Here is a 66,629-nt window from a genome sequence, read left to right as displayed (position 1 = left end):
CTACTTCTCCACATCGCTCAGCTAAACGCCCTCGGTACGAGGATGAAATTCTCCTGACTGAGCTAAATTCTAAAGGAAGCCTCCGAGGAAGCAGCAGAACGTATTCACTCATTTCTCAGCCTACTTGTTATCCGCTACGTGCCGGAACGCAAAACATATAAGCAGTAATGACATCTTCATACGGGAATGAATGGCGAGCAGCAGCCAATCCGAATACCAGTCCCTTACGAAAAATAAGACGTGGACCTTGTCACTTCGCCGAAAGGCTGGTGACTTCTTCAAAACCGCTGGGTCTTTGTTGCCAAGAATACTGGCACTGGCGAGATAGATAGATAGATAGATAGATAGATAGATAGATAGATAGATAGATAGATAGATAGATTAGGCCCGTCTTGTTATCAAAGGATTTTTTACAACAGAATATTATTGACTACGACGACGTATTGTCTCCTGCCATACGGATGGAAGTGCTTCGCCTTCTGCTTAACATAGCTACGTTTCTTGATTATGAGATTCACCAGATGGATGTTAAACCTGCCTTTCGCATTGGCTTCCTATCTTAGGAAATTTACATGGATCAGCCGGAGGGATTCGCTGCCCCCGGTCAAGAACACTTGGTGTGCGGACTATTAAACGCCTCTATGGTCTTCAACAAGCATCTCGTATTTGGTATCAGACATTGTCTACTTTCCTAGAGAGTCTCGGATTTCGAAAGTTGATGAAGGATCGCTGTCTTTTTTCGATATTTGATGGACAGGTCTGCTACATTGCAGTCGACGCGGATGACTTGCTTATCATCGTTCCCACGGTTAACCTCGTATGTCGTATTAAATCGGCCCTGAAACAGAGATTTCCAGGGGCACATTTAGGGGAGGTGAAATACATCCTCGGCTGGTCAATCGAACGAAACCGCAAAGACAAAACCATTCTCATTCATAAACGCAAGTATGCAACAAATGTCCTCGACAGGTTCAAACACCTCGCCACATACCCAACTACGATGCCATCAGACCGTAGCATTAAACTCCCAAAAGCCATCTAGCTCACCACTCAAGAAGAGAGATAGGCAAGGAAAGATATTCCATACCGAGAAGTTGTTGGAAGTATCGTGTATCTCATGGCTGGAACTCGCCTAGATCTAATATTCTATATGCGCGAAGTCAGCCAATTCTTATCAAATCCTGGAATGGAACACTGGAACGCAGCGATAAGAGGTCTAAAATACCTGTCAGGCACACCAGACCAAGGTGTACTGCTAGGTGGATCAACATCTATTGACGCCATCAATCTAGCTGAGTATCTGACAGCTTACACAGACTCGGTCTATGCCAACTGCCCTGACACTAAACGATTCGTTGGGGATATGTTACGATGATCGGAGCAAGTCCGATATCACGGCTATTGAGAAAGCACCACACGGAAGCGCTCTCGACTACGGAAGCTGAGTATATTGCATTATGTCATTGCATGCAAGAAGTCATCGTTCTTAAACTGCTACTCAAAAGAGCTTGGGTTTTCTACTACTAAAGCGACAGTTATTATGGAGGACAATCAACGCTGCATTAAGGTCGCTACCAACCCGGAACTACACGGACGATCAAAGCACATTTACATCCGTTATCATTTTGTTCAAAAACAAAAAGGTAGAACGACACGAATTCAACGTTGTTTATTGCAATATCAAGTCGATGGTAGCAGCTATCTTTACGAAAGCTCTAGACAAGCATCAGTTTAAAAATAAATTTTGCGTCGTAATTTAGGTGTGCATTCACTTAAGACAGCGCCATTTAGCAACGCTTAAGACAACACGAGACACTAACTCAGTTAATCGTAGCACTTCAATGCATATTGAGTCTCGGGTTATACGTGAGCTTTCTCCTTATACTAGGTTTACTCACGATGCCGTCTAGATTTTACCCTCTCACGAGGTTTTCCTGGTACACAGTCGCCAAATACATACATGGATACATACATGAAGCAACAATAAAACTACTACTGATAATTATGGAATATAACGGCTTGATACCAGTGCACGCTATTATACCGGTCACAGCGTCGCAACAACACAAGTGTACTCACCAAACAGCGCAAGCAGCAGTCGCAGGATCTACCGAAGCCCTCAGTCAACCACAATTGCACTACTCAGTGAAAACAGTGTTAGTTGCAGAAATCGAATCCGCGATGGCTGGACTGCGATCCAGACACGCAAACCATTAAGCTACGATTTGCCAAGCATAAAAGTGCTGGCTCAAATCGTCCGGATAGTACCCTGATAATGAGCCAGGAAGGCTATTCAGGTTTGGACTCGTCACACAGCCCTGGCCGAAGTACCATGGGGACCCTTTATTCTTATACTGAAAAGACACGCGCAGTACAGTGACTCTAAGCTTTGATGTTCTACGTCAAATGGTTGGTAGGCACGATATTTATCTGTGTTTTAGGCAACCGCATACTTTTCTCGAGTGAGCATCAAGACTAGCTCCCTGCTCCATAACCTACTTAATCTCACTCCTCTTTCCACCATCTCTTCTACAAGTCCTTCTCTCAAGTGCTAAAGCCTGCTACTTTAACATGTACTGCGCTTTCTTGTAGTTGGCTCAGGAGTTCTTGGAATAGTTCACTTTTTGGCTGACAAGGATCTTGTCCGACTTTGTTAAACATGTTCTTGATCTTTCTGTCATAGCTCGGAATCTCGTTCACGGCGGAAACGGCTTCTTCAACACAGTGAATCACCTGCACGCGATAAATCTGATACTTTCCACCAGGTGAAATTCTCTGAGAGATCTTCCATTGCGGGAATTTCTTCTTGATTGTGGCTTTCAGTGGGGATCACCGGCAAAACAAGCCCGCTATTTAAAAAGTTCTAAATGGCAATCGGTACTATGACCCCACAGTTGTGTTCATGTTATATAGTCCATTAACGATTTTTATTGCTTATGTTTTGTATACTTTTGAAAAACAAGTCCACCACTCACCGCCAGTTAAAGCATGCATTATAGCCAGTTGCTTCGCACTTAAGCCCACACAACCGAAGTTGCTTCATCGCGTTCACAAGGCCGTCACCCGTCGCCCCGCCGCCCGTAAAAGATGAACACCCCGTTCCAGTACCATATCGAGGACTCTCTCTTCGTACTCTCCCACGTCATGGAAGTGACATGGGACGAAGAGACCTGCACCCTCTGGTGCATGGAGATGAGTCTTATCGACAGGTTGGAACTCTGCTCGCTATGCGGAGCCTACATGAAGTCATTGTTTACGCGCAAGCGCTGGCGGTACTCTCGCCGCGCAGAGCACCCAGAGGGTTGAGAGGTGTCTCGTGAAATGCTTACTACATCGTTTTTAAACTAGCATTGGTAGTCGAAGTCGAAGGTGCATCGTCCGGTGCGGCTTCTGCACGCGGCTATCTCAAGGTCAAGTATCCGATCTAACGGACGTATGCGACGGAAACGCGTCCTACTTGGACGAGTACCAGTCTCGCACAGTACCTCTTAAGGCCACCTTAACCTAGGCAGTAGCTATAATTAGAAAGGAAGTTTTAGGTTGCCACAACATGTATATAACTGTGGATGTCATAGTACAGATTGCCATTTCTAATTTGGAACGTTCTAACTAGTGGGCTTGTTTTGCAGGCTGCTATCACCTGCCAAAACGTTGGTGTGAGCTATCCACGGAACACAGGCAACGAGCGAAGGAAAGCCTCCTTGGAAAGTAAAAAAAGTCCTAACGTTACAACGTTCACAAGCGTGTCTTAGTATACATGTACGCCTACGAAAATTTGTCGCTCTAAGAAAACCATGCGTGTTTTTTTAACGTTGGTCCGTGTCTATGGTGTGTACACCTTGGAATTGATTGATGCATTTTATCAGTGTCCACAATGAATCAATAAATTGTCGGCTGATGCAGTTATTTTCGTCGCGACATACAAATGCACGCATTTATCGACGGTAAAAGAAACTTCTAGCCTTCAAATCGCTCTTCTGCTGGTCCATTTTTTTAAGCATCCTATTTTTTAAATCCGAGAACGAGATCATCACTCTTAGTCATTTTTCAGATTTTTTAAATGATTAAAGAAGGACAGTCAATAGCAGCGCATTTCCCGTCGAACACAACAACCCGCGGCATTCGGCGCATCCATGATCTTGGTACAATGCCCAAATCGCTTGTTCAGAAGAATCGATATTGTCTCACATACTTTTTTCGTTGTGGAGGAAGTAGAATTTACTATAAAAAATGAGCTTCGAAAATTAAGAAACATATGCCCTTGCAATATGGCAAGCATAGGGCAAAATACCGCGTCGCGCAGGCCATGGTAATCGAAGGTGCAACTGCAGATAGTATTCTAAGGCGAAATAGGCTACCCAGAACACTTGCTCCGAGAGAGTACACAGGTCGTCGACAGCAGTGAAAATAGCGGATGTGGACTAAAGAATCGAGGCAAGATTGGAAGTAGGTGTTGGAAATACATGCACTATCAAGTGCGTCGGTGCGGAAAGAGCTTGCAGGTGTGATTCCAAGTCTTGGACGCAGGTGGGAATTTGGACGCAGGACTCTTGGTACATCGGCGGGCAGATGAAACGCTCGAATTTTACGATCTCACCGGCTGGGGGCGGTTGGTCTAGCCATCCCAATCGTGCAGAATGTGGACAACTGGATGTAAATGATGAAGACATCCGTCATACGCTGGATGAGCTCCATGTCGAGACCGAATTCCCGACGGTAGCTGATGTCACCACCAATAACGCTGCACCTGAACCTTCGAGTGCATCTTCAAGCGCAAATAAGCTGCGCGGTGGTGATGCACTGATAAATCCTAACAGTGAAGGTGATGATTGCAAGGCGGGTTTACGCGCAGAGCAAAAGCGCGTCTTGGCGGAAGTCAGAAGCGGTGACTCAAGTGACGTTGGTGAGGATGAATATACTGGACACCCAATCAGCGCTGGTGCAATTTGGTGAGTGTTCGGTTCGCGCACGAAACAGAAAACGGGGGGGGGGGGGCGCTCGGTGCCACAGGAGCTAATGACAGCGTTTGCAGGATCAGCAACACTTATATTGGTAACGGCAGCAGCAAAAATGGTTATGCCAAGGAAGCAAAACAGCCTCCAGAGTGGTCGCACTGGAAGGTAGCCATCGAGAAAGAACTTGCTGATCTTCAGGCACACGGCACCTGGGAAGTAGTAAAAAAAAACCAGTTGGAGCAACGATGGTGTCCTCAAAATGGGTATTTCGTATCAAGTTTAACAGCAGAGGTGAACTTGAGCGTTTTAAGCGCGGCCCAGAGCGCGTGGATTTACTCAGCGCGTTATTGGTATCGATTTGTATGATACCTACTCACTGGTTCTCAAGATCACGAGCCTGCGTCTCCTAGCGGCTTCAGTAGCCGTCTGGCAACGCAAACTGCGTCAAAGAGATGTAACAAACGCGTATGCCCACGCTGATCTCTACCGATCAGTACTGGTGAAGCCTCTAGAAGGGACAGTAAACGACGACGCGGTGACCACTTCTCAAGTCTCTCTATGCGCTCAATCAAAGTGGACTATTGCGAAATAAGCAGGTGCTGTCGCTGGGCTACACGAGGAACAAGTTGAATCCGTGCCTCTTCTCCCGTCGCCAAAATGGAAGTCTATCATTGCTGGTGCTTTACGTCGAGGACGTTGCCATTGTAAGTGAAGGTGAAGCCGAAAGTGATTGGGCTGTGGCCCAATTTGCCCGCAAGTTCGACGTTAAGGACACGAATATCGCAGACTAGTGCCTGAGGATCACGATCAATCGCACTGGAGATGGTATCCTGGTGCACCAGCGTGACAATGTGGAAATGTTGCTGCGCGACATGGGAATGGCTGAGAGTAGATCCGTCCACATACCCATGGACATCTCGAAGGTCTTTGATGACGACTTGATGGTAGACCACACGGCCATCACGATAAAGACAATTGGGTCGCTCTTGTGGATCTCGAATTGCACCTGACCTGACATCACTACAGCCGTCAACTACTTGATACGGTTCGTTGCTCTCCCACAGCAAGCTCATTGACAAGCTATGAACGCGTACTTCGATGCCTTCGTGGTACGACTTCGTTTGGTCTGAAATTCAAGCATGGACAAGGTGTCAGCACCAAGCTTCTTGCGACTATCGACAGTGATGCAGACTGGGCCGACGAAACGTCTGATGCCAGGTCTATCTCTGGTGCAGTGCTGATGACCAACGGCATAACAATTTCCTGGGTGCAAAGAAACAGTCTTCTGTTGCTGTGCCTACCATTGAGTCGGAATATGTCGCAGAAGTCATGGCGCCTAAGGATACTGTCTGTTTGAAACAAGTGCTGGTGGGGCTGCAACTGTGGATGGCCAAGGATGCCGTCGAGCTGCAAGAGGACAATCAGTCCGCTATCAAGGCGACGGAAAATGAAGTGGCGAGTGCAGCAGCAAGCACATCAACATCCGTTTTCATTTCATCAGGGATGTGATTAGGCGTGGCGATTTGACGGTCAAGTACTGCTCCACAGAGCGGCAACTCACCGACATCCTGACCAAGCCACTCCAGCGCGTGTCGTTTGAACGCTTGAGAACTCAGCTACGCGTAGTTGAGCTGGTGTAGCCTTTGAGGGAGGCTATTGCATTTTGCAAAACCAAGTCTGCTCTTGGCGGAGTTCTGGGTGGTAATTGTGTGGTCGCGGACTTGACGATGGAATCAAGTATCGAGACGGAGTGCTTTCGTGGCAGTCACCGTGATGTTTCTGAAGATGACGCTAGCACATATCAAGTGGCGAGGACTGGTACATCCGAACTAGCACAGTCGTTCAGGCTGGAAGAAGACCTGGCTGGTGATCGCGCCAGCAGCGAGAGTGTGAAGCGTCGTGCTTACATGTAAGCTAAGCTGAGTAGTGAGGAGGACTTCCGATTCTGTTACTTATGTGTGACACTTCAACCCAACTTTTAACCAATCAAATAATGTCATCATATAGTCGCAGAATTCATCTTACGTTTTTGCAAGCGATAATGCAGTATGAGGAGATATTATTACCACAAACACCACACATCCATGGCAGCAATAATAGTGGAATGGACAAGTCCTGTGGTGTACCTGTATGACCTGTCCTACGGGTAAGGTAGGAATCACTCAAGCACATCCAAAACTTGTTCATGCCCGCTTAGAGGCCCCAGACTGTCTCTCAGCACCTGCAAAACTGTGTTTGCTTGATAATAATACCAGTGCCATTCATTATCAAGACGTTAGAGGTGAGTCGCAGCTTAATGATAGCAGCTTTTCCTTATCGCTAGCTAGGATAATGTATTGCCGCGTTCACTAATTTTGCCACCCTATCAGGGCTTCTTAATCGGACACTGAGCATAATCACCATGGTGCTAAAATTAGATTATGAAACTGCAAAACGGACGTCGGTCGGAATAACTGTAGCAATCAGAACTACTTTAGATAGCAACATGCAACAGCTCCTCGCTGGTACATGTGGATACGGGCATTGTCCAACATCAGAATTGAGCGGGGGAGTGGCCAAGGATTCATAAACGGCAAAATCTTCGAGCGTAATACTTCGTGAAATGCTGCTCGGGTAAATGTGCCTTCAACATGCCCCCAAGCAAAACCCCAGTGATATCAGTTGCTGTCAGTAACGAAACCCGTTTTCCACGTGAAAATGGAAGCGATACAATTGCAGGTTGGCCACGAGGTGACCAGGCGTGTTGGCGCAGCATAGATCGCCCGTCCGTCGTGGTTTCATCGTCGAAAACAAGTTGGCCAGGGCATGAGTAAAATGGAGCTAGTCGTACCAAGTATTGTTTTCGCTCTGCAAGAATACTTTCTCAAGCCCGCTTGGTTAATATCTTCGTCGCCAAGTCCAAATCAAAACGAAGCACTCGACATACAGTAGCATCCAAAACATTGTCAAGCTGGGGGAAACGTTCCGTGATGGACGCTTTTATTTTGAAGAAATAAAAGGAGGGGTGAGCTTTTACATAGTCGTCGACGAAGTCGAGTACTTCGAGAGGCCATCGAGATGTGCGATGCTTCTTTCTGATCTTCTTGTCAACATTACCAGTCGATTGAAAACGCAGTAGCCACCACCGAAGAGTACGCTCTGCAATGCCGAGCACGACAGATACCATATGTACCGGAATGTCGTACGCATAGAGCAAAATAACAGCCCTCCACCATAAGTCTTCGGAGTAAGTCATTTTAAGCAAGAAAACCCGAATGGCCGGGTGATTGGCGGCATTCGGACTTTCTCGTCCTCTAAGGACTGCTAACTTGCCTCTAATCTGAGTTTTAACTTTAGCACAGGTCATAGCAAATCCCACCCTACACCTAGTCTCGCCTATCTTATTTCCGGTTTAAGACCTCGACTTGGTCAAAATGTGTGAAAGGCACAATAGCACATGGCGTTATGTTCATTACTTTTTTCGAAATTTATTACGGAGCACGTAATTTATAATTACGCGGTAGTTTACGATACGTTGTATTGTGGTTTGCAGATATTTTGTGGCTCGGATTTAGGGCTTAGATCGATCTCTGAGATAAAATAATTCGAAGACATAAAAATGCGAGACGGTATCAACCTCCAGGCGTAGGTAAGCCGCACCACCTCTTCCTACTTAACATAATGGGCGCACCGTTGGTTCTCAGGACACCGAGGTAACGTCGCCGGCTACTGCTACTCCGGTACGGCTCTGTTGGACGTGTTTAACGGCTCGTTAGCTTCGTCAGTGAGTGCACGAGCGGCTCCTGCAACACTGCGCTTTCCGCTTCTCTGTGGCGCGAGCCAGAGGTCCGCCAATACAGTATGATATTGAATTGGATCCACCGGCTGACACTAATAAAAACTGCAATTTTAAGCTAAACAATAATAAAAATTGCCGCAATTTATATTGTATTGGTACAGAAATCGTACAACTTATATCACTTTACAGAGGGATATAGCAGTTGAGATCGCAATTTTCAAGAGAGTAGGCTCAATCTAATGGTGCTAGCTGGGAGTTGAACGGCGCCATCAACAGGTTCAGGGAACCCCAGGCGCAAAACTGTCCTGATCCCGTCACTATTAAGAATAAACTCGGTTGATCGGCGATAGAGGTGCTGGTAGTGGTGTCAAATGAGCAGCTCAAACGGGGAATGTATAGGCTGATCGCACGCACACGTGGAAATAAATATTGTTCCGGAGGCGCATGGCTGTGTAGATGCGCCATAGAAGGATCTCACCAAAATGGCGCCATTCGTCATGGACATCGCGGTCGTACGGGAAGATCAGCAGCTTCCACCCCAGGGAGCATCGAAAATCTGGAGCCCATGGTTCTTTCACAACACCTGGACGAGGTCACACTCGAAGAAGCAATACGTAGCAGCCTCTATAGCCCGGCAGCCGGGGCGCACACAGTGTTGCGCCAGCGGTGATACTGCACTCAAGTGACCCTGGCCTATAGACTGGAGGTTTATTGGCTAGACTTTCGGTATTTGCCAGTGGGGGCACTTTTTACAAATTTATTGCCAATAATTGGATCAATTTTATATTGTATTGAGGTCAGTGGAGGCCAGTAATAAAAAAATATATTGAAAAAACTGATTATTTATTGTGTTGCACTATTTTTTTCCGACCACTGGCGCGAGCAGCTCTCCGCTATGTAAGACCACATGTTGATATGTACTTCGCTACGATTTTACTTTAGGAAAAGCGTTTCGTATGAACTGCTGTAGCTCCTCTAAATAAAATGTAGGGTGGGCTTTCACGCACTTTCGAACACGGGCAACCACGGCACTCGTCCAACGCGACGAGCGGTTAGTTCGATCTCCTTCATCAACCATACCATCGGTCAAAAACAACTTGTACCAACGTTGCAGTGTGCGCACGTTAGGCCAACATATATCGCTAACATACTGCATACAGATTCCATACACACGCCTAAGAAAAACAGCTCGCCAACGGTAGTCGAGAGAGTGCATGCTGCACTTGTGCACGATGAAGGTTTTCGGAAACTGCGGTGCTTCGACAGATCGGCAGCGCGAGATGTGCCGACCACTCGTCAAGTGTCCAGATGGAAGTGTCCAATTGCATATGTTATATTTATAAAGCGCGGCATTATAATCCGTACACAGCCATCGCGATTTAAAATAAATCGGCCCGAATTGCGTTTTTGGATCGGCAATTCGATCACAGATAGCGTAAATCGAGATCGATATCGAGGCTGGTGAAAATAAATTGTCGAGTTAGTGGCCATCTGTTTTTATATCGGGCGCCTGATATTATAACTCGGGCAAAACACTAGGTGAAAACGACAAACGCATTGCAAAGCATAATATTACGGGACGACTTACGCAAGGTAAAGTTTACGGGACGACTTACGCAAGGTAAGTTTACGGGGCGACCCGTCAACTAACAATTGGATTCAACAACGAATGGCCATTAAGTGAGTAGGTGGTCTAGAGTCCAATAGAGTACGCACAAGAGAGTACGGACTTTAAGTTACAGTCACTTGTCATTCTCTTTACGAACTCAAGCTTCCACCACGTTACAGATAATTAAGCGAACGATTAATCAGTTATTCAATCATACAAGTTGCAGTAATGGACTCCAGGCACCTCTATCCTCCCAATATCTACGGTCTGAGTGACAACGTGATTGGCACTGTTCACACCATGTGGAATAATGGCTCCAGACCCCAGGAACGTAACATGCAAATGCAGCTGAGTGACAACGTGATTGGCACTGTTCACACCATGTGGAATAATGGCTCCAGACCCCAGGAACGTAACATGCAAATGCAGCTGAGCGGACACGACCCTGGAACCTCTCAGCACAGGCGACTGGGCTGTGAGAATAGTGCGAGCATACTTCCAGGTGTACCATCGTGCGAACACATAAACCAAATCACCACGGCGGCCCAAGTCTCGAAGTCGTCGCGTCAGCAGACTATGTCGACAAGCGTGACCAGGGCGCTCCAGTCAATCGCGATACTTCAAGCAAGTGGCATCTACCTCGATATGAACCAGCAGCGCGCCATTATGGAAGACGTCCTGCGCAAGAAGGACCGCCATCGATTCCTCCAGGCGTCGTACAAGAAGCAGAAGCAGAAATCCATGGAGGAGGACGAGCAGCATGTTCGACGACTAAGGCACGAGATCAAGGAACTTCAACTCCAGGCTGAAGCTATCTCGTCTGGTACCCAGATAAAACTCAATCATGGGGCGATTGCGAAGAGATACGAACATCACTTTCGTTGTTTCGTGTCCGACGTAGTTCGCCAAAAGACCGCGGCCTTGGGTTTCCTGCTATGCATCATGGCACCAGATGCAGCGAGTAACCCAAGGTACGGCGCCGAGGCAGTACTCGAGAACTGGAGACGACTGTCAGAGTACTTCGGCGACATCCAGCTTGAAATCAGCGACCTGAGCAAGCTCGCTGCTGCCGACGTTCTAGTTGCTACTACCACTATCTCTATCGTTCTTAGTGATAAAACACTGCGGCTCGCATTCCCACATCTCAACAGCGACAGAGTGGGTGGTCTCGAAGGCGGTGAATGGTCGCCAACAGCAATCCAATTGCTTGGCAAGAAATTCGTCCTTCATGGCTCAATACAATTCGACTTGGACTACGCAAGCAATCGAGTGACGCGGATTGAAACTCAAGCGGATATGCTATCCCCAATTCTTCACATATTGGGTAATTTGGATAGCGTAGATCAAGTGTTTGATGGAGCTGTAGTTACTCCCGATTTCGGTATGATAGGGAAGGATTGAGGAATCAGGCTTACCTAGCAATAGTCTACTGTGTGTTGGCGCAATTCACTGCTGCGAGTCTTAAAATGCCTTCTGTTGGACATTCCGCTCCATGGGGGATGCTTTATTCTCATATAGGTGCTATGAGGCTTGTGCAGTCAGCTACCAAATACCGAATTACCAATGTTATCACATACACTTCAGTGTCCCAACATAGACCAAATATTTGATATCCTACCTATCGAAACCGTACGATTGAACGCAGGGAGGAATCAAATGGAGTCTATTGAATGTTAAACGCTGCAACATCACGGAACATATCGTCAACATCTTCGTCCAGGTTGAAAGCACCTAAAGTCTTATCTAGACATCCTGCACTGACCACTTCGTCCCGAATTTTCATGGATCTCGGGTGTTCGCTGCACCAGAGTTTTCTTCTTCCTCACTCGCATCAGGCCCCTCAATAAAACCGCATTTTATAAACCCTGCTGTATGGCGTTGCCATAACACGTAATTCGGTAATGCCGTTCGTACTTAGTCGAACAAAAATCATTATCCTAAGCTTTCAAAAGTCCTTGCGGGACACGATGGTGACCGAGGAAGCGTCAAGGTGTCAAAGTTATAACTCGAGATCTGACCTTCCCAAAAGCCCTATAACGCTTATAAACGTCTCCGTTTGGCATAGTACGAGTGTGATGGCTCCTTTCGACACCTTACACCAGGCTGATTCCGTGTGTTGCTACCCTTTGCCAATTTCTCGGTCATTGTTTAATTTACCTACACACTTGGTCGTGCTAGACCGAAAGAGGTGTTAGCTTCCACGTGCGAATAGCTCACCCCAATCAAACATTTGCCAGCGCAAACGGTAGGATACATTCACCGTTTAACTCTTTCGTGAACAAAGGGTGCATTTTGCTCCCTTTGGTGGTTGTGTCAAAAGCTGCGAGAAAATCGGCCATCAAGTGGGGCATTTTGCCCCCCTGACAGAAGTTCAACTAGGATCTCACCCACTTTTATAACTGCCAATCAGAACTGGTATCCGTGCCCCAACCCTTCGATATATTACGATATGTGGCAAACACAACTCAAAATATGCACTTAAGTGCGAAATTTATCGAGATTACGTCAGCAAAACTCACTATAAGAACGATTTTTTAGTGGCGACACGTACGTGGTACTTGTGTTCCCTTGACACCATCCCAGATGTATCCACCATACCCGTTACTTACCCATCAATTTCTATAGTGAAACCGAGACATTTGGCAGGATTTGCATAACTTTCCTATATTGCGAGTCATGGGAACGTCGTTCACTTTCCAAGACGACCAAGAGCTCGTCCAACTTGCCCGTGCCTACATCGATGAAGGGTCAAGAATATCGTGGGCCACGTGGGCCACGAGATTCTAAGGGCGGCTGCAGTGTGGCTGGTGCGTCAAGAATCTCGTGGGCCACTATCGCCCACCGATGAGACGCACCGGCCACACTGCAGCCGCCCTTCAGTCTCGCCTTCGAGTCCTGATGCGAACTTGGGGCAACGACATCTCACGCTTTCCTCCAAGCTTCTTTGCTCAAGTTCAAAGACCACGCGGCCGACATCCCGCCGTAGCACGACAACTACGAGCGCATGCTGCACAACACTATCACGCCACGCTCTCTCAACACGTGTCAGGGGCAACACTACAATCCGGTAGAACTCCAGGCCCCCAAACTGAACAGTGAGATGCTATACCACGAACCCAGGTGACACCTGCTGCCGAAGCGTCTACGGAGTCTACAGTATCTGCTTCTGTCGCTGCCGCCGCTGTAGTGGCAACTGCGCCTATCATATCTCTTTAAGCGACCACCGTAGTGCCCACTGTGTCTACAAAATCTGCTGAGTCTACAATATCTACGGAAGTTCATGTTGGCGATGATTCGGTGCCCGATACACCAACTACAGCTTCGCACCAGGCTTCAAGCGATGTGCTGTCACCGAGTTTCGTGATGATACTGCTACACCTGACAACGAGAATGCTGCGGATGATTCGCTGATACTATCGCCGGTAAAGGCTTCACCACCTCTGTCTCCATCAACTGTTGAACAAGCTGTTGCAGCTATTTTCTCGGAGATTCCTCGGGATGTTATTTTGCGGGATCAAAAGAAGCCACCTCGCAATGCTGGTGAGGCCATGCCAGACGGAGTTAGTGCACTGCTGAATGAGCTGGGACCGATCGATGAAGGTGATACATTTGATCGAAACATGTACATTCTGACAGAGGCACACGTTGAGCAGCACACAGATGTCCGTCGCCTCCGTTGCATATCTCCCTTTCCATCTACATACGACGCACTTGCGTCGTTTGCGATTCATGTCGGAAAATAATTGCTTCGACGATACTGCCGAGCATCGCCGCTGTGAACTCCCAGTGAGATTCGATTCATCATTTCTGCGAGCGATCCACACCGTACTCGATGGCAATGTCTGTTCCGACACACCTTCTCCAGCTCCAGTATCTGAAAAGAACATTTGTAGTTCATTTGGTGCCTCCCGCTACTTCCGTGACAGAAGCTCTGAAATTAGTTCGATGATGAAGGAGCGGTGCGGGTCACGCTCTTTGCTCATATCCACAGCTAGTTTACGCGTAAGATATGCATTCACTCGGGCTAAATCGATTAGAGCGAGGGCCAATTTCTTATGCCACTTTTTGAATGAATGTCCGTCAGCCAAATAGAAGCGAGCACGGATTTGGTCTAGGCGATCTACTCCTTCCATGTTGGCGTTGTATTACTTCATGCATGTTGGTGCCGTGAATGTACGCTTTTCAGCACGTACTTGGCGAGTTACGATACTCTGTGTTGAGGCGTCAGCATTTGAAATCACAGCCACGATGGCACTATCAAACCATGATGCTGCTACCATTGAACGGTCAACCGAAATTGCCTGGCGAGACGTGCCGCGGGCACGTTCCTTTTTCTCCAGAAGTACATGTCTAGCAAAATGAGATCTAGTTCTTCGGACGGTTCCACGTGCATAGAGACCCTTGAACCGTAGTGCAATTAGTAGCTGCAGCGATGTGTAATAGTTGTCCGCGTTGATAATTCGGCGGGTGCGATACAAAGGCCGCACTACTTGTAGAATACACTTTCGAATTTAAGACGATTCTGCAATATCGGCACTCTAGGCTTGGAACTCGTGAGACGACGTGACACCACTCAAACGTTCCGTGATCTCGCTAGCACAATGCAGCCGAAAATTTAGGGAAATCCAGGACGTAGCTCAACACAGCATGTAAATCCGAAAATTGTACTTTCCTGTTGGCTTCATAGAGTTGTAGACAGTGAGAGGTTTGCCATACTTTGAGCGGCAGGCGGTACTTGCTTCGTCCAGCGCGACATCTCATCCGATTTCGACATATTTGGGTCCAGTCACTTTCAGAAGGTTCAACAGGGGGCGGATTCTAGCTACTTGGTCATTGTTAGGTTCATCGGCTTCAATCCACTGAAAGCAACAAGCCTTACGAAGTTCTTTGAAACACCTCAGTCCCATTACTTTGTCCAGCCCTACAGTGGTCCCTCTAAATATCGTGTCCTCCACTTGCTCGCTCCAGTAATTGGAATACTCGCCTTTGTCAATTACAGTCATGTAGAGTAAAATACCAATTAAAGTCATTAGTTCATCCAGCGAGAATGGTTCTGACAACTTGAGGCCGTTTAGACGTGCGTATGAATTGGTTTCACCAACAACTTGCTGCCAAAACGAAATCGGAATGTAGGCGAAAAACTGACGGAGGCAGAGTGTTCAAAACTGTGCTTGAATTCCGGCCGCAGCCGAGTCTTCGTAGTACCATCACCATGCTTGTATAGGTCGGATGGTTCAGCACATTCATTGCCTGGTTCAAAGCGCATGTTATTGATAGCCTCAACCTCCGCTAAAGTAGTCGGCGTCTCTGGTGGAGGGTCGAAAGGTTCCATATACTGTTCAAGCATCTCCATGTCTTCATCAATGCGAACGTTTTCACCTTCATCAACTGCACAAAGTCGTCCCCACCCTAGACCTGTCGCGTTACCATGTAGCGAGCGGTAGTGAGCATTTCCACGCTCTACAGCGCTGAGATTCAAAGTTTCTACACGATTCTGGAACTGAGAGCCCAGCCAATTTATCTGGAACAACGACTGCTTCACGATTGGGCAAACTCTGACCACCAAGTACGCGTTCCCAACACCGACGTACTTCTTCTTCTGGGTAACGAATCCCTCCTTCACCGGCGAAAACACGACCAAAGTGTCAACATACATCGAAAGGACTGATGGCAAGCGACGCTGCCTCGAAGTTTGAGAGGCTGCACGATTTAGCGACGTTGTGTCCGCCACTGCATCCGCACTAGATGGTGAACTGTCAGCTCTGTCGGAAGGTACAACGCTGGCCGTAGCTTCCACCGCTACAACCTGGGTCAAGTTATGGGCAGAGCCGGGTGTGCTCGGCAGCACAATGGAAGAGCTAGCGCTGTCCCCCGCGACGATTTGTGTATTTGCTGAAGCTACTTGCGTCATTGCAGTCTCAAGTCTGCGCCGTGGTGTGCCGAGTCGAGCGGGAGTGGTTACCGGTGTGGAATTTCGCATACATTTAGGCTGCTCAACCGCACTGACGTCCTTAGGCTTGCTCTTTGATCCCTCAGGTCGGCCTCGTTTTCTTTTGTTTGGTTCCGAGCCTCCGCATTAATACCCTACGATCTCGCACTTTACGACTATCGGTATGCTGCCTCGATCATGCTCCGCTGGTGTAACGGGGTTACACGCACAAGTGGCTTGCAGCCGAGACGCTACAAGAACTGTCTGCCGGGCAGCCAGAGGCGGTGACGCCGGGCGTCGAGACGCTAAGCGTCTTGACGCGCACCGACACTGGATTCAAGTATCGCGAAATGGAACTCGCTAATCCTCCGACGACGGCGTCGGAGTTGACTTCGCTTCCAGCTCATGGCTGGAAGCGCCTCACACGCGCCTTGCACGATGGACGCATCGAGCAGGTCTGCGTTCTTTCGAGTGTCTTCACTCTCAGTGCGAAGACGAAGCGAGAGCGCTTCGAGGAACAAGGTTGGGACTCGCTAAAGTCGAGTCCCTATTACGAATTATTGAGGGAGTACAAACACGTACTCCCGGAAGACATTCCTGCGGAGCTTCCGCAGGATAAGGGCATTCAGCACGAGATTGATCTCGTGCCGGGCACGAAGTACTGTGTCACGCGGCAGTGGCCACTGCCGCGAGAGCAAGTAAAAGCAATCGACGACTTTTTTTTTAAGTCGTCGCAAAGCAGGACAAGTGCGGGAATCAAAGTCCCCGCACAGTGCTCCGACGTTCTGTGTCAAAAAGCCACAGGGAGGATGGCGCATCGTTCATGCGTATAACAAGCTGAACGATGCGACGGTACCGGCGCAGACGCCGATACCGCGAAAAGATGTTATCATGGATTCGATGGCCGTGAGCACCGTTTACAGTGCTCTCGACTTGCGAGACGGATTCTATCAGATCCTAATGCGTGAGAGCGATATCCCTCTCACGGCAGTGAGCACGCCAAGCGGCATGCTCTGGGAATGGCTAGTGATGCCACAGCTGCTTAAGAACGCCCCTGCGACTTTCAACAGGGGCGTGACGCACTTGTTGCGCTAGGTGCGCGACTTCGTACCGAGCTACTTCGATGATGTATTCATCCACAGCCGGGCTGTGGACGGGAAGACCGATGTTGAGATGCATCGGGTGCATCTCCGGAAACTACTTGAGCTTATGCGAAAGTATAAGCTCTACGCGAACCTGAAGAAGTGTATCTTCGGGGCGAGCGAGATACCCGTCCTCGGGTGTCTCGTAGGGAAGAATGGTGTCCGCCCTGACCCGGAAAAAGGTCAGAGTGATAAATGAATGGCCAACGCCTTCAAGTGTCAAGGAACTGAGGCAGTTCCTTGGCTTGGCCACGTACTTGTGCAAGTACGTGGAGGATTATGCGGGCAAGATCCGCTCGCTGTCACAACTTCTTAAGAAAGAAGCTGTGTGGAAGTGGGCACCTGATTGCCAAAAGGCATTCGATGCAGTCAAGCGGGGCTTGACTGAGGCGCCGATCTTGGCAGTGGCCGACCAAGATCGTCCATTCCACGTCGTATGTGACGCATCCAACTTCGCGATCGGATGTGCGTTGATGCAGCACGATCACGAGGGCCGTGATCGTGTCGTCTACTACCAATCGCGTCAGCTGAAGCCAGCTGAGCGCAACTATCCGGTGCATGACAAGGAACTCCTTGCCATGAAGTATGCACTCGCAAAGTTCCGAGTGTATTGCTTGGAAGTTGACCATTTGTGGTCTACACCGACCTTGCTTCACTGCGCACCGCAGTGAAGTCGCCACACATATCACAAAGAAAGGCGAGATGGCTCTCATTCTATGCGGAGTATAACCTCCGGGTCGAATACAAACCCGGAAGATTGAATGTAGTGGCCGACGCGTTATCACGTCGGCCGGACTACGCGGAAGCTGCTGACGTCAATGCCATTGACGTCATGCGATCGAGCAAACCCACATCGTCCCTGTTGGATGATGTGAAGGCCGCGTACACGCACGATGCGGACGCGAAACGCTTGTTGGCCTATGGCACAGCGACAAGGCTCGTCAGAAGTTGCCAAACACCTTCGTGCGCGTGCACACCGCTTTCGAGTGCACGACGGATTACTGCTTTACAATACAGTCGACGACAACGCGGATCGCGTTGTCGTGCCGAACGATCATGACCTGCGACTCAGGATCATGTACGAATATCATGATGCCCCGACTGTGGGACATCTCGGACGTGAGAAGACATACGTCCTTCTCACGCGCGACTTCTACTGGCACCACCAGTACAAGTGGGTGCGCAAGTACATCCGTGCTTGCGAGGTATGCCAACGCGTAAAGCCTGCACCATTCGCGCAGGCTCCATTGCAATCACTACCGGCTCCGTCGGAGTGTTGGAAGTCCATGTCTTTGGACTTCATCTTTGGTCTTCCCCCGGACAGCGGAGGGAATACCGGTGTTGTGGTCTTCGTCGACCGCTTCAGCAAGACGGTACATCTTGCTGCGGTGCCGGCAGAGGTGACCGCGAAACAGACGGCCCGTCTGTTCGTCGACATGGTGTTCAAACACCATAGTATGCCGACCGACATCGTGTCGGACAGAGACCCGCGCCTCACAGCGCACCTGTGGCAAGAAGTGTTTACACTTCTTGGGAGCCAGCTGTCAATGTCGACTGCGGACCATCCGCAGGCGGACGGTCAAACCGAGCGCGTGAACCGCGTGCTCGTCGACATTCTGAAGAGCTACGCTCACTCGTTCCAATACAGGAGCGAGTTCTTATCGATGGCAGAGTTTGCCATCAACAGCTCAGTGCATGCCTCGACCGGGCATACAGCGTTTTACGTGAATACCATGCGGCATCCACATCTACTGAGTTTACTCGGAGTGATGGCTCCCACTTTAAGTGGGGAGGATCTACGACTGCAATACGGCAGCCGCAGAAAACCGCTGACACTTGCACAGTGTCAGCTGCAACAGTGAACAAACCACATGAGTCTGTGCAGGGAGCAGACTCCTCCAACAACAAGGACAAAGACCACGGGTCTGCGTAGGGCGCAGACACCGCGAAGAACCACGCAGAGGCCGGGCCTGTAGCGGAGAGCGAGCTGAATGACTTCAACTCGGATGCAATCAACTTCATCACCAAAAGACAAGCCGTAATTCGGTTTGTCCAAGATGCAATAGCAGCTTCTGTTGACCAACAGAAGCTGAACGCAGACAATGTGGGCAGAGGCAACACAAATGAATTCAAAGTTAGTTCATTGGTTTTGTTAGCTACGCAAAACCTGCCTAAGCATGCAGTTTCGGATTTCGGAGCAAGCAAGCTTGCTCCGCGCTTCATCGGGCCGTTCACTGTGTTGGCACGGCACGGCAACGCTTACACGCTAGACATACCGTCTAGCATGCGCCTCCATCCGACCTTTTACGTCGGACGGCTGAAGCCGTACCTGCAGCACGAGCCATCTAGCTCGGCTGACCCGAAGCCTCAGAAGGAGCCGAGGCAGAAGCGCATGCCTTGGCCTCAGCGACGAGCAACCCCTTCATCTGGGTCCCCAGCTCGACCTGGATATTCGAGGCGGTCTGCGAGACCGCCGCGACTTGGGCCTTCTGGTTCGTCAGCTCCTGTTTCAGGGCGGCGAACTCAGCGCCCTGCAGACGCTCCACGGTGGTCACCCGGTCGTGGAGAGGCGCATACTGATCAGCCCGGGCTGATCATACCCGGGGCGTGTTCCCACCCCCGCCACCGCCGATCCGTGACGCCCGCGGCTCAACCCGCTGGATTGTTGAGCGGATTGTTGGCCATAGTATCCCGAAAACGAACCCTCAAGGGGCTCGTTTTCGTATTCGTTGGAGAGGATTTCCTCCCCATCAAGATACATGGGGAGCCGCGGAACGTCTTGCTGGAGGACGTTCCGGAAATGGTGAGGGCGTACGAGGAGCAGTACGCGCTGGCGCAGCGGAAGTAGTACGAGCGCTGCGGTCATCGCTAGCGCCCGTACCCTCACGTGCTAAGAACTTAGCACGGAGCTCTTTGAGACCTTCGGGCACACGGAGTGACGTGCACCCGTTCAGGTCGCGGTCGCTCAAGCGGACCGCGCCTGGGAAGCACTTCGCGCACTGAAAGCCCTCGGGCACAGCGCACGGCACGTTAGCCTCCTCCGCAGCAACGTGGAGTTGCTCCAACTTTCCACGCTTCGAGTACGTCTCGAAGCGACCACACGCTTGCTTAATCCGATCACGGTAAGCATTCGGCTTCTTGTTGAAGTTCTCAACAACAGCGTTCCAATTTTGACAAAGTGCCTGCCACTCGGGCACTTTGCTGCGAGAAGATGTCTTCTTGCTTTGAAACCATCGGAGCTCATGGAAGAGTCCGATGTAATAATCGCGCCTTTGATGCGTTTCCGCATCAAAGTGCAGCTCGGCAACCACGGCGTCATCTTTGATGGCGCTGCACACGTACAGCGGCACCTCATTCGGAGGTACCGAATTCCCATACCGGTCCGTGATCTCGGACGCGGACGGCATCCACGGATCGCGCGCTGCAGGCGCAGCGCGGAGTACTGAGAGCCCCAGCGGAAGCGAGTGGGGTATCACTCTCAGTTCGCGAACGCTTCGAGCTCGAAGCGTCCGATTCGTCCCCTTCACGCGGACGAATGTTCTTAGCATGAGGGCCGAGCGATTCGCTCGACACTGAGTCCTTGCGCTTTGAGGACGAGTCCTCCTCGTCCTCCATGTCTTCATCGTCGTCGTCGAAGTCGACGACATCGCCATACTTAGTCTTCTGGCGCTCGAAGTAGTCATCGATGGAGAGATGACTGTCCACCGACTTCGGAGTCTTCTTCTCTTGATGCGCGCTCATCGTTGAATGAGCGCGGATTTCTATTCCAAACGCGGAGAATTGACGAATGGTCAATTCGGAAGATTGACGTGCGGAGACCCCGCGCGTCTAACCTTAAGGGGGGGATGGTGTAACGGGGTTACACGTACAAGTGGCTACAAGCCGCTTGTGATTTTAACAGATAGGATATCTGTTAAAAGTTTTAGATTCCTCCTCACATTGGTGTAAGTCACACCAATGGATACATTGAAGTGGTCCACCACTATGAGTGGTCCACACATACCCAAAGATCCTATTGGTAGAAAGCAGCATCTTTCTACCAATTAGAGACGTGCATATAGACGGGGCTCTGACAGCCAGCCGCTGTCAACCCCTTTCATAGATGATAAACAGTTTTAGCAGATTTAGGAGGAAGATCAATTTACAAACAAATGCAGTTCTCATTTTACCTATTCTAAGTCACTTGGAGTCTTATCTGATTTAAATTATATTTGTGTATTCAAATATAATTAACTCAAGTAATTACTAAGTACTTACGCTTCCTCATACACGTAGCGCAACGTGTAAGCAAAAGTAGTGAGTCAAGTTAGACCCACTACAGCTGGGGTCTCGTCTCGACCACCGGATTGTGGCGCGCTGCGCAAGGAAACCATAGCTGCTGGTTTCTTCTGTCGCTGAATATTGGATTCTGAGGAATACAGCCAAGTTGGTCGAAGCCATTGCGCCCGTCCATTCGACGCCATGTTCACAATTTCTAAAATAAATTCAAGTGAAACACACATGTCAATTTTAAGAATGAAACTAAGTGAAATGCACACGTCACTTTCAATAACGAAACCAAGTGAAATGACCTACCAAGTTCTATAGTAAAATTAAGATAAAAGACAACCCGCAGTTGAAAGGATTCGCGCTATGGTGCCAAAACGCCACCATCGCGTTGGCATGAACTCCAGGTCAATGCTCGTATCAGCAGCTATGCAAAGCCTATCAGTCCGAAGTCAGCACCTGTCCGCTCAACTAGGGTATCCCCTAAGGCCTCGCGGGCAGCGGTGATGCCTTCCAAAGGGCCTCAAGGGGAGTCGCCGGCACTGACGAATTCGCGCCATTATCTACTCTAATTGCATTAGATAATGGCGCGAAATCGTCAGCACCCATGCCCGGACAGCGTCGATGAGCGCCCGCGCTTGTGTTTGAGGTTGGTGGCAAGCGGCAAGCGGGGCTCGTAATTTACGCGATATCTTTCGAGGATCGGAAGGTATTACGCGATCGAAGCATTGTGACTCCAGCCAATCACTGTGGTTCGCTTTGAATTATGATCAAGTGTCTGCCAATATTAGCCAATGAAAATATTTAAGATTTTAATGCAAGAGAGAGAGTACCGTGGTTGAAGGGGGGCAATTCACCATCCCCGTACCACTGCGTAGAAGAGACACCATCGGGAGGGAGTACCGTAGTTTATGATGGGGGGCATTTTGCCCCCCTTGGGGGGGAAGTATGCTAGATTTGTATACCATAGAGCCTCAAGTCAATAAGCTCTGTTCACGAAAGGGTTAACTTGATTTCGTTATCGTGTACCACTTTTTCGTCGAATACACGAAATGCGGTATACATTTATAATGAAACCAAGCTTATTTAACGTTTTGGGGTCTGTGTTTGCCTCACATAAGGCCTAAGGACTAAAGCTGGCTGAATGACAACGGCCTTCGCTCCCAATTTGATAGTTGGTGAGTGCTTCCGGCGCAGGTAGAATTCTGCAAGCCTTGGACGAACATTGGAAGAACACTGTTCGTGGAACGAAGTGGGGAGGTAAAAAACCTCAAGAATATTGTTCTCGAGGTTTTAGAGCTTCGTCCGTAATATCGGTTTTTGCGGGGGAATATGCTGGCGTGTGCACTGCACAGTGCGCTGTGTTCGCTTCTCGCCGGTCTGATTGGCAGAAAGGATTTTTCCTGCGATTGGCTATTAGTCAAATCGTAATTTATCAAGATCTTGGAGAGGCGGGAGAATATTGCAATCTTCCCGACGATGGTGCTAACTCGCGCTCAAGCTCGCGCTCAAGCTGCTGCTGTTCAGGACGATGTGGAGAACGACGGCGACATGGAGATCGACGGCGACATGGAAATCGACGGCAATGACGACGGAGAGATCGACACCGCTGGTGCTGATCATAGCGCAGCGCTTGTCGTCGCTGACACCGCCGCAACTACATCTGTTCACGCACTCGGCCCCAGCGTCAAGGACCACGTCACTGCGCTCGCCCAGCAGTTTCTCCTCAAGACTCAGGTGCTGGCAAGAGAGCATGCTGCCTTGCAGTTCCAGCAGGAAGGGCAAAAGCACGCCCAAAACGCCGCGTTGATGGCTGTGAAGGCCTCAACAGAGACCAGCGTAAGGCAGCTCACGGACCAACAACGCGACATTGCTGTAAAGCTCGGAGAAGCGCTGACGGCTACGCAAGCCAGCCTCTGGGAGCAACTGCAACAACTGCAGAAGGTCCAAGATGAGCGAGGCGGGCAAATTGAGAGCTACGTTCGTGCCAGACTTACCCAGGCGATTCAAGACGTACAGAAGGAGACTCGCGACTCGCAGATGGTGATCGTGTCTCAGACGGACGAAATCCGCCAGAACTTGGCGCTGATGGAGCGTAACGTGGACGGCACGCTATCGCAGATGATTGAGCATGTTCAAAAGCTCATCGAAGACAAGCTCGTTGGACGCAATCTCGCCGAGGAGACATCACAGATTGTACAGCAGCAACTAGAAAAGTCTACCGATCATGTCGCGGCGACAGTAATGGAGCATGTGCTCAAACTCGTCGACGACAAGCTTGCGATGTCTCAAGGTCGGACCAGCCTCACACAAGAGGCAGCGCAGATCATCCAACAGCAAATGGAAAGGTCGACAGAGGGCATAGCGGCGGAAGTTATGGACCACGTACAGCAACTTGTCGAAGGCAAACTAGCTGTGGCTCTTCGCGGATCCAGTCGCAACCACGAGATGAGCGAGATGGTGAAGCATCAAGTGGAAATAGCGATGGAAGGCGTTTCATTTGCAATGAAGAGCTCAGTAGAGCTAGATCTCCTGAAGGCGTGCAACTCAATTCACGATGAATTGTTGCGGTGCGCTTGCGATGTAGATGGGCCTCTCTACGAATCCTTTCGCGGATTCATTACAGAAACAACAATGCACGCAAACCGTCACCTTGAAGCACGCATCCAGAAGCTGCTTATGAACACGCAGTCGGAGGTAAATCTACAAGTGCAGCGTCAAGCGGACGCGACAGTGGCTCTTCGTGAGCATGTCAACAAGAAGTGCGCGCGTATAGAGAAGCAAAGCCAGCAAAGTGAATGTGTCGGCCTTGAAAGTACTATTGCAAGTCTCGTGAAGAAGGAGGTGGATCTGTGTATCAACGCTCTGCAGGGCAAGGATCCCCGGTCTGGTGATGACTCGGTGCGACAAGAAGCTGCACTAGCTGGTCAGCCCAAACATTCCCAATACAGCATTGAACACAGCTTGCAGACGGCTGTTGAAGCCGTCAGCAAGACGATTAAGGAGAGCATCCGTGAGCTAACGTCAGTAGACGAACTCCAGAGAAGTCGAACGACACACTACGAACCCAACTGGAGCAGCGACGGCGAAGGTGTCAGCGACTCTGACAGAGATAGTGAATTCGAAAAGAATATGCTAGAGGCATGGGAGAAATCCTACCGACACGCACCACGACCCGCCTCTCCTGTTGAACTGCCTAATACAGAGAGCCGTCGGCCAAGCAACCTCGATGATGAGTCAAAAGTGCCTGTAGCGTCGGCGAGGGGTCAGCTTCACACGGCGGCGATGGTCCACACTACGTTGGCGTCAAGTGCTGAGACGCAGACAGAAAATCAAGCGCCCCAGACACTACAAACGACTAGTCCGCCACTCATGGCATCACCCGAGCGGTGCATATCGAACAGGATTGTGGTTGTGAGGCCAACCTCGGCTGTGGCAGCGGGGACTCGTGCTTCGTCACAAACCGAGGAATATCACGGATATTCCCCACCACTATGGCCGACATCCACCGGCCTTGAGCGATTTCAGCCACTTCGAGGGCGCGCTCGAGCCCCTGCACGACACACACATCATCGAGCGCGAGCACACAAACAGGTGGCACTAAGTGTACTCGTGTCAGATCTTCAGCTTCAAGTGCAAATGAGAGCGGAGCAGACAGCACAACGCTACTTGTCGAGCAGTGGAACGTGAATATTGCTACTGATCAAGCGTTGTCAAGTGCAGCTGGTCGGCAAGGTAAACAATGCTTAACGAAAAGCAAAACACAATGCGTGTATTAACTCACTCACTAGTCATCTTGTCGATTTCATAATACATTTACCATTCCGATTTCTCCTCGAAGTCGTTAGGTAGTGACATACTAGAAGCGAAGTCGGCCAGAAGGTCGCTTGTCATCTCGTCCAGGTCGTAGTCCATTTCTTCGGCGATGGGGAAGGTGAAGCTGGTAGGTGTGTGCAAGTGATGCTGTCCCTTTGGGATCTCCTCACACTGCAGCAAGTCAACGAAGTCGCTGTTCCTGTTCAGGAATGCGCACATATCGATGTTGTGCTCTGCTAACGTCGTGCGCTGTGTAGTTACCATCTGTCCGCTTACTCCAAAATCACGCTCAATCTGACACGAAGATACGGGTATTGAGAACAGCACTCTCACAGCTTTGGGTATGATACGGTAATCGCCTTGATGCTCTAGTCTTTGCCAAAACTCAAGTACTGATTCCTTTGGTGTGTAGTCCTCCTTTCGTGCAATGTCAACCGGATCCTCTAGCCATCGATCGAGTTCCTCTTCTGCACGTCGATCCTGCCTGCTAAAGGTTGATGGTCGGCTTGATCTGGGCGCAAATTCCGCTTCCAGTCGGCTGACTTGCACAACAGGTGGAGGTGGTTCAAATTCAGAGACGTCCGCGGATTCACTTACTGCCTTAAATAAGTCTAATAAGTTGCAGCGAATTTTGGCGTTCACATCGTTCTTCCTGGTCACAGCATCTCTTCCATCTTTGCCATGCTGACGGCACGACGAAATCACTGCACGATCGAGACTCCTCTCGGTTCGTTTGAAGATAGGGTGGAGTTTCAACTGCATTTCAAATACAAATTGACACTCTTGGAACTGCTTGTCGTTGTAATATCTGCTGAAGAAGCGTTCGTCCAATGCTTCGCGCAATAATCTTCGCACATCCGCAGCCAGTGGTGTAAGGTCACTCGCAGGAATCCAACGAGGATTTTTGTCGGTTGATAGGTAGTGTGGCAAAGGCTGTTTAGGGTCGAGGTCGTGAATACGCGCCATATACAGCTGTACGAGCACGTCAACTTGAATAGGATGCTCTGCTTGACATATTCGCTTGATCTCACCTATTTGCCTCAACACAGACAACACATGGACCAAGTCGTCATGGCGATTAGCCAACGGGAACTCTGGTGGCGGCTGGTTGGCACGAAGTGCTTTATGAGCTCGCTCTTCATACCACGCAGTTATTGCAGGCCACTTCTCAAGAACTCTCTCCAATGAGCGCGTCATGCTCAAGAAACGTGACGTAGAATATCCAACAAGCCGCGTGGAGGCACTCTTAGTCTTAGACTTACAGAGCTCTGCAAATAAGCTCCCAGTGACAGACACCGCCTTACCCTGAAAGATTGTTCTTACCAACCGTGAGATTAAGTCCGCCATCTCTGGGTTAGCCGCAGCACTAGCAGCTCCATTTACACCGCATGATGACTTTGTAGCTGCGTGGGCCATGTGTGCGAAGCACCACTCCCAGTGCAGATTGAGTTCTTTGCACAGCATCGATTTCACGTCACCTCCTGAGTCGCTCGTAGCCCCATAGAAATCGCTCGTCGCTAAGCTGAAGTCCTCGAGCATGTGCTTCAGCCACGCTTTGAAGGGCTTTAAGATGCCGCCATCACGATCTCCATACGCGGGGTTGAACTTTCTCGTACCCAAGAGAATGGACTTGTACTGCCAGGCCTTATCCACCAGGTAAACCCGCAACCCAAGAAACTTGTCTTGCGTTGTTTTGCAAGTCCAAAAATCTGCCACGAGCGTAAAGTTCGGGTAGCCCTCTCGGTTCTCTTGCAGATAGTTAGTGATTTCCTTACGTGTTGAAGAATACAGCTCCACTATGGCTTCCTTCACCTGCTTCGTAGTTATCTCGGTCTTCATCTCATCCTTATAGAGCAGCGCTTGAATGAGTCTTGCCTCTTCGTACTCAACCATACGAAACGCCAAGTTATGGTTGATGATCATGAGAGTGGTCATCAGCACGTTTAGCCGGATTGGATTGTTTGAGTACAGGACGGACGATGACAGGTGGCTGTAATCATTGTCGTGTTTGCGCTTCTTGGCGGTCGCTGCCTCCGTTTTCGGCGAACCAACGTTGTGAATCTTCTGGAGGTGCTTCACGGCCATGGTCGTTTTGCCAGCATAGAGCTTGAACAGGTTTTTTCCTGACGTCCGACACGCCTCGTCAGCCAAACAAGCCCACGCAAAGACCTCCTTCCCGTTCTCGACGTACTTGACACGAACCCCCACTTGAATATGTACGACGTTTCCTTTGGTCGTGGAGGTACCAACTCGAAGGGTCCAAGGGCCTGGAACTCTTCCACTGCTTGGCGGACCACAGAAGGTGGCTCTGCCATCGTCACGTCCTGGCTGGAGGTGTCGTGGGTCTCTGCAGATGTCACGAGTGTGGACTGGATGTGAAGTAAGTCCCTGTGGAGGTCTCTAGTCTTGTCGGCTGCGCTGTGATCTCGATGCTTGGTGGCAGGGCCACTGGCATGAAGTCATTAGACTGGCGGCACAGTGAGTTCCTGCGGTGGCCACGAGTCTGTCGGCTGTACTGCGAGCGCGTCGGAAGCTCAGCACACGCGAGCGCAGACCGCTTCTTGGGCAGAGAATATCTTCGCGAGAGAGCTCGGTAAATTTCAGTGCGGCTGTGGAAGATCGTGCGATTTTCAGCCAATCCAACGCGTAGGATACGAACACGCCAGATCCGCTTAAATACAAAATCCGCGAGAACGAATATCGGGAGGGAAGCTCGCAATAATGTTCGTTGTTCTCGCACTTTAGCGAGGAGAACACGAAAATCAGGTTTTTCATGTTCACTCATTTTCGTGGAAGCGTTTTCTCACCCACTTTTTGTTCCCCTACCCGCATGTTCGTCCAAGGCTTGGAATTCTGTAGGCTGGCAGGGAGGTGTCCTCTCGTTACGATGGTGGACATGTCGTTGACCGCGACGAAATCCTGCAAACGGTGAAGCACGGTACATTCGGGTACGATTGGGCCAACAAAGCATTGCGGTTAGTACTCGATCGTGAAAGTCGAGGTTGAAATCCAGGCCTAGTATCAAAACTTTACCAAACAGAACGACCGTCGGCCGAGGGGTGTTGCAAGTCGGGGACGATTCGTCGTTGTTTCCTGCGTCGTGCACTGCGCGTTGAAGTAACGCACACGGATGTGGGGTTTGGCTAATAGCGTCAGATGGAGACTGCTTAACAGAGTGGTTTTCAATCGACTCGCTGTGTTGAGTCCCACGATCTGCGCCTTCAACAGACAAGCTTCACAATACACATAATCTTTCGGCGCCGCCACAAAGTAAATAGGCACTTGCGCCTGGTCGATCTCGTACTGCGGTGCCAGTCGGATCAAGTCCATCACTGGCGGCTTCTTCGGCATCGTGGCCTTGCTGCTGAAGACTGAATATGTTAGACCAATGACGAGCGCGCAATGAACAAGGGGGTCAGCAAAGTGTGTCTGTCAAACCGCCAAGAGCTTAGTCTCCTCGCGTTGGTCGACTTGTTTCTTGTCCGCGCTCAACAGTCCGTTGCCGCTTCTTCGGACCGAGCACCAGCTCAGTAATCAATCAGGAACTACACAATGAAGCTTTCACAGAGGTAGTATTTGTCACGTGTAAGTTTACGAAAGCTCAAGACGCGCGGGTCGGCAGCGTCTTGATGCTGTCTGCGCTTAGTGGCGTCGCGATTTCTTTTTCTTGGACGAGCGGCGATAATCTTCATCGTCGTCGTCGTGTCCGCGCTTCTCATTGCGCATGCGGTCGGACGCCTGAGCCTCCTTCTCCAGCTCGTCCCAAGACGGAGCATCCTCCTCCTCCTCTGACGGTTCATCGGACGAGTCCTCGTCAACAATGGACTCCCAGTCAGAGCCGTCCGATTCGCTCGATTCGCTCTCATCATCATCATCGTCAGAACCGCCGGAGTAGTTGCTATCTCCAGCTTCCTCTTCATCCTCGTCTTCATCGTCCGATCCTTCCATCTACTCACAAAAAAATGATAAGTTGTATACTATTGCACTCAGTATCAACAAGCCGCAACGCACCTTCAGAAACTCCCAGCCAGCCGGCTTCGGCACACCGTCATCGTCTGTGTCCAGGTAGAAGCGGTGGTCGCTCTTGATCGTTGACATGATACTCTTCCAGTTCAGGTTTGCAGTACCCGTGGTGAAGCAAATGTCAATGTCGTCAAGCCATTCCTTGATCCGCTCAAGCTCGCCCATGGACACTGCACTGATACGCGTGGGCATAATATCAAAGTTTTTGAAGACGAACACGACGTCGAAGTTCTTTGACGAGAACATGACGCGCTCGAAGTGGACGTGCTCCACTTCGTCCAGCGAGATGATGAAGAACGGCATGTCCGTCAGGCTCACAAGGCAGTGCACAGACGGCTGCAGCAACACCATTTCCTTGAAGGGCGTACCCATAAAACCGAGCTCGCGGTAGGGAATGTCAAACACCACGGGCTTGCCATGCCTCTCTGACACGCTTTCCATTTTGTGACAAAATTCCTTGAACGTTGTGTTCAGCTTCTCACGCAGCGCGCGCTCACGGTTCTCCTCATCAAGCTCGTCGGGGTCGTACATCGATCGCCGCCGGTTGTCAAGTGTCTGGGAGCCCTCGATCACCTCCGTGTAGAATTGCACGTCCTTCTGCTTCTTCTTGCCGATCATAATGTGATTCTTCAGGTGGAAATGGATTAGCACGACGAGCTCCTTGTCGCAAGGCTGGAAGATAGCGTGCTTGATGTTAGCGTACAAGATGTCCAGCTTCTGATTCTTGTTCGTCGTGAAACGCACACCATTCGAATGTGCCTCCAACGTGCCGTGGGTCTTACGGCCCGTCAAGTGCGGCCGAGCAGACAGATCAATCAGACGCGGCACGCGGCGATCGCGCGTCAGCACCAGGTCTTCCTGCACAACCAGATCGGACTCCTCCTGTTCCCGCTGCTCCCGCTGCTTCACACGCTTCTGGAGCTCCTTGATCAGACGGAACTGGTTGTTCAGGTTGTGCGCGTCAGTGGAGCGGAAGCCAAGCTCCTTGATGAACATCTTGTTGGGGAACTTCGTGATCGCATTCGCCATCGCAGGGAGAACATCACGTCCCAAAGACGTGCCAGGCACGAAGAAGTTGATACGCAAGTACGTAGCCTTGTCTTCTTCGGACTTGCTCACATTCTTGATCGTCGAGATGTGGAACGGCACCGGCACACCATTGATGGGCAGAATGACCGCCTCCGCACGCATGTCCACCATCACCTGGCGCTCGCGCAGTTCCGACGGGTAGTCCTGAGGACCGCGGTAGGCCTTGATACTCTTCTCCTTCTTCGGATCGTCGGACTTGTCGTTGTTCTGTTCCTCCAGTCGCCGCATGGCCTCCTCTCTCTTCCTACGCATGAGCTCGGCCTGGTGACGATCACGACGCTCCTGGTCCGTCTCCTTGCCTTCGAGCTGACGCTGCTGGTCACGGAGGCGCGACTGCAGCACCTGGTTGCGGGTTCCAGACAGCGAGGTGTCCACAGAGCCATGGATGGAGCTGTCCTTGCTCTTGCTTGACTTCTTCTTGGACTTTTCCTCCGCCACGTCGTTGTCGTCTTCGATGTCGTACCGCACCTTGCCCCACGCCTTTGGCACCTTTGTGTAGTACTTGGTCTCGTTCTCCAAAACCACCACAGTGTCAGCAAGGAACACGGCATAGTTCTCCAGCTTTTTCTTCTTGCGCTGCGAGTCCGGAATCGGGATGTCATTAAAGCCAAAGGCGACGTTGAAGGCCATGCCCTCCTTAATCACCGTCTGGTTCTTGGTCGTGAGCAGGTTGCTCGACTCGCGGAACTCCAGTCCGATACCGAAGCCCAGGTTCTTCGTCAGCTTGCCGAACAGCGTCGCGTTCCTGGATTGGATAAACTTGCGCACCTTCTCCACCACTTTCCCCACCACTTTCCCAGGCTGCAGCTCCTTGACGCACAACTCATGCGCCTCTCGCAGCAGTTCATACGACTTCTCCATGGAGCTCGTCGGGTCGATAAAGAACGTGCGGCCCACATTGGAGCAGTAGCCCTTGTACCTCGCTCCAAGCGAACAAATAATCACGTCGTACTTCATGGCGTCCTTGCTGCTCTGCGCGCTGGGCTTGAGGTCGTACTTGCCGCCCGACTGGATGATGGGCGGGTAGCAGGGCTCGATGTCCACGGGGTCGATCGTCACCTTGATCTTGGACGGGTTGTCGAACACGTCCTCGATGGCCATGGAGATCTTCTCGTGGCTGATGCTCTTCTCGTCGTCGATGATCTGCTCCATATCCTCCATGAACTTGAGCTTGAACACCTTGCTGGACAGCGCGCCGGCCCAGCGGATGTTCTCCAGCTCCTCGGACTCCTTGACCGCCAGCACCGTCTCGAGGCCCTTGCTCACGTCCAGCTGCTCGAGGCCGTCCGCGGCCTGCAGCGCCTTCTTGAAGCTGGCCACGAGCTCCCCCAGAGGGTTCTCCTTGCTCAGCACGCCCGTCTTGGGGCCGGCGGCCCTGATGGCTTCAGTCAGCACCTGGAAGTTGGCCTGGTTGCCGTCCGCCTTGTTGCGCTTGAGCAGCTCCAGCTTGACGTCCGACGAGGCGTTCTGCTTGGCCACAGCCTCCAACATTGTATATTTCTTGCCACCCGTGAGCACATAAAGTTTCGCAGGTGTGAACACCATCAGCGTCTCCGGGAACTCCAGGAAGCCCAGCAGGTAGATCTGCAGCACCGCCGACTTGCGGTAGCCCGACTCCTCCTGCTGCGCGCGGCCCGCCAGCACGCAGAACGAGTCCACGCCGCCCCACGCGGCGTCGGCCTTGCGCTCCTGCGAGAATTTATACCCGTAACTGTTATACCCTATCACGTTAGGTTAGATAACGCAGAGAGTGGCTGGCGCCCACCCACCTTCCAGACGCTGTAGAGGCGGTTGAGCCGCCGGAAGAACATGGCCGCGTCCAGGCGCGGCGCGCCGCTGGGCGCCGAGGACGCGCCGGCCTCCGCCTTGACCTCCTGCTTGACCTCCTGCTTGACCGCCACCGTGTCGTCCGCCATGGCTGCGCTGCTGCGTAACACGAAGCGCGGCCACCCACTCGCTCGCTCTCCTTCGCGCCAAATGCGAGCGGGTTTTTTGGCGGCAGGCCCCTTTTAGAAACGATGCCCACTTTTTAAGGGACGAAACCTTGCCCAAATCGATGTTTCAGTCCCGAAAATACTTGTGTGGACCAATCAGTAACGCGTTTCTAAACGCGAGGAAGGCAGCGATTAGAAATGGATGTGCCGCGGATGGGGTACATGGATACAGAAGCTAGCAACATGGGTACATTCAATTTGCACCAGCTTACCAGGTAGAATGACGCACACTGAAATGCTTCCGACATTTTTTTCCTATCTAGAGCAGTAGCTGGGCGGGGGCCACGATCTGCTCCCACCAGTTGGCGTACTGCGCCCACTGCGCCGTCATGTCGGCGTACACCTTGTTGTGGCACGCGGCCCAGCGGTTCACCACCACATCAACCGAGGTGTCGTCTACGACACGTGCATTCCGCCCTCCGTGGCCCACTCGACGTCGCTCAGGAACGCGTCGATCTCGCGGCTGAGTTGGTTGGCCTCCGAGTCGACGATAGCCATTTTGAGGACCATCCGGCGACGTCCTCCCTGCAGCAGCCACTGCGAGCGCTGCACGAGGTACAAATACCGTAGGTTCTTGTCGGGCCCCGGGATGTTGTGCACGAACACGAAGCAGTCGTTGCCAAAGTCCTGCAACATTTGCGTGCCCACGTTGTGGCGGTGGTGGATGCTCCATCCGATCGGGGTCACGACAGTCCTTCTGCTTGATGTACGAAATGCCGAGAACCGCGTCCAGTAGGCAGTTAACACGTTTAGTGAGTTGAACGCGGGCCAAGACGGGCATTTCGCTCGACGTGGAGGCGGTTGTGGGGGCTCGATACACGTTCCACCCGAGGAAATTGCCGATCAAGGACACGGAGGACACGCTACGCTGCCTGCAAGCTCCGTGTCCAAGCAACCCATTCCGGTGTCAAACTCCGCGCGCGTAAACGGGTGAAAGTGGAACGATGGCGCGCCTGTGTCGAGGTTCACGCGCCAGCCAGACTGCGGCAGCAACGCCGGTGTTTCCATCTCCACCGACTTTTGTCTAGCCTCGACGACAATCTTCTGAAAGGTCTCGTGGCGCTCAATCTCCGCCCGGAGCGCCCTGTTCGCGTTCTGCAGCAGCTCGCACTGCACGACTAGCTCCCGAAGTGTTTCGTTCGTCGTCTTGTCGGGGCTTACTTTAGCATTGCTGCTGCTGCTGCAAGCGGCTGCGTCTCTTACAGCGTCAACCAAGAGCTTCATCTCTCGCTCCAGTCGGAGGAATTCACTTTGCTGGCGCATCTTCATTTGTTTCTTGTTGCGGCGGAAAGACACCATCGAGATGCGGTGCTGCTCCTTCCGCAGCTTCTCCGTATGCTCCAGTGCGAGGCTTAGCGACACCCCCAGCTCTGCGATGTCGGCGTCGTAGTCGTTCGCCAGTGGCAGAAAGTCATGACAGGCGCCAGAGCCGAACATCTTTAGCTTCTGAGCTGGTGGGGCTTGTGGGTCTGGCGTCGATTGGTGGAGTGACGCCTCATGACGTGAACCGCTAACGGTAAAGCAAACGCATGGTTCTGCAGATGCTGAGTAACGTTGATGCAGGAGCAATGTTTCTTGTCTGGATTACTGGAGGGTCTGGGGCCTCTCCGTGTGCGTGAACAAATGTTTCCTGTGCTTGCGTGATTCCTATCCGTACGACAGCTCATTCCGAAGTACTAGTATTTCGAACGTAGGGCCCGCTAACTTTTCGCCTGATCACTTTTGCTTTTCGGTGGAAATTTGTGTACCATAATCGATCGTACCGTAATCGATCGTACCATCATACGCCTTGAATTCGCCCGAGTGTCAATTGAGTCTATGCTGTACCGCATAACAGAACTCATAGTTCGCAGATAAGTATAAGGTAAAATGCCAAACCTGGCACGGTGCCAATTCCTGGCACGACTTATACTTTTTGCCAATGACATATCCCTATTTCGTCAATCTCGTTGCCTATTGGCTACCCTCTTTTTGGATCTGCTGCTGGCACGTTTTTGAGGGCTGTGATAATTTTTAAGAGGTCTAATTAAAACATAGAGGACATTTGGATTCAGTGCCCACACACCACGCACTTCACGAGCGCCAAGATGGGGGAGGAGAAGGAGAGCTACAACCAAGAAGACGTGGATCTGGCGCTGGCACGTGTCGCCGCCGGGGAGAAGAAGGCTGCGGTGGTGAGGACATCACCGGTGCCTTTGCGCACACTCTTCCGGCTCGTCAAGAGGGCTGCTGACGGTGACAGTACTGTACCATCGCGGCCAGGCCCAAAGCCCGTTATGGCGGCGGATCTGGAGCGCGATTTGGCTGAGTGGATGGCTGCCATGCAGCGGTGTGGCATGCCTGTCGGCCGGCGGAACATCATTGCAAAGGCGAGCGCTATGCTGGCTGTTGCCACTGGGCGGGTCATGCCCGCCCGCGCTACACCTACAAGGATACTGACTGGCGGTTGGTACCGCCGTTTTCTCCAGCAACACCCCTTATATATAGGGGGCGGCGATTACGGGGGCCCCAAAAGGCTTTAGTAACACGAAGATCTTTGTGCAATGGCTAGACTTTTTCGGAGACAGTATTGCTCACCTCCCGAAGCCAGTGGTGTTGATCGTGGACAACAGTGCGACGCATATTGCTCCAGGTAAGCGGCGGTGGCGTATACCTTTGTAATCACCGGCTTCTAAACATATCGGTTTTAACGGGATATTGTGGTACAGAGGTGGCTGAGATCTGTGTCGAGTACAGCATCATGTTCGTTGCGTTGCCAGCAAATGCGACGCATCTCTTCCAGCCCCTGGACGTCGCATTGTTCAAGCCATACAAGGACTGTGTCCATGACCTTATGCTAGAGCGGCTTTGCGCCATCAGCAATCCTGCGATCAGGAAGACGACAGCAATTGGGATGGCGTGCACCGCTTACCGGCGTGCCCTCATGGACAAGCCTTCAAGCGCCGTTAATGGCTTTAGAGAGTGCGGCATATGGCCGCTGTCTATGGTGCAGCTCAAGGCATGTTTGGCCTTATATAAGGGCGGCGGGGTCAAGGGCAAGATTGGCACCGCGGACTGGTTGAAGCACCGTGAGGCTGTCATCGATGAAGTCCGTACTGAGATTCTTTTGCTTCCACCTGTCCCTGTTACAGGAAAGAAGAGGAAGCGCTCGACTGTGGACGTTGCCGGGCGGTTTGTTACGAAAGAGCGGTTGCTAGCAGGTGCCTACGACTGAGTAGTCTAAATCGTGCCACTAATTGATCCGGCCAAAATTGGTAACAAATAGATGCTTGAGTTGAGTACGGCATAATTTCGTTGTCAGCAGTGATAATGAACAGCGAAAATACGCATCATAAAGCTTTTGCATTATAGTTCGCTGTAGTATGAAGCCGGGCGTTATCTTTTGCGGTCTACTGGACGTTTTCGAGTGATTTCTGAGGTGTATCGAAACCGTGCCACGATTGGCATTTTACCTTATCATAGTTCGCACCTCGCACTGACCAATCAGAAATCGGCAACGTTATAAATAATTCCTTAATTTTTACCTTTAACTGGAGGTTATAAATTTAATTGCTTCAAAACCAGTCAATTGTGGCTTCACAATTGGATTTCGCACCAATCCACCACCTCGTTTCACAGCCTCCAGTCACCAAACGTGTCCGCTACCATGCCTCGTACAGGAAGGAAGCGAACCACGGGCAATGGCTCAATACCTAAAGTGTACAAACGAGTGACCTAATTTTCGGGTGGTCTTTTTCTTGCAGGTGAGATCATACGATTTCGATGACCCTTGGGTGCGAATTATGAGTTCTGTTATGCGGTACTCACGTCACGTTGAGCCCCGTCTAAGGTGTCAGCTAAAAAATCCTATGTAATGATGGCATTTGATGGTGACAAGCTCTAACCCGGTCGACGGGTCTTACACGAACACGTTTGCAGGGACTAAATTCTTCGACTTGGCGAGTCCGAAGCAGGCTTTTGACGACATGAGTGAGCTCAGAAAGAAGCACCCCACCACCATGGTGGCGTTCCGTCTAACGAAGAAGAGCAAGCGCAATGAAATGATTGCGGAGCATCGTGGACTGGAGCGCGAGATAGAGAAGCTGGCGGAAAGTGTGAGAACAGCGGCGGCACGCTGCAGATGCGGCGGTGGGCCGAAAATCTGGCGCTTCGTGAAGCGATCGATCGAAATCAGAAGTTCGAGCATGTGGTGCGTAAAGAGAGCCAAACAACGCTTGAGAGTGAGACACTAGCAAACGCCAACAAGACTAACTGGTGCGTCCATTTTGAGCGTGGGGGGGGGGGCGTCATTCTTCTTTCACCCTTTCACCAAGGTGCTACGCTGATGCGTTTCGATACCAAGGAGATCGAGAATGCCGCATCTTGCGTCTCAATGATTGTTACGTGCCCTCTTTTTTTTTTACAGAAGAAGGCAACTGTCTAACGGTCGCACACGACGTCGAGGTCTCGTTGGCCGTCGTAAGTGAGACGCGCATGCCGCTCTCCGTGGACCTCTCGTGGGATGCCTCACCCTCCCGATTGGGTCGATTGGTCTCCGAATCAACGATTGTCAAAGTCACGACCATCTTGCGTCTTCCATCGGGCAGCTCATATTGACGGCGACGAACACATAACCGAGATGCTTTTCTGGTTCAGGAATGTTGTACATGAACACGAAGGACTCGGGGTCGACCTGCTGTAGCACTTGCGTACCGGCCTTGAGGTGCTCGTGAATATTCCACCTGACTGGCGTGAGGACAACGGGGCTCTTTGTCCCTTTGGTGGGAGATCATGATAAGAACGTCATGAGAACACTGTACGCGCTTCGTGAGCCGGATTCGTGCCACGATAGACTTGCCAGACGTAGTTAACGGTCCGCGGCTCATCTACCAACCCAGAAGAGTACCAACCGTCGAGGTGGAGAAAACGCACAAGTTCTTCGTCACAGGTCGGCTGTTGTTGGCCTCATTGTCTTGCTCTTAGTGGTTGCTTGACCTTGAGTCTTGTCTAGCTGCGTGCTGGGAGGCGAAATGAAGACGGAAATGAATGAAGTAGGCAAACTACGGCTTCCTACTCTGCTCTACCCTCTGCTGTCCAGCGCTCTAATGAAACTCACGCAGCAACAGACGCACCCATGCGATCGAGGACGGGAGCTCTTCGCTGGATCCTCCAGCAACGGACTGCGATCTCCGTTACACTTCTCCCGTAGAAGTGCCGTTGCTCGTGTAGCTGGAAGCGTATTGATGTATTGTCGAAGAAGCTCAGTGACTTGCGTCAAATAGCTTACCGATTCCCATGACGAACCGAATGAAGTATCGAGCCACTTCACTTAGAATTGAGGGACCCCTTTCCGTCGACGATGACCTACAATGGAGTGAACGAGGTGTCCCTCTGTACCGTCCGTTGTTATCACAAGTTGAAGCCGAGTGATCCGCGCAGGATGGTCGTGGTGGTGATATGGACGAAGCCGTGACACATGATACTCCGGATGGGGACGTAGCCCGGGCGGCAGCGCGAGCTTGTACGTGTCAGGTCCGGTTATGTCAGTGATCAGGTAGGGACCGATGAACCTTGGCGCGAACTTGTGCTTGCCATCCGTGTCGAGGTGTGCCAAGGCGAGGTTTTTGGTGTTCAACAGCACCTTGTCGCCGACTGCAAATACCAGATGCGAGCGATTACGATCATACGCTGCATGCCAACGCTCTTGAGCCGCAGCCATAGCGTCCTGTGCTTCTGCCAAAATCGCCTTCTGGTGTGTGATGAACTTAGAGGCGGAGGACTGGTGAGATGTTGCGACTACGCAATCCGACACTGAGCGCGGTTGGTAGCCTAGATCGGCCATGAAAGGGGACATGCCAGTCGTGCTGTGAACGCGCGAATTGTATGCAAACTCGCACAGCGGTAGGAGTGTATCCCAGTCATCATGATGTGGAGCGACAAAATGTCTAATATACTCGTTCACGAATTTAATCGTGACTTCCGACTGTCCATCTGTGGAAGGTCGGAACGCAGAGCTCAATTGCAATTGGGTCTCCTGTAATTTCATGATCTGCTGCCACAGTTTTGAAGTGAACTTTGCATCTCGGTCAGACACGATAGATTCAGGTAGACCGTGAAGTCTCTGGTAGAAATCACGAAACAGCCGAGCCGTAGCCTCTGCTGTTGCATCCGTTCGAGTAGCTATAAAATGACTGCGCTTGGTAAGGCGATCTACAATGATGAGCACTGCGTCGTGGCCAGAGACTGTCGGCGGAAGCTGGGTCATGAAGTCCATACTAATATCAATCCAGCGATTGGCAGGTATCTCTAGCGGATGAAGTAGACCAGCAGGCTTACCGCGGACATATTTGTGCCGCTGGCACAGCTCGCATGATGAGATATAACGTTGCACGGACTCAGCCATACCACGCCAGTAATATTTTTCCAATAGGAGCAGGAGTGTCTTAGCCTGGTCGGGGTGGCCTCGCGCAGGAGAATCATGCTCCTCGTAAAGAATTAAGTTCCGCAACTCTGCCACGTCCGGAATACACAATCGCTGAGGTGAATCAGGGCGCACTTGGAAATACAAAAGGCCATCGGCGATGGTAAAACGGCGAAGTCTCCGCGATCCAGTGTCAATATCGCCGACGAGGTCCTGCATAATTGGGCCGAAAATGGAATCTGTAGCATAGTGACGCCTGCACATGCTTAGTATGTTGACAGGGTGCGTGACCTGCTGTGCAAAAAGACTGGCCTCCTCCGAGTCAGCGTCGTGGGAGGTGAGCTGGCGTAGGAGCTCCGAGAGGCTGATAGCACGGCTCGTGTCGTCCGACCAATCGGGTCGCCTTGATACACTATCCGCGACGGTATTGGTGCTGCCCGCGATCCACCTAAAACGAGGCTGGAATAGCGCGAGCTCGTTTAGCCACCGTGCTAATCTTTGCGAACACGTTTGCTGCTGCAGTAAGGATTCGATCGTGCGGTGGTCGGTGTTGAGGAAGAAAGGCTTGTCTAGCAAATATACGCTCCAGGTGCGCATAGCGTGTAGCGCTGCTAGAAGTTCCTTTTCACGTGTAGGGTAAATTAGATCTGCTCGCGAGAGCTTCCTTCCGCCATACGCGATAATACGTTCCGCACCGCTATCATCATACTGGAACAAATACCCACCAACCGCAAAATCAGAGGCGTCCACGCTCACGTGAAACGGTTTCTCGAAATCGGCGTGGGCGAGAGTCGGGGTCAAAGACAGCTTCTGCTTAAGCGTCTAGAACGCCACTGTCTGCGCCGAGGAAAATGTAATCGGGTCCTTCGGACGTTTGTTTTTCACTAGTTCGGTCAGCACGGCGACGTTCTCTGCAAACCCGTCGCAAAATCGGCCAACATACACACAGGTCCCGATGAAAAATTGCAACTCGCGCTGAGTCGCGGGCAAAGGCCAGTCCCGGATGACTGCAGCTTTGGCGGGATCGATCCGCACGCCGTCGACGCCAACCACATCACCCAAACATGGGATTTCGCGCGCGCAAAAAACACATTTCTCGATCTTCACGTACAACTGCTGCTCGGCGCAGCGCGTGAGCACCCTCCTAAGCGCGGCTAAGTGCTCCTCCACTGAGTCGGACGGCGTGAAGACGAACAAATCGTCAAAATATGTCTGACAAAAAGAATCAAAGTCCTTGAAAATGGATTGCACCAGTCTGTTGAAGCATGACGGACTACTTGAAATTCCCATAGGCGTCATCAGGTACTCGAAAAGCCCATCGGGCGTGGAGAAAGCTGTGTAGGGAATAGAATCCTCTCGCAACTTGACCTGAAAGAAGCCCCATAACAAATCTAAAGCTGTGAACATGCGCCCGCGAGACATCGCGCGTAGAATTTCGTCCTTGCGCGGTATCGGGTTAGCTGGTACGCGCACCTTAGCGTTGAGTCCACAGTAATCGTGAACGATCCGCCACTCGCCGCTGGCCTTCCGCACACAGAGGTCGGCGCGCAGTATGGCGAATACGACGGCCGGATCAACTTGGCCTTTAGCATCTCGCGCGTCCATTGCAGGATTGCCTCGCGCTGCTCCCTTGAAACGGGAACTGCTTCCGGTGAACGGGTGCTGCGTCTGTAACGTCGATGCTCGCATCCATGTTTCCTTGGCGAGCCGAAGGAACCGATGGTAATTCTGATCTGAATACAATATCTCTAAACTCCAGCAACAATGGATACACTGCTGTATCCTCGAGCGCCTTCCAGGCTGCTGCTGCTTTCGGGGCCAACGTGGCCTCGTCCGCAGAATTGATCAGGAAGCAAAATTCATTGTCAGTAGCTTGTAGGAGTTTGTGCACATCTCGAGGCCGGACTAAGCGCGTGCAGCCCACCTCGGACTGGTAGCCATGAGTATAATAATCGCACACACGTGCCTCAGCACGCCGCTTCGGAGATAGTCGCGGGTGACTGCATCGTCGCCCACCTACACGCACTGCTGGCTGGGCGTCTGGCCTTGGTCGCACCGTCTTGGCCACCCAGTCGATGATCGGGTTCACGGCTTCGAGCCACGGCATGCCCAGCATGACGTCGCACGACTCCGGGATCTCCATCACGAACGCTCCAGTAGTGTAAATAGAAAAGTCAGGTAAAATAATAGAGAGAGATGTCACTCGCCGGGGAATGACTGCTTGTTTTCCGCCACCAAGGCGGATTGTCAGTGGCCGGGCATGCTCGTAGACTCTCAGTCCAACATGCGCGGCGAACTGCGGGCACACTGCATTGAAGGATGCACCGCTATCAATAAAAGCAGACACAGACTGGTCCTGGACCAAGCCTGGCTGTTGAAGGTGACCATGAGGGGAGGATTTCTGGCGCATCAAAACAACATCGTCGTTTTCATAGTCGACATGTGTTTGATGGCCAGAGTCTTGACGCTGCGCTGCGGCATGGTCGACGGCAGCAGCGTTCTCCTCGGTGGGGCGCCAGCCCACCGAGCCTCCTAGTTTTTTTGAGCACCTGGACCCTTGCTAGGACACGCGGGTGACTTGTGCCCCTTGAGCCCGCACCTGAAGCAAGTTGGCTCAGTATGGGTGCCCCCACAACTCGGTATCGACTTTGACGAGGGTTGTAAATTTGAGCTTCCTGTGTCCTTGCTCTTGGTTTCCCGTTGCTGGAAACGACTCTGCTTGGGGGCATTTATAGTTGGAATCGATTTAGCCTTAGGGACCTCGCGAGAGTCCTCAAAGCGTTGAGCGTGATCGATAGTGTCCTTTAGCGTGCGTGGGCAATTTTGTGAGACGTATGAGTTCGTGTCCGCGCGTAGGTTCTGCTGGTAGAGCCAGCGCTTCACAATATCGGGCATGTCGATGCCCGACATGGACAACAACTGCATAAACTTGGTGCTGTACTCCTGTTGAGTGGTTGTGACGCGCAGATGATGCATCTTTGTCAATATCTTGAACTCGTAATCATTGTCACGATACCGTGATCGGATCCGCTGTTTGAACAGCAGCCATGTGCGCGGGTTATTGCCCATCGCGTACTTGAATTCACGATACCAAGCCATGACGTCTACGCCCAGAAATGGGACGACCATGTCGACGAAGCGTGAGTCGTTGCTACTCATCTCGATGGTGTACGCTGCGAAGTGCTCTTCTATGTGGAATAACCACAGCTCCAAATCATCCTCGGCGCGCCCGTGAAACTTTGGCGGGTTAGCCTTCTGTTTCTGGCGATTGGCCCGTGCTTGCATCTCATACATTCCTGCTGGAACCTAGCATTTGCTGCTGGCTGGTAGTCATGGCCTGCTGCTGTAGCGAGAACATGTTCACTAGATTTGCCAGTAGCTGGGCCGAATCGGTTGCAGGCGGCGCTGCTGGTGGCGGGACATAATGACCCTGCCCTGACGATGTTGCTGGTGGGACTGACCCCGGGCGTGCCGGCGCTGCTGGCGGGGCAGGGCCGGGGAAAATTGGAGGCGCTGGTCCAACTGAGGGTGCCTGCGTAGCTGGCGCCGTGGGTCCCACGTTTGCACCTGCTGGAGGCGGCGGCACCTCGGGGTACTGTCGTTCCTCGGCCATAGTATCGTACTCAGCGTAGCCGTCGGCCCCAGGCACTTGGGAAGCGTCCGTGGAGTCCATTCGGGCCTGGTACGGTCGTAAGTTGGGTGATTCGTCTTCGGTCTGCCGAGCGGTCTTCCTTGAGCTCATGAGCGGATGGACGAGTCTACTGGTACTTAAGCGAGTAGGTACGGTGTTGCCTCGAAGGTTGTTGCAAAGCCTTCGGCTCTAATTTCGAGATTGTCTTGCCCTTAGTGGTTGCTTGGCCTTGAGTCTTGTCTAGCTGCGTGCTAGGAGGCGAAATGAAGACTGAAATGAATGAAATAGGCAAACTACGGCTTCCTGCTCTGCTCTGCTCTCTGCTGTCCAGCGCTCTAATGAAACTCACGCAGCAACGGACGCACCCATGCGATCGAGGACGGGAGCTCTTCGCTGGATCCTCCAGCAACGGACTGCGATCTCCGTTACACAACTAACCTCGATAATGTTGTCTTCAACCTCCGTGGCCGACACGTGAACGCCTCCCTCTGTCGCCCACTCGACATCAGTTTGGTTGACTTCTGCTTCACGGCTGCGCCTGTTCGCGCCCGAGTTGGTGACGGCCATGCTTACTGTTAGCTCGCGTCGCCCATCTTGCAGCTTCCGCTCAGCACGTCGGGCTTGAAACAAGTAACGAAGGTGCTTCTCTGGCTCGAGGATGTTATGCGCAAATACAATCGAGTCGCTGTTGAACTCCTGGAGAACTTCCGTGCTGACTTTGGTCCGCTCATGGAACCCCCAGCCTAGCGGTGTCACGATGACTGAACTGAGGTCTTTCAGCTTTGTATACAGTGCTTGTTGGTGAAGGTCGAGCGAGCAGTGGAGACGTTTGAAAACTCGAGTGCGCACGAGCAATCTTTGTCATGCAGTGAAGAAGGCACCAGCGGGGCTTTCAGGACTTCCCATCCAAAGAACGACCCGGCCTTTGAAAGAGACGACATACCGTTCGCCAGTTCCAACTCGAAGCGGTCCATTGTAGCATCAAACTCCTGACGCGTCAGTGGGTCGAAGTGGAACGACGTGTTTGCTCCGTCAAAGTTCACTCTCCATCCAGACGCCTCGTTACGTGGGAGCACTGACGATTCCTACATCTCCATGGGGTCCATTCTTGCCTCGTGCACAATGGTCCGGAACTTCTCATGGCGCTTGATCTCTTCCTTCAGCGCAGCGTTCTGTTTCTGGAGAAACTCTTTTGTCACAACCAATTCTCGCAGTGCAGTCGTCTTGCTGCTAGGAGAAATAACGCCAGAGCTAACCCGAGCAGCTGCAGCTCGCACACTAGCCATTAAATCCTTCATTGTGCGCTCTAGACGGCGGTGTTCGCTTTGCATCTCCTTGCGCTTGTGCTTCTTGTTAAGACGGAACTCGATCATGGCGATGCGATGCAGCTCCTTTCGTTGCTTGTTCATGTATTCGAACATCTCCAGGACCCCACCTAGCGTTCCGTTGCAGTCGGCCAGAGGGAACGCATTCGTGTGGTGCCAGCTAGAAACACTCGCCATGGTGAAGCGCTGAATGCTGAGACTTGTGCGGTAGGCCGCCTTTGCTGGAATTACGAAGTTAACTAACAAGTCGTGACTTGAGCTATCCCAGTGGTGAAGAGTTCTGTCCTTTCACACCTTCTCCAAGCTGACTATGGCGGGGGCCTTGAGGTTCGCGTTCAAGCGCAAACATGTCGCGACCCACGAAAGCAAGCGGTGACAAGGGAGTCAGGTGATTGATTCGATGCAACTGTACAGTAAAACGCTCAGCAAGCGAGCCATGATCAGTGGCTATTGAGTGATCGAGTGCTGCACAACATCTCATCTTATCCTATGTTCCAAACTCAAAACAAATGGATGCAGAGAGATCAGCCCCTCGTTTATACATACCAACTGCTCTTCGCGCAGAGCTGCAGAGTTTGTTCATCAGCAGCATGTAGTCTTCACTCATTCGGGTATGCTGCCTGATCTTCGACCTGACAGAAGGCGGAGCCGGCAGAAGCCCCTCGAGCCTCAGCGCCATATCCGCGTGAGTTGCTCTTCTTGCAAACTTCTCGATGTTTTGGAAAGCCTGCTTGCAGTTGGTCGCGGCCCAGTCGAACCCAACAGGTACGGACGTGCCATTGATTACAACGTGGTACATCATACAGCTAGTACTTCAGTCGAAAGCCGTATGCATTACCGTCTCCTGAAATACAGCGCTCGTTTGGGATGCTTAGAATAATCTATTGGAGCCAGATTGCCTGAACCCTAAATGCAACATCTTGGCGATACAAAGTTGGCCGAGGAGTTCATGTTGTAGCAGCTGATTGTAAACTATATCATCCGGTTTTCACAGCAACTGTCTCGAGAATTCGATCAAGCTATTTGTACGATGAACGCATAATCAATTGAACAAAATCCGCAGTCCTTGGAAGTTGGCGTTATTGCCAGGAATTATACTACATGCCTGGTAACATTCAAGACCACGTCCACCAACGCGTCGCACTTCGTGACACAATCCGGCTTCATTACTGTACTAACCTCCTACCCGTTAGCCCCCAATTACCGGTCAGCGCTTCTGAAGTTTGCGAATCACTTGATCACCTGATCACTTGAGCCTGGCTGGATCTGAGTTGGTAGGTCTGCCTTTCGTAGGTTTGTGCGTGGGCAACCTCGTATTCATACGGTATGAATCATAGCATAATCTGTTGTACCATAATCGATTGTGTTGGATGGCTGGCGTGTCGCTCGCGTGGTATCCAGTGCCGTAGTTTTTGTGCACAGGGCTAAAATAACCGCAATAATAACTGACAGTAACTTGCTGGACTCCCGTCCTCAATTTTGTGCAATAAAAAAATCAAAGCCTGCCGCCGAACTCCATACAACGTGTGGTTGGTATGGACATTTCCTTTTTCATCACCTTATCAATCTCGACTCGGGTGGACATAATGTGTAGGTAGCAGGAAATATAGTAAAGACGTACCACGCGGAAGGGTAAACTTATCTCTGTTTCGCGTATTCATATCGCTGTGTCCTGCACTTCCTCGTCAGCTTGATGGACCCATTAAGTGGAAAACAATAAGAAAATAATCATTATTAATTGGCGTACCCAATCAAAATCGTATATTGTATTTTGCGGAGTCCAACACCGGCTGCAACTTCCGTTGAATCTGGGCAAGCGGCACCACTTGTTTTGGTTTTGTATCGCGATTTTTGTTCTGGCCAACCGTGAACCCTTTTCGCTACGAGGTACGATCTAACGGGTTCTACCAAATAGTTTACCCATTCCAAATAGAATACCCTAGGCTATTTCGAAGGTCTTTAATTTGGTATTATACCGTACTGAATAGTATACCGTTCTAAATACTGTACCATTGTATCGAATTGTCCAGAATGCTCACCATACCTCCAACCAACAATCCTTCCAACCTCCAGACTCTCACTTTGCAATCCTCTGCGCGCCCTTCAAGTGAAAACCGCCCCCTCACCCCCTCCGTACCAACCTCGCTCGCCATGGCCTCCAAGCGAACCTTCAAAACGAATCTCGAGAAGAGAGGTCGATTTATGTGGCCTTGATGTAAAAGGACTTACCTGGCAGTTCCGGCTCCCCGTTGCGAGGCTTGAACCACACCACTCCATCAATGCGTCGTACGCCACCTAAATTATTACCAGTTCTATAATACCCTGCCGAATTGTATACCGTGGTGCATTTTGATGGTACACTAATGGAATAGTATACCGTATACTATTTGGCAGACCCTGTTATTACTGCATGAGCGTCCGGCTGGCATTGCACTTTTCAACAGAAAGGGAATATGACGTACGATACATGAATGACAAGCAAATCGACTCCAGGTGGGGGAAACGACGCCGCTTTCAGCTCGGCTGTGGAGGGATTTCAAATGCTTGGAAGAGCAAATGAAGCAGCGCCACCATGCCACATGGTCAATTTCCGCCTGAATAAAAGCACCAAAAGATATGAATAGTACGTTCGGCTCGACCTCAGACTCGTAGCAGCACAGCAGCGGGGCAGGTGTACGATACAAGATACGCGCTACGAAAATGAATCATAAAAAGTGTTGACCGCTGACGACAGAATGTGGTCCTCTTACGGAGATCTCTCGGTGCAGTGTACGGGAATTTCCGTGATGCAGTTTTTTGGAAGCAACTCGGTTGCGCTACGAAGCAAAAAGGACGGACCCGGTGATACACTTTGACTGAGGCGGCCAACTGCTTACCTTTCACCCTTTCATGAACCGGGTTCACATGTCAACAACTTCAACATGGAGTATGGACGTGAAGAATCACTTTTCCCCTTGGCTCTATCACCAACCTGCTACTAGTAAAACATTAGAAGTAAGATTCATAATAATAGGGGTTAGCACTTCTCGAGCATTTTGACTCAACGATATGTCGTATTTTACATTTGTCTTATAATGTCTTACATACATGGCGTCTAGCTGAGGAGCAGATTGGAGGGCACCGTCAGTTGCTCCCACCACACAGAGAACTGCGTCCACTGGATCATCAAGTACTCGGCATGCAGCTGCGACTGGCACGCCGCCCAGTGGTCACACACGACCTCGATCGAGTTTCCATCCACCTCCGTGACAGCGACGTGAATGCCTCCTTCCGTAGCCCACTCGACCCTGTCTTGAGAACCTTCAGCGTTGCGGCTTCGCCTGTTAGCGTCCGAGTCTGTGATTGCTACACTTGCGGTCAGTTTGCGCCGTCCATCTTCTAATTTCCATTGAGCTCGCCGCACTTGGAACAGGTAGCGAAGATCCTTCTCCAGTCCTGGGATATTGTGCACGAAAACTATCGCATCCTGGTCGAACTCTTGCAGCACTTGGGTGCTAACATTGATCCTTTTGTGAAGGCCCCAGCCTACAGGCGTTATGACCATAGGACTCAAGTCTTTCTGCTTAATGTACGACATCTTCTGGTGCACATCGAGCGAGCAGCGAAGACGCTTGGAGACCCGCGTTCGCACCCACAGCGACTTGCCGTCCGCAGCAGTGGCCAATGGGGCCTTCAGCACCTCCCACCCAAAGAACGTCCCTACCATCGACAGCGTCGCCTTTCCTCTCTTCAACTCCGCGTCAAAGCGCTGCATCGTAGCGTCAAACTCGCCGCGAGTTAACGGGTGGAAGTAGAAGGACTCTCCCTCTTCAAAGTTCACTCTCCACCCAGCTCCCTTGTCGGACGACAGCAGCTTGGACTCTTCCATCTCCATGGGATCTTCGCTGGCCTCGCACATCGCGCGCTGGAATTTCTCGTGGCGCCTGATCTCCTCCCGCAGCGCCACGTTCTGCTTCTGCAGTGCCTCTCTCTCCACCACCAGCCCCCGCAGAGCGTCAGAGGCTCCTCCTCCTCCCACCCCGAGGCCGTTGCACGCCGCCGCGGCGCGCACGCTGTCCACCAGCGACTTCATCTGGCGCTCGAGGCGGAGGTGCTCGGCCTCGAGCTGCTTCTGCTTCTCCTTCTTGTTCTGCCGGAACTCGACCATGATGGCGCGGTGTTTGGCCCGCTTGCGCGCCTTGGGGTCGTCCAGCGCGTGCTTGAGCACCGCGTCCAGCGCCACGTCGCTCGCCTCCGTGGGCGAGTCATCGCCCAACAGGTCCAGAAAGTCGCTGGTTGGCAAGGCGGCCATGGTACGATGAGATGACACAGTGGTCGGTTGAGTAAACGGGGGTGGCGTAAATGAGGTCCTCCGTGACTTTTATTAGCTGGTTTGAGCCAAACAACATATAACAAATGACGTAACCTCAAACGTTGAGGCAAAGAAGTTCAGATGACTCAGAGAGTGATCGGCAAACGCCGCATTCTGATTGGTCAATATCACATTCCACGTGCACCACACAATTTAGAGTGCACCACACTGCCACAATTTTGAGGCATTTCTCAGCTTCTCGAAAGAGTTCGAGCTAGCTATTTAGATATATTGCGCCTATCAGATCGTTTTATAGATGGCATGTGACGTGGGGCTAGACTTCCAAGTGTGTCGATAGGCTGGTATACAGCAAACACGTTTTCGGTCCGCGACACGGTTTTCGAACACATATTATCTTAGTTTTAGTATGAGGAGGAAGAATGATTGTCCTATCGTGGCGTCGTTTAGTTGTGATTTTGCCGCCGTTCTTGTGAGCAGCCTCAAAGCAGCGCGCAGGCAACGAGCCCACGACTGTAGGCAGCAGCTAGTAGCTCCCGTATGTATACTGCTTACCGTGGCCGTATACCTTTCGCTCCAGAATCGCACACACGTTTTCTGTGGGGTTCAAATCGGGGACATTCTGTAGCAGGCCAGTCGATGACAGTGAAGCCTTCCACCTCGAATAAGTTCATGGTCTCGTACGACGGATGGATAGAGGCGTTATATTGCATGAATAGGTGGTCCGCCCCGTAGTTCGTGTGGGCGAAAGATCGCAGTTCGCGGTTCGAAGAACTATCGTTTGGGGTTGTTTTTCGGATGTCATTAAGTAACATTGGTGCAACATTCTCCTACTCCAGGGATGCCATCGAGTAACATAGGTGCAAAACCAGCCATCTCTGGGATACAGGGCGGCTCAACATCAACAGCGCCTGCAGTCGTCTAGAGATCTACGACTACTTCGGCATTCGGCAACTCGTGGGCCATGAGGGACGTGCTGTTCTCGTCACTGCAGGGAGTGTGCGCCTTCGTGATATCACCGCCCCACCGGCTGCGCCGCCCGCTCACTACGGCCACCCGGCCGGTTTCTTCGTCTGGATCATCGACGAGCCCGTGAACATCTACGTCGAGCATAATTTAGAGGTGGGCGTGAACGAGATGCACAAAGATGATATGATCAAGAATGAGATGCACTGTCCCAATAAGACAGTCCCTGACCCGAAGAGGTCAGGTCGACAACGACGCGTCGGCTCCGGGAGCCGCGCACCCTCGGTCATGAGGGGCTCCACCAATGAATGGCGTCGAGGTGACGAAGGCGTGTCAACTCCGGGAGTTGACGCTGCAAACAGTGCGGACGGTTGCAAACGTACCGCACTGACGCAATTTGCATGCTGTCGTGCAGCCGGGCTGCACGACGAAGCGCCATGCAATCAAGCCGGGCTTGATATCGCGCGCCCGCAGACAGGGTCTGCCGGCGAAGGGACACGTTACCGTGCAGCCGGGCTACACGAAGGAAAATGCGGTCAAGCCGGGCTTGATACCGCGCGCCCGCGGACAGGGTCCGCCGGCGAACAACTGTCCACGGCCGGGCCTGGACCAGAAGAACAACTGTGCGGAGCCGGGCCCCGCACAACAAGAAGACGGCGCAAGCGGAAAACGCTGCGCAAGTCTCGGTCCGGGACCGAGACGCAACAAGAGCAGTCTGCTGGGCAGACTGCGGCGGTGACGCCGAATGTCAAGACGCTTAGCGTCTTGACGCGCACCGATAGTGGATTCCAGTATCGTGAGATGGAACTCGCTAGTCCTCCGACGACGGCGTCGGAGTTGACTTCGCTTCCAGCCATGAGCTGGAAGCGCTTCACGCGCGACTTGCACGATGGACGCATCGAGCAAGTCTGCGTTCTTTCGGACAGCGAAAGAACGGCGAGCGAGAGCGAAGAGCTGAGGCAGCTCTTCATGGGAAGTACCACTGAGAGTGAAGACACTCTCAGTGCGAAGACGAAGCGAGAGCGCTTCGAGGAACAAGGTGGGGACTCGCTGAAGTCGAGTCCCTATTACGAATTGTTGAGGGAGTACAAAGACGTACTCCCGGAAGACATTCCTGCGGAGCTTCCGCAGGATAAGGGCATTCAGCACGAGATTGATCTCGTGCCGGGCACGAAGTACTGTGTCACGCGGCAGTGGCCACTGCCGCTAGAGCAAGTAAAAGCGATCGACGACTTCTTTGAAAGTCGTCGTAAAGCAGGACAAGTGCGGGAATCAAAGTCCCCGCACAGTGCTCCGACGTTCTGTGTAAAACCTCCACAGGGCGGATGGCGCATCGTTCATGCCTACAACAAGCTGAACGATGCGACGGTATCGGCGCAGACACCGATACCGCGAAAAGATGTTATCATCGATTCGATGGGCGGGAGCACCGTTTACAGTGCTCTCGACTTGCGAGATGGATTCTATCAAATCCTCATGCGTGAGAGCGATATCCCTCTCACGGCAGTGAGCTCGCCAAGCGGCATGCTCTGGGAATGGCTAGTAATGCCACAGGGGCTTAAGAACGCCCCTGCGACTTTCAACAGGTGCGTGACGCACTTGTTGCGCTCGGTGCGCGACTTCGCACCGAGCTACTTCGATGATGTGTTCATCCACAGCCGGGCTGTGGACGGGAAGACCGACGTAGAGATGCACAGGGTGCATCTCCGGAAGCTACTTGAGCTTATGCGAAAGTATAAGCTCTACGCGAACCTGAAGAAGTGTATCTTGGGGGCGAGCGAGATACCCGTCCTCGGGTGTCTCGTAGAGAAAAATGGTGTTCGCCCGGAAAAGGTCAGAGTGATCAATGAATGGCCAACGCCTTCAAGCGTCAAGGAACTGAGACAGTTCCTTGGCTTGGCCACGTACTTGTGCAAGTACGTGGAGGATTACAAGATCCGCCCGCTGTCACAACTTAAGAAGGAAGCTGTGTGGAAGTGGACTTTCGATTACCCAAAAGGCATTCGATGCAGTCAAGCGGGCTTGACTGAGGCGCCGATCTTGGCAGTGGCCGACCAAGATCGTCCATTCCACGTCGTATGTGACGCATCCAACTTCGCGATCGGATGTGCGTTGATGCAGCACGATCACGAGGGCCGTGATCGTGTCGTCTACTACCAATCGCGTCAGCTGAAGCCAGCTGAGCGCAACTATCCCGTGCATGACAAGGCACTCCTTGCCATGAAGTACGCACTCGCAAAGTTCCGAGTGTATTTGCTTGGAAGTAGACCATTTGTGGTCTACACCGACCATGCTTCACTGCGTACCGCAGTGAAGTCGCCACACATATCACAAAGAATGGCGAGATGGCTCTCATTCTTTGCGGAGTATAACTTCCGGGTCGAATACAAACCCGGAAGATTGAATGTAGCGGTCGACGCGTTATCACGTCGGCCGGACTATGCAGAAGCTGTTGACGTCAATGCCATTGACGCCATGCGATCGAGCACAGCCACGTCGTCTCTGTTGGACGACGTGAAGGCCGCGTACGCGCACGACGCGGACATGAAACTCTTGCTGGCCTATGGCACAGCACCTTCTGACAAGTCCCGTCAGAAGCTGCCCAAGCACCTTCGTGCGCGTGTACACCGCTTTCGTGTGCACGACGGACTACTGCTTTATAATGCAGTCGACGACAACGCGGATCGCGTTGTCGTGCCGAATGACCATGACCTGCGACTCAGGATCATGTACGAGTATCATGATGCCCCGACCGCGGGACATCTCGGACGTGAGAAGACATACGTCCTTCTCACGCGCGACTTCTACTGGCACCACCAGTATAAGTGGGTGCGCAAGTACATCCGTGCTTGCGAGGTATGCCAACGCGTAAAGCCTGCGCCATTCGCACAGGCTCCATTGCAATCACTACCGACTCCGTTGGAGTGTTGAAAGTCCATGTCTTTGGACTTCATCTTTGGTCTTCCCCCGGACAGCGGAGGGAATACCGGTGTTGTGGTCTTCGTCGACCGCTTCAGCAAGACGGTACATCTTGCTGCGGTGCCGGCAGAGGTGACCGCGAAACAGACGGCCCGTCTGTTCGTCGACATGGTGTTCAAACACCATAGTATGCCGACCGACATCGTGTCGGACAGAGACCCGCGCCTCACAGCGCACCTGTGGCAAGAAGTGTTTACACTTCTTGGGAGCCAGCTGTCAATGTCGACTGCGGACCATCCGCAGGCGGACGGTCAAACCGAGCGCGTGAATCGCGTGCTTGTCGATATGTTGAAGAGCTACGCTCACTCGTTCCAATACTGGAGCGAGTGCTTATCGATGGCAGAGTTCGCCATCAACAACTCAGTGCATGCCTCGACCGGGCATACACCGTTCTACGTGAATGCCATGCGGCATCCACGTCTACCGAGTTTACTCGGAGTAATGGCTCCCACTTTAAGTGGGGGAGGATCTACGACTGCAATACAGCAGCCGCAGAAAACCGCTGACACTCGCACAGTTTCAGCTGCAACAACGAACAAAACGCATGGGTCTGCGCATTGCGCAGACTTCTCCAACAACAAGGACAAAGACCACGGGTCTGCGTAGGGCGCAGACACCGCGAAGAACCACGCAGAGGCAGGGCCTCTAGCAGAGAGCGAGCTGAATGACTTCAGCTCGGACGCAACCAACTTCATTACCAAAAGACAAGCCGTAATTCGGTTTGTCCAAGACACAATAGCAGCTTCTGTTGATCAACAGAAGCTGAACGCAGACAATGTGGGCAGAAGCAACACAAATGAATTCGAAGTTAGTTCATTGGTTTTGTTAGCTACACAAAACCTGCCTAAACATGCCGTTTCGGATTTCGGAGCAAGCAAGCTTGCTCCGCGCTTCATCGGGCCGTTCACTGTGTTGGCACGGCACGGCAACGCTTACACGCTAGACATACCGTCTAGCATGCGCCTCCATCCAACCTTTGCGTCGGACGGCTGAAGCCGTACCTGCAGCACGAACCATCTAGCTCGGCTGACCCAAAGCCTCAGCAGGAGCCTAGGCAGAAGCGGAAGCCTTGGCCTCGGCGACGAGCATCCTATCCTCCAGCGCACGGACGCGCTGGAGCAACCCTTTCATCTGGGTCCCCAACTCGACCTGGATGTTCGAGGCGGTCTGCGAGACCGCCGCGACTTGAGACTTCTGATTCGCCAGATCCTGCTTCAGGGCGGCGAACTCAGCGCCCTGCAAACGCTCCACGGCGGTCACCCGGTAGTGGAGAGGGGCGTACTGATCAGCCCGGGGCTGATCATACCCGGGGCGTGTTCCCACCCCCGCCACCGCCGATCCGTGACGCCCGCGGCTCAACCCGCTGGATTGTTGAGCGGATTGTTGGCCATAGTATCCCGAAAACGAACCGTCAAGGGGCTCGTTTTCGTATTCGTTGGAGAGGATTTCCTCCCCATCAAGATACATGGGAGCCGCGGAACGTCTTGCTGGAGGAAGTTCCGGAAATGGTGAGGGCGTACGATGAGCAGTACGCGCTGGCGCAGCGAAAGTAGTGCGAGCGCTGCGGTCATCGCTAGCGCCCGAACCCTCACGTGCTAAGAATTTAGCACGGAGCTCTTTGAGACTTTCGGGCACACAGAATGACGTGTACCCGTTCAGGTCGCGGTCGCTCAAGCGCACCGCGCCCGGACACCATTTCGCGCACTGAGAGCCCTCGGGCACAGCGCACGGCACATTAGCCTCCTCCACAGCAACATGAAGTTGCTCCAGCTTTCCACGCTTCGAGTACGTCTCGAAGTGATCACGCGCTTGCTTAATCCGATCACGGTAAGTGTAGTGGGTCTAACTTGATTAATTACTTTAGCTTACACGTTGCGCTACGTGTATGAGGAAGCGTAAGTACTTAGTAATTACTTGAATTAATTATATTTGAATGCACAAATATAATTTAAATCAGATAAGACTACAAGTGACTTAGATTAGGTAAAATGAGAACTGTATTGTTCGTGAATTGATCTTCTCCTAAATCTGCTAAAAACTGTTTATCATCTATAAAAGGGGTTGACAGCGGCTGGCTGTCAGAGCCCCGCTAATATGCACGTCTTTAATTGGTAGAAAGATGCTGCTTTCTACCAATAGGATCTTTGGGTAGGTGTGGACCGCTCATTGTGGTGGCCCACTTCAATGTATCCATTGATGCGACTTACACCAAGGTGAGGAAGTATCTAAAAACATTTAACAAATATTTTATCTGTTAAAATCAGAAGTGGCTTGTAGCCACTTGTGCGTGTAACCCCGTTACACCATCCCCCCTTAAGGTTAGACGCGCGGGGTCCCCGCACGTCAATCTCGAATTGACCATTCGTCAATTCTCCAACATTTTTAGCAGATTTAGGAGGAAGATCAATTTACAAACAATACAGTCCTCATGTTACCCTAATCTAATTGGCTCGGTGTCTTTAATTAGTTTAACTTATACTTGTGGACTCAAGTATATTTTATTCTAATTAAAACTAATCTACGGCTTCCTCATACACGTAGCGCAACGTGTAAACTTAAGCAGTTAGCCCAAGTAGGTCCACTACAGCGAGCATGCGCAAGCAGCACATGCACGAGAAGTACACGCGCGACAGCTGCGCGCCGGAGTGCATGATACTGGAGGCGACAAGCGGAGCGACACGGACGACAGCGGAGCAGCGGTGGAGATGCTGTGAGGCAGATGGCGGCCTCGACGTCCGGTGCCAATGCCAGAGCTGTTGGAGGTGCCCACAGTGGGGTACATCGTGGAGATTGTAAGGCGGCGAGTGCGGAATCGTGCCAGCAGGTACGAGCTGGAGCATGAAGTGAAGTATGGAGTACGATGAGGAGGACAATCGGCTCGGAGTTGGCTATCGGCAGCACAGTTCGAGGAGCTGCGCGACGTCCTCAAGATCGAGGACGCTCTTGGAGCCGGGGTGGCGTGCAATCGGGTAACTCGTCCCTCCTCTCAGGAATACAAGCAGGATCTGCGGAACAGCGTGCAAGTCGTGGTCGACTTGACGACGTAGGTGGTGTGGTGCACCGAGCGGTGATTGGTGACGGCGAGTGTGGCAGCGACGACGAGCAGTGCTGGACGCGAGCCAGTGGACAAGAGACACGGGCGACAGGAGGTAGCAGTTGAAGTTGGCGACCGCAGAAGATCGCAAGGCGAGGTGACACGTGAGCGAGAAGGACAGCGAGTATACAGCAAAGGAGAGGTGACATCGGAGAGAGTTTGAGGCCAGGAGGCCGCGAGAAGGGGATGCAGCTCCAAGAGGGAGAGGTCCAAGTAGGCTAGAAGGCGCCAGTGCATAGGATAGAGTAGCTGGGGGGGGGGGGGGGGGGGGGGTAGAACTAATTGGGGGCAGCGAGCTGCGGTCTGGCAGCTCGACCCTCAGTTGCGATTTGTTGCAGGATAGTAACGAGTCAAGACTTGTAATACACTAGTTGCGCCGAAACGCGGGTTCTTGTGGTCTAGTGCCAGGGAAGTGCCGTGGGAGCAGGGACATGTCGGCTAGACACAGGAGTAAGTGACAGCGGTAAGCGATAGTGGCGGGCGGTGCACAAATGAGGGCGATGTATTGAGTAGGGTGCCGGGACCACGGATAAAAGCCGTGGGGGCGCGAGGTGCACTCCTGGCAGCGCCGTGACAGAGTGTTGCTCGACCTGTTTGCATGTCCGGTGGGGGTCGCCTGTGGCTTGCTGAAGCCCAGGATGATTGTATTCCCCTCCCAGCCGTCCCTATCCCCGACACGTATGGTGAACGGGCCAGTAGCTATCTGGTCGAACGTCGTGCTGCCTCGCACCTGCAGGCAGTCGGCGCTACACTGGTCTACCTAGGCGTGGACGCGACAACGAAAGTATTAAGTTCAAGAAGGTGGACGCGCGATACCGCAGCAAACTGGGCTAGACCGGACCTGGTTACCTCTAGTGTGGACGTGTAAGACTACGGGCAGCCGGGGCGAAATGCGATCGGATACTTGTAGTATGGGGAGGACTGGGCTAGGGAAGGCCCGCCCGAAAACAACACTACAGTGAAAATAACACGCTTTGTAATTATGCACTGGAGCCCGCCTGCTGGACACAACGGTTGCTTCTATGAGTCTGGTCTTGTGTATGTATCTCATCACCTTACAACAGTACGTCGACAATATCGTTCACTTTCTTCTGGTGGAAAAGTCCTGTCATCGTGACTTGCTATTCGCAAGAAGCGACGCGGACTGATTCACGCCACAGCACCAGTGCTATTGCACCGGCCATCATTCATATGACCAATTTTCAGGTGCCCGTCCCGTATAGAAAGAAGCGTTCGACTTTCCATATACGATAGTTAGATATAGGGTGAAAATCACGCGTTCGATTTTGAAAATGAGGCTCATTTCGCAGCCGTTTCGTCGTTATCCAAGCTTCAACAAAGTATTTCAATCATTTTGGGAGGCCCGGAGAAATTATAGGGGAAATTCCAAAATACGTCCGTAATTTTGACCTAATTCCAAAAGACATCCATATTAGAAGGCGTCGTGTACCAAACGTACATTGTGATAAAACTCGTACAGTTTAACAAGCATACATACCGCTATACAATCGCTTCGGTAAGATAGCTCGCAGCCTTCGTGAGATCAAGGCACCGTTCTAAGAACTACACAACAGGAAGTTGACAAAGCGCTTGTCAACGGTTCATCGGTGCTTTTGACAGCGATAACGGTGAAGACGTATCCATGACTGGAGAGGGAAGTCCGCGGTTGCAGGGTGCTCCTTCAGTGCCCTACTACTCAATCTCTCAGAGGTTCTATCTCCTTGAGTGTACACCTTTTGTAGTATGTATGGAAAATGTACCTTGAATACAATACCATACAATGGTATCGCTGCTATATGTACTCGTAGCGATGTGACGGACCAGCGCCTCAATGCAATCGTACTGGTATACATTCGAATATACTCTAGGTTTCCCTCTGGTATAAGCATTCCGTGGCAGTGTTACGGCGGACAGTAATTTAACGCTACTTATTAGTGCGCACTCCCGTTAAATACGTATAGAGGACGTATTTTGGAATTAGTTCAACATTACTGACGTAATTTGTAATTTCCCCAAAATTATTTCCTAGGGTTCTCTCGATTCTTGCATTCTAATAGGCTAATCCGATTTTCCCATAGGTACTTATACAGGTCATTCATTTGCCTTCATCTAATCTCTGCGACTTTGACTGTCTCATTTATAAGTTCATAAAAGTTAAACGATACATTGCAGCTAAGAAGAAAATGAGCCGTACCGGATCAAACATTGCATCGCCCTACTTGTTGTGCGTTGCCCAGACACAATTACAGTACTTATTGAACTCTGACGAACACGTTCCCGCGATCTCTGGCCACCAGCGAGCTTTGTATCTCGCAGTTTGTCGAAGTATTTGTATGCACTCACGATCATACGCTGTTTATGGACGCAGTGTTCGTGCTTCGGAGCTGGTTCCATCGAGCTGGTTGCGCTAGATAGTTGTTTTGGCCCTCTTCTTTGATAATGGAGAGTCCTGTATGGGACTGTTCATTGAAATCGGTGCAGTAGAAGTCGAGCTATAGCTGAAAATAGCAAGGTGCTAATATTTTTTGGGCTCATCAATTTTGGCCGGTATAATACCTAATACATACTGAAACATCATACGCTAAATGTTGTGGTAAAAACCGTACGTTTGTAAGAGATATATTTTAAGTGGCAAGTGGAATTCCGTCGTGGTGTCCGCAGGCGGGAAGATCATGACATCTATCATGCTCGTTGCGTTCTAGTTGCTGGGGTAAATGGGTTCGACCGCTTCAACCACATCACTTGTGCAAGCAGCGACGATATACCTATACATCTCCATATTCCTCTAGCTTTTGGCGCTGTATTTGACTGTCTGTGCCTGGCTAAGGTCTTCAGCATTCGAGTCAGCCCGCAGACATGGTGACCAAGGGCATTAGCTCCAAAAGTCACACACTACTCGGTTAAGTGCGATCACGAAATTGCCACACACATTCTTGCTAACGTTATATATTATATACTGTTAGCAAGATTTTGTGTCATATGATGAATAGTCCACCATACGAAAGATTGCTGCGACAGCACCAGCAGCGATCAGGTGTACGATACGAGATACGCGCTACGAAAATGAATCATAAAAAGTGATGACCGCTGACGACAGAATGTGGTCCTCTTACGGAGATCTCTCGGTACAGTGTACGGGAATTTCCGTGATGCAGTTTTTGGGGAGCAACTCGGTTGCGCTACGAAGCAAAAAGGACGGACCCGGTGATACACTTTGACCGGGGCGGCCTGCTGCTTACCTTTCACCCTTTCATGAACCGGGTTCACATGTCAACAACTTCAACATGGAGTATGGACGTGAAGAATCACTTTTCCCCTTGGCTCTATCACCAACCTGCTACTAGTAAAACATTAGAAGTAAGATTCATAATAATAGCACTTCTCGAGCATTTTGACTCAACGATATGTCGTATTTTACATTTGTCGTATAATGTCTTACATACATGGCGTCTAGCTGAGGAGCAGATTGGAGGGCACCGTCAGTTGCTCCCACCACACAGAGAACTGCGTCCACTGGATCATCAAGTACTCGGCATGCAGCTGCGACTGGCACGCCGCCCAGTGGTCACACACGACCTCGATCGAGTTTCCATCCACCTCCGTGACAGCGACGTGAATGCCTCCTTCCGTAGCCCACTCGACCCTGTCTTGAGAACCTTCAGCGTTGCGGCTTCGCCTGTTAGCGTCCGAGTCTGTGATTGCTACACTTGCGGTCAGTTTGCGCCGTCCATCTTCTAATTTCCATTGAACTCGCCGCACTTGGAACAGGTAGCGAAGATCCTTCTCCGGCCCTGGGAAATTGTGCACGAAAACAATCGCGTCCTGGTTGAACTCTTGCAGCACTAGCGTGTTAACACTCGTCCTTGTGTGAAGGCCCCAGCCTAAAGGCGTAATGACCATAGGACTCAAGTCTTTCTGCTTGGTGTACGACATCTTCAGGTGCACATCGAGCGAGCAGCGAAGACGCTTGGAGACCCGCGTTCGCACCCACAGCGACTTGCCGTCCGCAGCAGTGGCCAATGGGGCCTTCAGCACCTCCCACCCAAAGAACGTCCCCACCATCGACAGCGTCGCCTTTCCTCTCTCCAACTCTGCGTCAAAGCGCTGCATCGTAGCGTCAAACTCACCACGGGTTAACGGGTGGAAGCAGAAGGACCCTCCCTCTTCAAAATTCACTCTCCACCCAGCTCCCTCGTCGGACGACAGCAACTTGGACTTCTCCTTCTCCATGGGGTCTTCGCTGGCTTCACGCATAACGAGCTGGAACTTCTCGTGGCGCCTGATCTCCTCCCGCAGCGCCACGTTCTGCTTCTGCAGTGCCTCTCTCTCCACCACCAGCCCCCGCAGAGCGTCAGAGGCTCCTCCTCCTCCCACCCCGAGGCCGTTGCACGCCGCCGCGGCGCGCACGCTGTCCACCAGCGACTTCATCTGGCGCTCGAGGCGGAGGTGCTCGGCCTCGAGCTGCTTCTGCTTCTCCTTCTTGTTCTGCCGGAACTCGACCATGATGGCGCGGTGTTTGGCCCGCTTGCGCGCCTTGGGGTCGTCCAGCGCGTGCTTGAGCACCGCGTCCAGCGCCACGTCCCTCGCCTCCGTGGGCGAGTCATCGCCCAACAGGTCCAGAAAGTCGCTGGTTGACAAGGCGGCCATGGTACGATGAGATGACACAGTGGTCGGTTGACTCAACTCAACCGTTGAGTGAAGGGGGCGCCAGTGAGGAAGTGAGGTCCAAGATGACTTGATTACTTTGCTGGTCTGACCCAGAAAAGAACACATGACGTAACCTGAAACGTTGAGACAAAGAGCCAGATGAAGAGTTCAGATGGCTTGAAGTGGGTGATGGGCAAATGCCGCGTTCTGATTGGGCAACAAGGCATTCCACGTGCACCACACCATCCTTTCACTCACCGAGCACAAATTTCGAGTGCATCACACTGCGCTAGTAAACTATACAGATGCCACGATGCCGCTACATCTCTTTTTAAGGACGAGCACACCCTCTCTGTTTGCATATGCTTGCGTAGAGGATGGTCTCAGAGGATGGTCTCAGACCACGAATTCGATGGCACCTCACGGTTGAAAACACGACGAGCCATAGACGGATCCGCCCATTTCCGACCGAAAGCTCCAAGCGGCACTGGACTTCCAATGAACAATGCACTCGCGCGCTTGTGACCTTCGTGACTTTCTGTGTGAAATACTGTATGAGAGTGATTGGGAGAAGCTCTGGCTGCGCATGTGTCTCTATTACCTCGGTTATATTCGTTTATATAATTAGCATCTTTCCAATGTAGTAAAAAAAATTATCTTAAACAATAAATTGCGTTTTGGTACCGCATGCATACATGTATTGCCTTTCGAGACTGGCATCAATATTACTTGTTGGAATTTTTTTAACTGGTCGTGTGCACCAATTCATTACGAACTACCGTAATCATTTATTCGTACTCGAATAGTGACTTGAGAACTATTGTACCGGCCAATAAAGTTAGTACCGCAGAGAGGGGTCATTTTACACATGGAAGATGGTGACTTACCATATACGATAGTTAGATATAAGGGTAATTTTCGCCCGTAGATTCCGATTTTGGGCTCAGATTTGACGAATTCGGCGTCGTTATCGAGATATAGCCGCTAGATAAAACGCTCTCAGCTGGCCAAAAGTTTGGGGAAAGGGCTCCAGTAGAGTTAGCCTATCATCGGTCAAAATACGAGCACACCATTGGCTCAATCCGTGAATCATACGGCAAAACATCTGGATCCATGGGACAGCCAATCACGTTGACGTCGAAGACCAGGTTTGATTATTTTAACAGATCAGGACAAATTCAAAATCCCCAGTATAACATCTCACAGGTTATTTTGTTAATTTTGTAGTTCCCCATCCTGTACCCATGCAACGAACATAAGAGCTTACAGTGTTAACGGCACCTATCGATAACAAGACTCCGAAGCAAAGTCTTGGCAGGCAAGAAGCTCTCCTGGTGCCAATACTCGCCCAACTTCAGCCTACGTGCGCTCATTACGAACCTGAAACGCTGTCGCTTTATGCTACGTTGCTGTTTCTTTTTAGACTTGGCTTCTAGCCTCAATTATGGTACCATTTTGTTGGTGATGCATTGAAGGCTGGATTTGCTGGCAATATTGTCCGGGAACTATACATCGCTAGACAAACGTGTTTGCGATGAAATGTAGTATGCTAGAACGACACGAACCGTGGGGTCATTTTGTGGGCGGTAGTGGTTTTGGTCGACAAATACTGCTAAAGTTATGATCCAGAAAGCACTCATGTTACAAATCCCGGTACAATAACAGTGTTACCGGGTACTGTCTATGCGCCCTTCGCTACGCTACGGAACCTGCTGAGGTCGACCGTGGAACGCGACCTCCGCTACGCTCCGGTGTGCAACCTGATCGAATATAAAGATGGAACGTACTTCGCAGTGTAACTCCTCCGGCCTACACGCCGACCATTGCAGATTCCCCGGTTGCAAACGGTCTCTCTAACCCCTCACTCGGCAGGACCCGCATTGGTGCTTCTACCCAGGGTAGTGTAACCAGTCGCCATTGTCTTTTTGTAAGTGGCTAGTTAAAAATGCATTGAAGACTAGTCCGTAATATAGTCTCAATATTATACAGTTTCTCATCGCCTGTATGCAACAGTCTCAACATCGCACAGTTGCCTCATCACCAGTATCCAACACGTGTGGTGTGAAGATCGACACCAGAAAGTGTTGGATGGAACTGGATCCACCAGTTGGGCGGGCAACAGGATTCATCTAGGCCCATGACGTCAGCGGTGCTCGGAGATACAAGGCTGCCACACCATGGTGAGTTGAAGTAGGATCAAGTACAAGGTGTGTGGTCCACCCGGACCCGCGTAGGTACAAGTGGATCCCACAGCCTGGGTACAGATCTGTATGTGCAGGATCTTGCACTTTGTATTGCGGTTGGTAGGAAGTCAGGAGAGCTGGTTTCCGGCAGAATCCCAAGTGGGAAGGTAAGATAAGATAAAATAAGATAATATATAGGCTATTTAACATAAATCACAGGCAAATTTGGTGCGAAGTGCACACTTGTTCTATTAGTATTGAAATATGTATTGGGCCATAGCCAAGTCAAGTAATCTGCCCGTTGTACACGTAGCCGACCCCTGGATAGCTTGGACTGCGGATCGGATCCCTCAGCACTCAAATCCTCCAAAACCCCGCTATTGGAAGCGGCGAGCAACGTAAAGGAAATGACTACGACCCAATCAATAAGGCACAACTCTGGATATGGATGAATATACACGTCTTTCCGACAGAGCGTTATGCAGGATTGTGATTAAGGCAATTTAAAACCAAAATTAGCCAATCCAGTCATCGTATCGTTTCATTTTCGCGAATAGGAAGACATAAGGTTAGGGGTACGATTCCGACAGATTCCGACACATATTTGTCGGAACTCGACCCTAAATATGATTATGTCTCTACAAACATCAAGTGTAAGACATATGTTAGAAATATACCTTCCGGTTCAGCCAATTAGGCATAATCCTAGCATAGGAATATTGTGTCAGCTACGTGTTTTGATGGAACGGGTTGCTAGACACTTGTACGGGTTGTTAGACACGTGTACGGGTTGTTAGATACGTGTACGGGTTACGCAACACATCATCTGTGAGGTCAGCACGAACAGTCTCGAAAAAGAAAAGAGGTGTGATGAGTCTTAGCGCCTTTGTTCCTACGAACACGCAAAAAGCGCGTGCTACCGCGATTGCAGCATTTGAGCGAATACTAGAGGGGAGGCCCGCTACGTAATATTGCTGTGATAGACTGAAGAAGCGCACGCTCGCGCTCTCTGGACGCGACAGCGGAACAGAGAGCGATGGCCCCGACATCGCAGCGCACGCACCAGTCGGTGCGCGACACCAGTCGACAGCGCTTAATGCTACTGCCCTGGAGTTCAAGAAGCGCGCGAGGGCACAGAGGGCCCACGTCGGCAATGTCGACGTCGGAAAGAAAGATGTGTTGGTTCCGGGAACCAACACCCACGTTCAAGCGTGTAGGGATGTGTCCCTGACCCGAAGAGGTCAGGTCGACGACGACGCGTCGGCTCCGGGAGCCGACGCACCCTCGGTCATGAGGGCTCCGCCAATGAATGGCGTCGAGGTGACGAAGGCGTGTCAACTCCGAGTTGACGCGCAAACAGTGCGGACGGTTGAAACGGTACCGCACTGGCTTGCTGCTGTCGTGCAGTCGGGCTGCACGACGAAGCGCCATGCGAATCAAGCCGGGTTGATATCGCGCCCGCGGACAGGGTCCGCCGGCGAACGACCGTCCACGGACCGGGCCTGACAGAAGATCAACTGTCGGGCCGGGCCTTCGCAAAACAAGAAGACGGCGCAAGCGGAAAACGCTGCGCAGTCTCGTCCGGGACCGACGTAACAAGAACAGTCTGTGGGCAGACGCGGCGGTGACGCCGGGTCAGACGCTACGTCTTGACGCGCACCGATAGATTCCAGTATCGTGAGATGGAACTCGCTAGTCCTCCGACGACGCGTCGAGTGGACTTCGCTTCCAGCATGAGCTGGAAGCGCTTCACGCGCGACTTGCACGATGGACGCATCGAAGATCTGCGTTCTTCAGACAGCGAAAGAACGGAGCGAGAGCGAAGAGCTGAGGCAGCTCTTCATGAGGACCACACGAGTGAAGACATCTCAGTGCGAAGACGAAGCGAGAGCGCTTCGAGGAAAGGTGGGGACTCGCAAGTCGAGTCCCATTACGAATCGTTGAGGGAGTACAAAGACGTACCCCGGAAGAATTCCTGCGGAGCTGCAGGATAAGGGCATTCAGCACGGATTGATCTCGTGCCGGGCACGAAGTACTGTGTACGCGGCAGTGGCCACCGCCGCGAGCAATAGCGATCGACGACTTCTTTGAAAGTCGTCGTAAAACAAATGCGGAATCAAAGTCCCCGCACAGTGCTCACGTTCTGTGTCAAAACCATCAGGGCGGATGGCGCATCGTTCATGCCTACAACAAGCTGGAACGATGCGACGGTACGGCGCAGACCCGATACCGAAAAGATGTTATCATCGATTCGATGGCCGGAGCACCGTTACAGTGCCTCGACTTGCGAGATGGATTTTATCATCCTATGCGTGAGAGCGATATCCCTCTCACGGCGTGAGCCGCCAAGCGGCATGCCTGGGAATGGTAGTATGCCACAGGGTTAAGAACCCCCTGCGACTTCAACGTGCGTGAATTTGTTGCGCTCGGTGCGCGACTTCGCACCGAGCTCTGATGATAGTTCATCCAGCCGGGCTGTGGACGGAAGACGAGTAGAGATGCACAGGGTGCATCTCCGAGCTACTCTGATTGCGCGAAAGATAAGCTCTACGCGAACCTGAAGAAGTGTATCTGGGCGAGCGAGATACCCGTCCTCGCGTCTCGTAGAGAAAAATGGTGTTCGCCCGAAGAAGTCAGAGTGATTAACGAATGGCCAACGCCTTCAAGCGTCAAGGAACGGAGGCAGTTCCAGGCCCGTCAGCAAGTTATGTGAGGATTACGCGGGCAAAAATCCGCCCGCTGTGTGGAATTGACATCGATTGCCAAAGGCATTCGATGCAGTAAGCGAGGCTTGACTGAGGCGCCGATCTTGCAGTGGCGACCAAGATCGCCATTTCACGTAGTGGACGCATCACTTCGCGATCGGATGCGCGTTGATGCAGCACGATCACGAGGGCCGTGATCGTGTCGTCTACTACCAATCGCGTCAGCTGAAGCCAGCTGAGCGCAACTATTCGCGGCAGCTCTCCTATGAAATACGCACTCGCAAAGTTCTCGAGTGTATTGTTTGAAGTAGACCATTTGTGGTCTACACCGACCATGCTCACTGCGTACGCAGTGAAGTCGCCACATTATATCACAAAGAATGGCGAGATGGCTCATTCTTTGGATATAACTTCCGGGTCGAATACAAACCCGGAAGAATTGCGGCCAACGCGTTATCACGTCGGCCGGACTAGCGGAGCTGCTGACGTCAATGCCATTGACGCATGCGATCGAAACCCACTCGTCTCTGTTGGACGAGTGAAGGCCGCGTACGGCACGACGCGGACATGAACTCTTGCTGGCCTATGGCACAGCCCTTCTGACAGTCCCGTCAGAAGCTGCCCAGCACCTTCGTGCGCGTGACACCGTTCGTGCACGACGGATACGCTTTAATATAGTCGACGACAACGCGGATCGCGTTGTCGTAATGACCATGACCTGCGACTCAGGATCATGCGAGTATCATGATGCCCGACTGTGATCTCGGACTGAGAAGACATACGTCCTTCACGCGCGACTTCTACCGGCACCACCAGTAAGGGTGCGCAAGTACATCCGTGCTTGCGAGGTAGTGCGCGTAAAGCCTGCGCCATTCGCCAGGCTCCATCTGCAATCACTACCGACTCCGTGGAGTGTTGGAAGTCCATGCTTGACTTCATCTTTGGTCTTCCCCGGAAGCGGAGAGAACCGGTGTTGTGGTTGTGACCGCTTCAGCAAGAGGTACATCTTGCTGCGGTGCCGCAGAGGTGACCGCGAAGGACGGCCCGTGTTCGACATGGTGTTCAAAACACCATGGATGCCGACCGACATCTGTCGGACGAGAGACCCGCGCTCAAAGGCATCCGTGGCAAGAAGTGCTTTACACTTTGGCCACAGCTCAATGTCGATCGCGGACATCCGCAGCGGACGGTAAACCGAGCGCGTGAACGCGCGTCGATATGTTGAAGAGCTACGCTCACTCGTTCCAATACCTGGAGCGAGTGCTTATCGATGGCAGAGTTTGCCATCATCAACTCAGTGCATGCCCCTGACCGGGCATACACCGTTCTAAGTGAATGCCATGCGCATCCACGTCTACCGAGTTTACTCGGAGTATGGCCCCACTTTGCGGGGAGGATCTACGACTGCAATACAGCAGCCGAGAAACCGCTGCACGCACAGTTCAGCTGCAACAAGAACAAACACATGCTATGTGCGCAGACTCCTCCCAACAAGGATTAAAGACACGGTTGCGAGGCGCAGACACGCAAGAACACGCAGAGACGGGCTCTAGGAGAGAGCTGAATGACTTCAGCCTGGACGCAACCAACTTTAATTAAAAGACAAGCCGAATTCGGTTGTCCAAGATGCAGCTTCTGTGATCAACAGAAGTGAACGCAGACAATGTGGGCAGAAGCACAAAATGAATTAAGTTATTCATTGGTTTCGTTAGCTACCAAAACCTAAACATGCGTTGATTTCGGAGCAAAGCGTTTGCTCCGCGCTTCATCGGGCCGTTCACTGGTTGGC

General features: G+C 51.7%; 4 protein-coding genes across 4 annotated transcripts; 2 read left to right on the top strand and 2 right to left on the bottom strand.

Annotated features, from left to right (window-relative positions):
- Nucleotides 1-10,918: 10,918 nt before the first annotated feature.
- IUM83_06374 (bZIP transcription factor 1) lies at nucleotides 10,919-11,743 on the top strand (the record flags this gene model as incomplete). Its single annotated transcript, XM_067930574.1, has 2 exons — nucleotides 10,919-11,165; nucleotides 11,244-11,743. 2 exons carry the CDS (start codon nucleotides 10,919-10,921, stop codon nucleotides 11,741-11,743), a joined length of 747 nt encoding a protein of 248 aa, XP_067800536.1.
- A 9,021-nt stretch (nucleotides 11,744-20,764) lies between these two features.
- On the bottom strand, nucleotides 20,765-21,154 carry IUM83_06373 (uncharacterized protein; the record flags this gene model as incomplete). The annotated part of the gene is made up of 1 exon (XM_067930573.1): nucleotides 20,765-21,154. The coding sequence occupies one exon, from the start codon at nucleotides 21,152-21,154 to the stop codon at nucleotides 20,765-20,767; it is 390 nt and encodes a 129-aa protein (XP_067800388.1).
- A 7,983-nt stretch (nucleotides 21,155-29,137) lies between these two features.
- On the bottom strand, nucleotides 29,138-32,523 carry IUM83_06372 (FACT complex subunit spt16; the record flags this gene model as incomplete). The annotated part of the gene is made up of 3 exons (XM_067930572.1): nucleotides 29,138-29,443; nucleotides 29,507-32,296; nucleotides 32,386-32,523. 3 exons carry the CDS (start codon nucleotides 32,521-32,523, stop codon nucleotides 29,138-29,140), a joined length of 3,234 nt encoding a protein of 1,077 aa, XP_067800483.1.
- A 2,165-nt stretch (nucleotides 32,524-34,688) lies between these two features.
- IUM83_06371 (uncharacterized protein) lies at nucleotides 34,689-35,815 on the top strand (the record flags this gene model as incomplete). Its single annotated transcript, XM_067930571.1, has 3 exons — nucleotides 34,689-35,046; nucleotides 35,153-35,233; nucleotides 35,310-35,815. The coding sequence occupies 3 exons, from the start codon at nucleotides 34,689-34,691 to the stop codon at nucleotides 35,813-35,815; spliced, it is 945 nt and encodes a 314-aa protein (XP_067800535.1).
- Nucleotides 35,816-66,629: the final 30,814 nt, after the last annotated feature.

The sequence above is a fragment of the Phytophthora cinnamomi genome (genome assembly GCF_018691715.1).
Source record: "Phytophthora cinnamomi strain GKB4 chromosome Unknown Contig1, whole genome shotgun sequence".
NCBI lineage: Eukaryota > Oomycota > Peronosporomycetes > Peronosporales > Peronosporaceae > Phytophthora > Phytophthora cinnamomi.
Note: the sequence above shows the minus strand (reverse complement) of the source record. Positions and strands in the feature narration are given on the sequence as shown.